The following is a 71,547-nucleotide window of genomic DNA, read 5'->3' as shown; positions in this document are numbered from 1 at the left end:
CTATATGTGTCAGTGATTTTTTTTTTCTCCCAAAATGTCAAGAATTTTAAAGTAGCATTTTTAAAAATTGTTTGAAGTGCCTCTCTGACCTTTAAAAATGTTTTATTCAAGAATTTGGTATTTTACATACATTTGTCAGATTTACTCCCTAAAAACATAATTCAATGAAACATCGAGTTTGTACAAGAAATTAAACTATTATTATAATAGGAATACGAAATAATTATAATTTTATAGGAAATGTCTCTAGTATTGTAGAGTCAGTCCCCATCTTTATAGTAGAAAAGTGAAAAGAGATAATAAATTAATTCAAGATTCACATCGTTCAACCACTTGTGAGTACCATCAGATGTTTTGGTGGAATAAATGTTTTATTTTTTTAATATTTTAACGTTTAGGCCTAATTTCATTGCTTTACTGAACAACATGATTTTGCTACTCTGAATGACATTCAGACTTTTTGGTAAATCACTCATTGTGACATGGTATTATCTAACTGGAATCACATCTAGATGCAAGCGCTTAAAAGCCCAGGAATAATCCCACATTAACTTTAAATGCCATTGTTCTCCTTTCAGCTGCATGTGAGGGTGATCAACCTGGCCAATAAGCCTCCTTCTGCATTAGCTAAAACACAATTAAAGAAACATTAATATTTTATTTTAAACATAACTTTGCTCTTAACACTACAATCCAATAAGCATGGTTCATTTTCATTCTAAATTAACAATTGTACTTATTTTGTACCTATAATGCCACACACGTTCTTGTATAGCATGTGTGTGTTCTCATGCATTAGTGTACAGGTGTGTGTGTGTGTGGGGGGGCTGCTGGGTAGCTCACTCAGTAAAAGCACTGCTTGCACTACGGTCTGTTATGTGTCCACACATTACAAACTGAGGGACCACTGTCACTGTAACATTGTGATCGTAAAATAGTTTACAGAGATGGAACTCTGAGTTTAAACACTCAAATGGCATACTGTGTGACCAGATAGATTGAAAACGTCACCGTAAAAAACGCAATGAATACAAAAACAGCGGTGCCGGTTAAGGGGATAAAATAACAATGAAACAACTGCAACATGACTTAAGACCACGTTTCTGCTGGCCTTGGCACAAATGCTTTCAGCTGCATCAAAATAATATGCCAACAAAGCGCCTGACCACACCTCATCCTAAGACCAACCTGCCCAGATGGCAGTTCATTTGCGATTTAAACAACAGAACTAGCAAACAGTTACCCCCATGCCCCCAAAAGGGGACTAAAATGCTATTCTATGCTGATATCCCCCAAATAGCCTATAATCAGAACACATACAAACTCAGGCTCTCACCAGGGATGTAGAGGTCAGGGGCGTTGATGTCAAATCGAGGTGCCACCGGGGTGTCCTGCTGATAGCTCACCTCCCAGTTCTGCAGGCAAAACACCAAGAGACTTTCATTTTTCAGGGAACCATGAAATCGTGTGGAACAGGATTTACAGGTGGCATCCTTTCCCTACTGTGTGACCCCACTTTACATGGGCTGGCTCTTGATAGGCGAGTATGATTGTCCCGCCCATGACTGCATGGGTTCTCGATCCCTGTCCTAGTAGCTGTGCAGCCGTAGATTACTCCTGGCAGGGCTACTTTGTAATCCCCAGTTAATGCCCCGTTACTGTACCCCGCGTTGTTCTACTGCACATTCCCTAATGGCCCTTTCAATTTTCTTCCCCATGCTGACGGCGGCTTTTGCCCCTAATCCCGAGAATGTTGTTTTCTGGACTTGCCCACCACTGCGGTCCGGCCCCTCTTTCGTCACCGCCTCCACCCAGCCCACTTCTGTCACTGCCTGCCACTCCCCACCACCGCCACCCGGCCCCGCCCATCATCTGAGCCATTAACTCAGGATTGTCACTTAACTGCTACTAATTTGATCAACGTGAACATTGACTGACTGACTGACAAAGACACACCCTGAGCCGACCAGAGGAGGATGGGTTCCCCCCCTTGAGTCTGGTTCCTTCCAAGGTTTCGTCTTTTTTTTTTTTTTGCCACAGAGAGTTCTTCCTTGCCACTGCTGCCTTGGGTATTCTCTTGTGAGGGTTTAGGCTAGAGTTCTCTGTAAAGCTTATAGTGTGACAATTTCTTGTGAAATGCACTATATAAATACATTTTGATTTGATTTGATTTCTGCACAAATATGCAGCATTCAGTAGGAGATTTTAAATTGATTTAGATTTTAGTTATACAAAAAAACACAACAAAGAAAATACTGAATCAGACCAGAAAACCAAACTTCCCTTTCAGTGATTTGTTTGTTTCCCTTGAACAGTGATAGGTAACACCTAGTGCTGTATGTCTGCTTACTCCAAAGTCAGAAAGTGTTGGTCAAGCTAAGAAATAATACCAGTCTTTTTTTGTTTTATGCACAGGTAACCTGAGGTGAACTGTAAGCGTTCAGGCTAAGGCCAGCTAGTGGCACAACACTAAGTGTGAAGCTAAAATCAACTAGCTAGTCTGAACACAACAAAAGCAAACTGTAAATATAGCTCTCCTGTATCACCAGCTAGTGACATTGTGATACTACCTATCACTAGTATAAGCTATATTAAATCTGCTAAATTTTTGAATAGATGTTACGTATCCAACAGCTACATTTGACTGGCTGGCTCAACAAAAACAACCAGTGAGTTAATTACAATGAAAGTCTGCAGGGTGAATAGGATGGTGCATGCTGGGCCAGTTTCCTGGAGTTGCCATTATATTTTTGCGAGCCAAGCCTTCTCACACCATAGCTTTAATATACCTGCAAATTAGGGTCAGGCAAATTCAGTGGCTTTTTAAAAATTTGCCTATCAGAGGCGCTTTCAACAGCCACTATCCTTGAAGCACACCTGAATATGGAAGATATGATTTCAGCGAAGGATACTATTTCAGTGCATCGGCCTACTTCCATTCTCAAAGAGCTCTCTAGATAAAAATCCTGGAACTCTTAGTGGCTGAAAGACAGCAGCAGTGGATTTCACCAAGAAAAAAAAAGCGAGAAGATGAGTCGCATTACCTGGTGCATATACGGGAAGACGAGGAGGCCCAGTTTTTTCCCCACGTAAACAGTATCCACCGCAAAGTAGTACTTGAGCTTGGAAATGGGGATGAACCGGTCAAGCTGTGGAGGTCAAAAAGAATCACCTTTGGTATTCTGCAGATGAAATGGCATACATCTCCCAAGATGCACCACACTGAACCACGTAGGACAGGATTCTGATAACATGGGTACCACACACAAATGCAAGTGTTACACAATCCGAAAACGCTTTTTAACTGTACTAAATGAAACTAATATAAATGTAGGTACTGAATCACTGTTTGCAATTTATAGTCTGAGCTGATTCTACAGCTGGAAGAGTTGGACCAACTCTTATTTCATGAATGTACAGATTGCAAAAACATCCTAAAAAAATTTGACTTCAACTTACATTTTTGTCTACCATTTCTTTCCCTTGGCTGGCTAGACTGCTCCCGTAGGCCATGGCGAGGTTGGACATGGGGTCGGAGAGCAGGGTCTGGGCAGGGTACCCCAAACCTGCCCCATCCTGTCCCCTGTAGCTGGCGGACCGCGCGCCCGCGCTGGTGTCCTCAAACAGCTGGGTAGGGTCTCCCGCCTCCGCCGTTGCGTTCCTCATCCTGACTTTGGGCTCTGGGGACAGGGACACAGAAACACACTGACTTTGGGCTCTGGGGACAGGGACACAGAAACACACTGACTTTGGGCTGTGGGGACAGGGACACAGAAACACACTGACTTTAGGCTTTACAGGAACACAGAAACACACTGACTTTGGGCTCTACAGGGACACAGAAACACACTGACTTTGGGCTCTACAGGGACACAGAAACACACTGACTTTGGGCTCTACAGGGACACAGAAACACACTGACTTTGGGCTCAGGGGACAGGGTCACAGAAACACACTGACTTTGGGCTCTGGGGACACAGAAACACACTGACTTTGGGCTCTACAGGGACACAGAAACACACTGACTTTGGGCTCAGGGGACAGGGACACTGAAATACAGGCTCGCTGGGCCTCTCAGTTCGACTCCAGAGGCGGGGAATAGCAGAAGGCCGGCAATATGGGCTTCAGATTGCAAGCAGTTACCCACAGTAAGCAGTGGGCACATTATTACTGAGGATTTAAAGTTCTGACTGTTGGGAGTTTAATAAATTCTTTAATTAAATAAATTATATATTTATTTAAAAATGTGTGTATCGTGTTTACTCAGGTTCCCCTTGTCTACTATTACATTTTGTCTAAAGATCTGAAGCTATTTAGTACAACAAATAGGCTATGCAACAGAGGAAATCAGGAAGGGGGCAAATACGTTTTCTCTACACTGTATATTGTAGCATGATCCCCAGAACTGCACACAGTAAGTGTAGTCTAACAAAGGCATTTTTAGAAGCAGGCTATAATTTCCTTGGCTTTGTACTCAATACTTTTGGCAAAATATCCCAGTGTCCTGTAGGCCTTTCTTACTACATTACATTACATTACATTCATTTGGCAGACGCTTTTATCCAAAGCGATGTACAGAAAAGTGCATTTCATGGTCAGCACAATGGTCTGCCACAGCACAATGCCTAGAACCTGAAAGGCTTAGGCTACATGAACTCTTTTTCCACTTGAGCACATTCCAGTTTAGTTCCTCCCACAAAGTAATCCTGCCTTATGGTTTCATTTTTAGAACTTGATGTTTACCGATACTGAATTCCATTCATTAAATTCCATTCATTTTTATTTGCATAGAGCTTTTTACAGAGAACTGTCACAAAGACACTTTACAGAGTAGCAAGGCAAGAGACAGAGCAAACAGCAAACGCCCAGCTTGAACCCCCAAATAGCAGGTACTACATAAGGTTAAAAAAACTCCCAGTGGGGAGAAAACTCTCAAACAGCGGTGAGAAAAATCTCCCCAATGGGAAGAAATCTCGAGAGGAACCCGGCTATAAAGGGAGAGCCCATCCTCCACTGGCCAGCCTGGTGTAAAATAGTAGACAGCAAATAAAATGGGTTGAACAGGTTACAGCTGAGGTGAAAGCTAACAGGAATAGTAGAAGACCAAATTCAGGATTACTTTCGAGTATTTGACAAAGCCGGTGGGATATAACATCATTTGGTTATTATTATTGCATGTCTGAGTATCAGTATGTGTGTGTACGAGCACAGAGAGGCATGTTATTGCTTACAGGGCAATTAGTACGAAAGCTATTATAAAATTATCTGTATTTCTCTGCATCATTGTGTGCCTATTAAATCATGCAGATACTGTACTCAGGGGACAACAGTATTCATTTAGATTCAGTGAGCCCACGCTTATAGAGTCAAATGGCAGATGACCCATGATGGCTGTGTTTCTGCATCTGTTTTGCGTGATGTGGGCACGGCTACAAAGGTTATTACTTTTGTGAATATCAGGCTACAGGCGATTTTTCCAGGGGTCCAGGAGCGGCAAACCTGATTGGCCAGCTGACTTGAGAGAAAAAAAAAAAATTTACTAATTAACTCAATTAACAAAAGCATAAATAATAAATCTAATTATTACTGATCCCAATTGGAGTCATGTTCTTGTCATCATTATAAATGGATATTTATTGGTACACTATTTCTCGACAGATCTCTGGAAAAATATAGTCCACCAATCGCAAATGAATCAGCGTTGATGCCAGTGCAACAACTTGTTTTCCAACTAACCTCATGTCCGTTAACTCTGTTTAACTACTGTTCAACTAGCGTCAGCTAGCTGTCAATTCACTACTGCACGTTTTACTTCCCCCTGGTTGTTGCCAGACATATCCATACCCACCCACAGCAACCCAGCTTAATACTGAAAGCACCTCCAAGGCAGCACTGTGTAGTCCTCAAAACTGAATACACAAACTGAAAGCCACTAAAAGGACTCAAGAAATGGTTCCATGAACTGACCCGAGTGTTAACAATCCACAGAATCAGCAATACCTGGACATCAAAATATATTTTGATGTCCAGGTTTTGCTGATAGTGGTGTTAAGGTAGGCTATACCTTAAGGTATTGCTGATAGTTATGTTAAGGTATACCTTAATACAACATCAAACTGCAAAAGAAAACAGTAATTTTCAGTTATTTTTCATGTTACTTTGACTTTCAGGGTGTCTTACAGAGTCACCACTATGGTTACAGAAACAGAACACTGATTCTGCACCGACATATCCATGCATGTACACGGTTTAAGAACTAGGCTACTGCATTGATGTTTGAGACGTCTGGGTGATATTGGCAGCATAAACCACCTTTCATCATTTCAACTTAATCTTTACTAACGGCTTTGTTCCTCTTGTGTTTCATGAGAGTCACACGATCGCAAGTGTCACTGAGTAGGAATTCCCCTCGGATTCTAAATCAGTGCAGGCCGAGGAGGGTGGGCTCTGCGTTACACTAAAAATAGTTATCCATTGGGAATCCTCAACCCTATTAAATTTGTCCAAAACGTGAGGCAACAGACTCCTGATGGTAGTTTCTGACTTAATAGTACTCAAGCCTACGCAATTAATAAAGTCGTAGTGAAATCTAGATTAAACCGTACCACATGATTAGCCTTTGTATAAATATAGCCAGACTGAACTGGACTTTTACGTGTAGGTTTCCAACATGGGCCAGGACTTACAAAGCTACAAGACCTAAACAGCCAGTCTGGTTAAAAAACCAAACTGCACAAAATAATTCAAATCACACCATATTAGCAACGTTGAATTAACAATTATTTTCATTCACGGAGTGTACCATATTAACTACCGTTACAGCTGTGGAATTGTCATTTATATTAGACATTATTTAATACATAGTAAAATATAGTTTGCTAGACCATTTGCTAGCCGGCAAAAGTTGCACATGTATCCCTACATTAGGACGCGATCAATTTATTTTATATCCGTGCAATGAATTGCTATTTAAATTATTACCTGCCTAGATACCCGGCTAGCTGTCGAACCTAGGTGTAATTTAGCTGTAACATTAAATCCGTGCGATGTGATGATTACGTTACATGAAATGTACAAAAGATCACCAACACAGTTACAGTTACACACAGATACAGCCTGCCAGTTAAGACTTGAACGAAACAGTAGCAAGAGATCTTGGTTAGCTATGTGGTCTCAGACAATTAACGTTGGCGAGACTGTTATACTATTTATAACAGTAGCTACACCCAGTTGGCTAGCTAGTTTCATTCTTAGCATTAACGTTAACCGGCTCATTGAGGAACTAGCCGGAGATAGCTAGCAAACGTTAGCTACCCAAACAAAACGATTTCCATTTTAAGTTCTTTCACACGTAGCTGATATAATTATCTTAATCACCGGAATAATTCATTTGAACAGTCTGACGTACGTAACTTACGATGTCTGAACTCAGTTGGAGTCTCTGAATAATCCATTGTAGCCAACTGGAAATGACTCCAATCAAATATCAGTACGTACACGTTAACTTTGCAGCTCCGTGAAGCTAGCAAGAATTAGACTTCCTGTGTATAAGTTCCGGTAAAAACTTCCGGTGAGTTTATATCAAAATACAAGCACAGAATTAACGTTAATAGCGTTAATTAGTCCCGAAGAATAACATTACAGTAAGCACGGTTTCTGAGCTTTGATAGAGACTTACTTTTATTTAAAAACATTTCAGATACAATTTGTACACAATCACTAGCTACTAGCTTCTGTCTTGCTATTTGGATGGTTTAAAGTACTAGCTTACCGTTTGGCTGGTTTAAATTAGGCCTGGAATATTACTTTGTATGTATATTTTTTAAATTATGCAATAATTTCTTTGAAATCACGTTCCCAGCAATTGTTGCTGGTGTTTCAGTGTAGCTCAGCCATGCATTGCCATACACTCTCAGTTCACTACTGGCTCATTGTTTACCAGATTACTGTCAAAACTAAAAATTGTTACCAAATGAAAGGGGGTATTATATATTTACTCTACAGACCCATACCTATAACATTATGTAGTCATTTCTGTGAAATCACGTTCCCAGAAATTGTTGCTGGTGTTTCAGTGTAGCCCGGCCATGCATTTCTATACACTCTCAGTTCAGTACTGGCTCATTGTTTACCAGATTACTGCCATACCTAAAAATTGTTACCAAATGAAATGGGGTATGCATTTACTCTACAGATCCATACCTATAACATTATGTAGTAATTTCTGTGAAATCATGTTCCCAGAAATTGTTGCTGGTGTTTTAGTGTAGCCCGGCCATGCATTGCCATACACTCTTAGTTCGGTACTGGCTCATTTGCATACCAGATTACTGCTAAAACTAAAAATTGTTACCAAATTAAAGGGGGTATACATTTACTGTACAGACCCATATCTTCAAGATGATACAATATTTTATTTTAAATCACGTTCCCAGCAACTGTTGCTGGTGTTTTAATGTAGCCCGGCCATGCATTGCCATACTAAAACTAAAAATTGTTACCGCTGCGTTGTGCCCCCGGCTCGGGGTCAGCGGGCGGGGACGCTTTTAGCCCTGGAAAGAGTCGGGGGGGGAGGGGGGGGGTTGGCGCGGCCCCCCTGGCCTGGGCCCACATGGCATTGGGGCCATTCTCCACAGGCCGGCCGCCAACCCCCCCCACCACCAGCCAGCACATTGTCTGGGAGAAAGGACAGGGCCCCAGGGGCCCCACCAGGCCCCAACGGGCATGACCTCAGATGCCACCTTCGCCCACCGTCCAAATCAAAATGCCACCATCCACCCTCTAGACCATGGATACTCAAATCTGGACCTCGAATCCAAATCCAGTTTTTGTTTTCCGCCAGGTAATTAACTGAACAGTTAGTGCTGCTGATTGGCCAGACTGTCTTCACACCTGACTCCCAGGTAAAGGTCGGATGGAAAACCTGCAGTTCTTGGACCTCAAGGGCATTGATTTGAGTCCCAGGGCTCTAGACAGTGCCACGGTCTTTACCGACCAATCTCTTTCCAGATTGTACATTGGCGATGGTGCTCTGTTGATGCTGCAAAAGTACAGTAGTGGTTCTCAAACCGTGTGTCGGAACCCACCGATAGGTTGTGTGTGGATTTGATATATGTGAAACTACTGTCTGTGTCATCCACTGTCTATAACATTCACTGTCTGTATCATCCACTGGTCTCATCATCCTTTATCAATGTCATCCACTGTAGCCAAAATCGAGGCCCTCCTTGTTGGGGGCTGGCAGTCCAGCCTCAGTGTGGAGAAATAGGAGGTGTTGGAGAAATAGGAGTTCAGGGAGGAGGCGTCATGTGAACAGGTGTGCAGGAGCGGGTCGGGGGGGGGGGGGGGCGTGCGGGGCAGGGGCGAGCGAAAGCGAGAGGCCGGGTAAATAAAGAATGAAAGCCTAGACGGGAGGCACAGACGTGCCGAGAGAGACGGAGGTGATGAAACCCGAGCAGGACGGGCCGGGACACCCCAGCGCCCCGGCCCGGGGGCGGTCTGAAATAGCGCAGCGCCGAGTTTTCGGACAGGGGCGACGCGTCACGAGTGAAGGGAGGGGGCGGGGGGGCAGTGTGGGAAAACAGAAGGGGTTGGACCTCAAGATCCAATAGAGGTTCAGATGCTAGAAATAAACAGAGAAACAAATAAATAATGGACACATTCTGAATGAATCATGAAGGGCTCTAAATTATAGGCTTGTGCACATGGTTTAATTTTTGGAAACATTAAAGTTAAGAATATTCATGCCTCATAGCTCCCATATGGGTGGTTCTTAGACTACAAGCACTTTCATGTCCTTTGGTCATATTTTCAAAAATACATATAATTTTGTACAATTCCCTCTCTCTTTGTTAAATTAACAATAAAACCATCTTAGAAACTTTTTACCATGTGTCCATTATGATTTTTTCTTACTTTTCAACAGCCTTATAGGCTTCAATATCACTGTTTTGCCCTTGTCCCACACCCAGACTTTTAAAATTAAACAATGAAAATAAAGTGTAAAAATATAATTTATATGAAAACATTTAATGCTCCTGAACAAAGTAATACTCAAATAATAAAAAAAACATTTTAGTATTTAATGTGAGACAGTTGTCAATATTATTTTTTACACAAAATATAGTTGTCACACAGTATCACCATCATTTCCACCACAGCAATGTAATTTCCCTTTAAAAAGTCTGTATGAGAGATTGTTTAGGTGGTTGTTAAGGAACTAGACAGTGGCAACAGAGCACATGTCTGATATGGAGGAGATGTGCATTTTCATGTACAGCTATTGAAGAAAAATCAAGGTAAATATTGCTTGAACAGACAATATTTTTATTGTATGTCATTTCCAAACATGCTGTACCTTCATGGAAGTTTGTAAGAGGATAGATTTTAAATAAGAAGTTAAATAAGTGTATTTTGCATGCATCATATGCTAGCTATCAAATCAAAGCTAATATGTCAAGCTACCTTAAAGTTTTTCACAAAATACTGTAGAAATGTCATTTCCACCACAGTCATTTCCACCACACTTCCCTCTGTGGTGGAAAAGACAAGAGTGTGGTGGAAATGAGAAAGGCATTGTGTTAACACATAAACCCGAGCTATCTATGTTGATAAGGCACAAATATGGATTGTAAAAATAGATATGTGTAATACTATGTTTATATATTAATTAAATCCAGAAACCGCAATTTTTCAGGATGGGAGGAAGCTTGCCCCTCAACCAGCACATCACATCCTAACACATCCCACAATTTAGGTCTGCAGCACATTCCGGACTTACACGAGGGGCTTATAGGTCAGTGGTGTGCCGTCAATTATGTCGGAGATGTTTACCTGGGCATCATTCAAGATATTGATGGTTACAGCGGTGCTCTTGTTAAAACAATGAACCGCATAGGTAACAATTGGTCTATAGGTAACAATCGATTCTATTGGCCAGAGAGAGATGACATCATCTGGTATCAATCCGTGAAAGTAATAGGACTTATACCTGAGCCTGAACCAGTGACCAAACGGCACCAGTGTCAGTCTGGAAAGAAATTTGTCAAACCCTTGATTAGATTTGGCCTTTAATCACATTCAGACATTTACACACACATGTGCCGCACGTACATACACGCACACGCACACACACATTATGTGCAGCCCCACAACTGTTTATAATGGGCCAGACTAGAGTGCTCAGAATGCTTAAGTCCAAAGATGTACTATCATTTTGAATCATCTTCTGCATAATGGAAGACTGGGATACATGCACACACACACATTTTACGCACACTATGCATTGAAAGTATGAGGTACATTTCCACTGGGTGTTGTTAAAGTTCTATACAGTACCTCATACACAACTGTTCATCTAAGAGACCAATTCAAATTTTTAAAATATACATCCAACTCTCACAATTATTTGATGTAATTTTGATGTATCATTGCTTATGTACATTTTTGCCTTGCCATTATTTTGCATTGTAAAAGCAGTTTTGTCTCACGACAGTTCAACAAAAATGTTTCAAATAAATGTTTCTACTGTTTTCAATTTAATATTTTCTACATTCGTGTTCATTAATTGTCATTTCCGCAAGACAATGTCATTTCCACAGCACCCTGTCATTTCCATCACCGCAAACATTTTTTGAAAATATTCAAAAAGTTACAACCATACATTAAACATTTCTCCACAATTTTGGAGATTATACTCTACTTCATGCAATAATACAATTTATTTATTTCAAAACAGTATCTACCCAAGCCAACATTATATTTCAGATTGTGGTGGATGTACATTAAGCCGTTTGGTCCTTGTGACATTTAATAAATTTAATTCGCAAATGTATAATAATTGTAAAAAGGTATCAACTGGCAAAACTAGTTATGAAAAAAGTCATATATTATTATGGGGTGACATATGTCATACTATTTTTAAATAATAGTTGTAAGTGAAATGTTCGTACAAAACATGAAAAAGCATCACGCCTAGTGGCTTTCATGTTTACTGTCCAGCGTTGATCAAGGTGAAGCAGTGGGATTTCCCAGAAGCACTATTCCAGTTAAATGATTCATCTTCAAATTTCGCTTGGAGTCGAGTGTGTATACAAAAGGAGGATGGACTTCCTCCAATTCGCTCGCGCATTTCAATGCGTCGCTACTAGGAGGCTCTTTTCCCGGGAGTTATCGTTGTACATATACATATATATATATATATATATAGACATATATATGGTTGGGGCGGGAAACGCGCGGCATTGTGCTATTGACAGCATGGTTGGTTTCTTCGCCGACAACTGACAACTAACTGCGGATCTGATCATTTGACGTTCACATAAAGACATTAACCTAAAATATTTAACTGTAGGCTACTCGTAGTAATCCGGATACAGCTATGAATGTGCATTTAATTATTTATTGTTAACTACATATTTCATTTTGAAAACGCAACACAAGTTTCAATTCATTGGGTTATACGTTAAATTTACTTATGAAGATAACATTTCAGGCGATCATAATATCCCATTCCGCACATACGGGCAAATTCTGTGTTTAGCCTATCGGTTCCCAGCACATTACCAAACAAGCACACTGAAAGGAATATTTCACGCTAATGGGAGGAGATTAACGGGAATTCTGGTCGAAAAAATGACGCACATGTTTATGCAGAATGGCAGTCGTATCAACGAATCATGAGCTCGTCGTGTGTCACACTGCCCTGAACGGACTATTGTCGTCATCGGCTGTGCGATGAAAAATAGCAAATTTTTAGTCCGATGGGGTGTCGAGACTGAGATATTGACGTCGAGGCACAATATTGATAGGTGTAATGTTTTATGGTTGAGAAATGCTCGTTTAAACATGGTTATTTAAAACACTCATAAGAAGATATAACCACAGCGTTCCAATGACTTAAAGCAGTTACTATATGGAACATTTTCTAGCCTTGAAGATAATCAGCCTACAGTAGTTAGCCTACTGATGAAATAAAAAGAAAAATACATCGGTAAATCGAGTTGATCAAAATGTGCTGGAATAGTTCATATAAAAAATAAACTAATTCAGGAGAACAAAATGCACTTTCAAACATACTGTGAAACTTGTAACCCACTGTCCTTATCCACTATTCCACTTTGAAACTGTTCCAGCAATTTGGAATAAAGGTTCAAACATTAGCATCCTGAATATAATTGTTTCCTTGAACTTGAATAATACTGTATTACACAACTGAATTGGCACAGACTTTGGCTGTTTTGCTGAGTATGCCAAACCCCACCACCACCACCTGTAAACGGGGGAATGAGGGGAAGTTTTAAATCATTGTTCTGACATCTTATTGTAGACACATTGTTCAGAGAATACGGATATGGTCCTGACAGTTTTGATCTCTTTACTACCTTTTACATTTTGTCCCCGGACTCCCCATTACTGCTGTGGCCAGTGGCTATGGAGAGAATAAAAACATTTTCAAGAAAATGTTGTTTCAATTATTGGCTTTTGGAGGAAAAAAAACACACTTTACCAGAATTGATGGGTTCCAGGGGTCTGCCTGGAACTCAGGAGGGTGGAGTTATAGAAACGTATTCCTGTAATTATTGTGTATTCACATGCGGCTTTGCTAGCATGATTTAATGTTAGCAAAGCCAGAGTGGATTTCCATCCACTCTGTCTATTCCGTTTTCCTTTTGGCGGCTCAGCTAGTGTTCAAGACTTGACATGCATGCATCTCCCCTCAGACAGTGACAGTGCCAGCAAGATGGACGTTTCCCATGTAGCACTGCTGCTCCTGGTCCTGGTGTGCATGGTCTCTCACTCCGGTGAGTATGTTTTAAATGTCTGAAAGGGAAATATAAAGTGCTCATGCTAGCGGTATTTACTAAAAGCGTAGAATAGCGCCTTTAGTGGGAACACAAACAAAATAGGCTGTTCTGGAAAAAATAACCAAATATTTTACATTGCATCCATCGAGAAAAAGTTAAAAGCAGCAGATTTCTGTTCTTTACTTCTGCAGCTCATATTAACTTCTGCTGTGGGAAAACGTACCCCGAGTCCCCAGTGTTGGTATTGGGCCAGTCGTTCACCGCCACCTGCGTCTTGTCTGAGGACGGGATGAGAGAGACAGGAGCCACCGCCAAGGACGTATTCTGGGAGTTTAGGAACACGCGGGTGCCCGAGGAGCTCTACACCAGAATCAATGACTCCACCGTCAGCGTGACCGTCAACGTCACCAGGGAGCTGGAGAACCCTCTGAAGTGCAACGTCTTAGCCCGCTCTCCCTCAAACATGGGCATTAGGAATGTGCACTGCTTGTTTTTCACTGTAGGGTGTAAGTATCACTGTCAAAGTTACCCTTCCCCAATGACGTGCTGATGTGTGGAGTGCTCCGTGATGCTTTGTATAAGTTGTGGAACGTGCATAGAAATTCTACATGTTCACTCGATTGGTTAGTTATGAAATTAGTAATGTAAAGAAAATAATAATTGCCAGGATTATAATCATCTTGAAAAGCATTCATAACTATATGCATGTCAGGCATATATTATGAATATTCTTATATCCATATTATTTTTGATATTATGGTTTTGTTGCTGTAAAAGCAATGGATTCTGTTGGGCAGTGACTACTGACATTATTTAGTGTGTATCAGGCAGTAGTCCTCTTGTTCTTTGATGGTAACTAAATTATTAAACTGTTCAGTATGTTTCATATTATTCTTAAAATGTGCTGCACTATGAATTTTTTTCAGATCCCCCTGAAAAGCCAGACAATTTGTCATGCATCGTGCTTCAGTCTGGCAAGGGTCTTTCCCCCATCATGACCTGCTTTTGGAATCCTGGGGAGAGAGACCCCATTCTCAACACCACATACACACTGCTTGTCGAAACGTACGTTTTCCTTTAAAAATGCAATGCTTCCAAAAACTTTACACCAATGTGAACTTTTACCTCTACTGGTATTGTACAGTACATGGGCAGGAGTGTAGCAGAATGGCTGGGGAACTGGGCTCTTTTCTTAAAAGTTTACAGGCTTGATTCACCGCTGATGTCCTGTCATTGTAGCCTTGAGGCATGTGTAGCAAACAAAAGGTATTGTCTAGACTTTCTCCTTGCACTTTACAACAAGGATACTCAAATTTGCCCGTGGATGCCAGATTCTCATGCTTCTCCTTGTAATCAGGGACTGGTGGGCCTTCAGGTGAGTGAATGGTCTGCCCGGTCTGTGACATCAATCAGTCAGTTAACCAATCAGGTAGAAAGATAGACTAACAGTACTGTTGGCCTTGAGGGTATCTGAACACCATGTATAAGGTGATCAAAAGACTGTCTCTGTCCGTATTCCTTAATGTTCACAGATGTCCAATGATTACATTTGAACAGATACAGATTAATATTCTTAACATGTTTCTTTAATATGAAAAAATAAATAATGTTTATTTGAATTGCACCTGAAGATATCTATTATCCTTTTCTGATTACGATGATGTCATTCGTTTTTTTCCCCCCCTCAGTATTGTGAATGGAGAGAAATACAGAGCTGCAGCCAGGAGAGACCGGGGGTCTGTAGTCTTCAGGGTCTACCCTATGTTCACGGTGCTGAATATAAGCGTGGAGGTGGAGAACCCGCTGGGGAAGGTCCGATCGGATGCGGTGATCCTGGATTCAGAAGACATCGGTACGCTGCGGTCAGCCCGGCTTTGGTTCTAGCATTATCTGTACCCACGCCACTAATCACTCCTGTCCCGTTCTGCAGTGAAAACCGACCCCCCGAAGAATGTGGAAGTGGTCTCTGAGGAGTGGTTTCCCACATCTCTGCTTGTGCGTTGGGAACACCCCATTGAAGAGGTCTACATCACCCTCAAGTACAACATCCGCTACTGCCCAACTGGGGCCCACATGTGGTCGCAGGTAGATATGCAGGAAATACACACTCGTGTTTCTCTTCCACAAATAATCGGATAGGTATTACTGCATACGTGCACACATACCGAAAGCAAAAGGCATATGTTAGCTTTTAACGAGAAACAAGTGGACTTTGAATACATGCACATGCCTCGCAATTACTCAGCAAGTTTTCAGTATACATTACATTCAGCCTAAACTTCGTTAAACTTGTTCCAGCACATGGTATTGTAGGCTGTCCTGGAAAATCCATATTACTATCAGCCAGCAGCAATTGACAGGTTGCTATTCATAAAATTGAGTGTGGTCTCCTTGGGTTATTGCAGATGCTATATCATGTGTACGTATGATCATTGCTCATCTCGCTGAAAATGTGTCCCATGTCATAAGTTACATTTTGTGATGGTTTTACCCAAAATATTTAGGACAAATCTGCAAAAAGCTACAGTTCTGGGATGGCCCGGAATAATATGTGATTGTTTATATATAAATATAAAGGGTATTCCTATGAAATATGAAAATATTCTTGATTGTCATTAAATGTATTGATTTTCTGTCCTAGGTCCCTCCTAGTGATTTGGTAGGCGGCATAAAGTCTTTTAGACTGCAGTACCTGGAGCCCTACACGGACTACGTGGTGCAGGTGCGGTGCATGCAGGAGGAAGGCCACGGCTACTGGAGCGAGTGGAGCCGGAATGTCAGCACGCGCACGTCGGAAGCCAGTACGTCCCCGCCAGAGCAGAGCAGGGCTCGCACGGCTCAGGCAGAGCGCCCGCCGCCTCGCTTGCCGACCGCGCGCTCCCAGCCGATCGCCGCTGCGCAACTGCGCTTGCTCTTAGCGCCGCCGTGCCTTTAGCGAAAATATGGACAAAGCTACTGTGACGTCACCCATTGCCTCTCCGTGGGTCTGTAAAACACGTTTTGAAGCTCAGTGGCGGGCACGGCCATGTTGTCGATTTGGAGCCAAAACCATAGAGTTGAGCGGTTCTGTGATTTTTTACAATGTGATTGACAGTCCGGTGCGGAAAAGCCCATCAGCCTGAACGAACGATTGCAGAACGAACTCGAGACTAGCTGACTGTCTGCCGTTACGTTTTAAAAAGGGCAAGGCCACTTCGACCGTTGAGTTTGACGTGGGTGCGTCAGGGTCAGAAAAGCACGTCGTAAACGTACTTATGCCATTCACCCAATAAAAAGTCGCGAGAGCAAGGAGCATTGAACTGCACGTTTGTCATCCCAAAACCGTTCGCGCCATAAAATGTGCACTTATCATGTCTGCTTCCTGCTTCTTAAGAGAAACGTTTGCCGTTAGACGCTATAAATAGCTGCGGCCTGTGTGCGTTACTATGACTATGCGCTTATTCTCTTATCATTCTTATGTTACTCAGAACCCTCCAGTGCACCTGACTTATGCAGAATCATCACCTCGTCAAAAGGCAGCCCTGAGAGGTGTGTGAGGCTGATCTGGAAGGTGAGTATGGACATTCCCTATTTTAAGGGCTGTCAGCTGCCGTGTGTTACATAATGTTCATTTCAGTCATATTGATCTCATTTCCAGGTGACTAAAGAATAATTGAATATTTTGTACATTTTTTCTTTGGCACACAAAGGATAGCCATTAGTTTACTTTCCTTTAAACATGCCCTGTACATTTATTTTGCCAGGAAGTGTGCTGCTTTGTGTTATATCACTGCTAGTTGTTGAACAATAGTTCTTTGGGTTTTTTTTTTCAGTTGTAGCGCATGTGCATTTTAGCATGTTTTCATGTGCAATGAAGGGTATTTTAGGTAGTTACAATAGTTTCTGATGAGCTGCCACATTTTCAATGGTTGGTAGGGTCATCCAGGGTTCATGGTTTAAGTTTAGTTCTGCAGCTCATATTAACTTTTGCTGTGGGAAGACGTACCCCGAGTCCCCAGTGTTGGAAGTGGGCCAGTCCTTCACCGCCACCTGCGTCTTGTCTGAGGACGGGATGAGAGAGACAGGAGCCACCGCCAAGGACGTATTCTGGGAGTTTAGGAACACGCGGGTGCCCGAGGAGCTCTACACCAGAATCAATGACTCCACCGTCAGCGTGACCGTCAACGTCACCAGGGAGCTGGAGAACCCTCTGAAGTGCAACGTCTTAGCCCGCTCTCCCTCAAACATGGGCATTAGGAATGTGCACTGCTTGTTTTTCACTGTAGGGTGTAAGTATCACTGTAAAAGTTACCCTTCCCCAATGAAGTGCTGATGTGTGGTGTGCTCTGTGATGCTTTGTATAAGTTGTGGAACGTGCATAGAAATTCTACATGTTCACTCGATTGGTTAGTTATGAAATTAGTAATGTAAAGAAAATAATAATTGCCAGGATTATAATCATCTTGAAAAGCATTCATAACTATATGCATGTCAGGCATATATTATGAATGTTCTTATATCCATATTATTTTTGATATTATGGTTTTGTTGCTGTAAAAGCAATGGATTCTGTCGGGCAGTGACTACTGACATTATTTAGTGTGTATCTGTCAGGCGAGGGGGCGGGAATGGACCCAAGTGCAGAGTAAAAACACAAAAGTCCAAAAATGGGGAAAACAAAAGACTTTAATAAACTAAAATGGGGAACAAAAAGCCTCACAGGGCGAATACTACAAACAACAAAAATCTTCAAGAAAAAACAAAAAGAAAATACAAAAACCCAAAAACAGGGGAAAACAGGGCAGGCACAGAAACAAACAGGTCACGGAAACAAACAGGCAAGGCAGGCAGGCAGGCAGGCAGGCAGGCAGGCAGGCAGGCAGGCAGGCAGGCAGGCAGGCAGGCAGGCAGGCAGGCAGGCAGGCAGGCAGGCAGGCAGGCAGGCAGGCAGGAACCAGGAAACAAACCACAAACAGGTAACGAAACAAAAGGATCCAGCGCCTGAGTGAGGGAGAGGGAGACTTAAATAGGGGCGACGCAGACGAGACACAGGAGGGCACAATGAGCAATCAAGCCACAGAGAGGGAGGGGAACACGAGACAAAAACGCAACTAATAATGGGATAACGAGAACCAATAAAACAATTAACAGAACACAAAACCAAGGTACCGCCATCTGGCGGCCCAACAGAGAAACAACACAGGGGGAAGACACAGAAGACAACAGAACCCTGACAGTATCAGGCAGTAGTCCTCTTGTTCTTTGATGGTAATTAAATTATTAAACTGTTCAGTATGTTTCATATTATTCTTAAAATGTGCTGCACTATGAATTTTTTTCAGATCCCCCTGAAAAGCCAGACAATTTGTCATGCATCGTGCTTCAGTCTGGCAAGGGTCTTTCCCCCATCATGACCTGCTTTTGGAATCCTGGGGAGAGAGACCCCATTCTCAACACCACATACACACTGCTTGTCGAAACGTACGTTTTCCTTTAAAAATGCAATGCTTCCAAAAACTTTACACCAATGTGAACTTTTACCTCTACTGGTATTGTACAGTACGTGGGCAGGAGTGTAGCAGAATGGCTGGGGAACTGGGCTCTTTTCTTAAAAGTTTACAGGCTTGATTCACCGCTGATGTCCTGTCATTGTAGCCTTGAGGCATGTGTAGCAAACAAAAGGTATTGTCTAGACTTTCTCCTTGCACTTTACAACAAGGATACTCAAATTTGCCCGTGGATGCCAGATTCTCATGCTTCTCCTTGTAACCTGGGACTGGTGGGCCTTCAGGTGAGTGAATGGTCTGCCCAGTCTGTGACATCAATCAGTCAGTTAACCAATCAGGTAAAAAGATAGACTTTTAACAGTACTGTTGGCCTTGAGGGTATCTGAACACCATGTATAAGGTGATCAAAAGACTGTCTCTGTCCTTATTCCTTAATGTTCACAGATGTCCAATGATTACATTTGAACAGATACAGATTAATATTCTTAACATGTTTCTTTAATATGAAAAAATAAATAATGTTTATTTGAATTGCACCTGAAGATATCTATTATCCTTTTCTGATTACGATGATGTCATTCGTTTTTTCCCCCCCTCAGTATTGTGAATGGAGAGAAATACAGAGCTGCAGCCAGGAGAGACAGGGGGTCTGTAGTCTTCAGGGTCTACCCTATGTTCACGGTGCTGAATATAAGCGTGGAGGTGGAGAACCCGCTGGGGAAGGTCCGATCGGATGTGGTGATCCTGGATTCAGAATACATCGGTACGCTGCGGTCGGCCCGGCTTTGGTTTTAGCATTATCTGTACCCACACCGCTAATCACGCCTGTCCCGTCCTGCAGTGAAAACCGACCCCCCGAACAATGTGGAAGTGGTCTCTGAGGAGGGGTTTCCCACATCTCTGCTTGTGCGTTGGGAACACCCCATTGAAGATGTCTACATCACCCTCAAGTACAACATCCGCTACTGCCCAGCTGGGGCCCACATGTGGTCGCAGGTAGATATGCAGGCACTACACACTCGTGTTTCTCTTCCACAAATAATCGGATAGGTATTACTGCATATGTGCACACATACCGAAAGCAAAAGGCATATGTTAGCTTTTAACGAGAAACAAGTGGACTTTGAATACATGCACATGCCTCGCAATTACTCAGCAAGTTTTCAGTATACATTACATTCAGCCTAAACTTCGTTAAACTTGTTCCAGCACATGGTATTGTAGACTGTCCTGGAAAATCCATATTACTATCAGCCAGCAGCAATTGACAGGTTGCTATTCATAAAATTGAGTGTGGCCTCCTTGGGTTATTGCAGATGCTATATCATGTGTACGTATGATCATTGCTCATCTCGCTGAGAATGTGTCCCATGTCATAAGTAACATTTTGTGATGGTTTTACCCGAAATATTTAGGACAAATCTGCAAAAAGCTACAGTTCTGGGATGGCCCGGAATAATATGTGATTGTTTATATATAAATATAAAGGGTATTCCTATGAAATATGAAAATATTCTTGATTGTCATTAAATGTATTGATTTTCTGTCCTAGGTCCCTCCTAGTGATTCGGTAGGCGGCATAAAGTCTTTTAGACTGCAGTACCTGGAGCCCTACACGGACTACGTGGTGCAGGTGCGGTGCATGCACGAGGAAGGCCACGGCTACTGGAGCGAGTGGAGCCGGAATGTCAGCACGCGCACGCCGGAAGCCAGTACGTCCCCGCCAGAGCAGAGCACGGCTCGCACGGCTCAGGCAGAGCGCCCGCCGCCTCGCTTCCCGACCGCGCGCTCCCAGCCGATCGCCGCTGCGCAACTGCGCTTGCTCTTAGCGTCGCCATGCCTTTAGCGAGCGTTGAGACCAGAGACTGTAAAAAATATGGACAAAGCTACTGTGACGTCACCCATTGCCTCTCCGTGGGTCTGTAAAACACGTTTTGAAGCTCAGTGGCGGGCGCGGCCATGTTGTCGATTTGGAGCCAAAACCATAGAGTTGAGCGGTTCTGTGATTTTTTACAATGTGATTGACAGTCCGGTGCGGAAAAGCCCATCAGCCTGAACGAACGATTGCAGAACGAACTCGAGGCTAGCTGACTGTCTGCCGTTACGTTTTAAAAAGGGCAAGGCCACTTCGACTGTTGAGTTTGACGTGGGTGCGTCAGAGTCAGAAAAGCACGTCGTAAACGTACTTATGCCATTCACCCAATAAAAAGTCGCGAGAGCAAGGAGCATTGAACTGCACGTTTGTCATCCCAAAACTGTTCGCGCCATAAAATGTGCACTTAGCATGTCCGCTTCCTGTTTCTTAAGAGAAACGTTTGCCGTTAGACGCTATAAATAGCTGCGGCCTGTGTGCGTTACTATGGCTATGCGCTTATTCTCTTATCATTTTTATGAAGAGGCTCTGTCCGCAGCCCGGCTCACCCACCTGCTCCCTCTCCTGCAGCTCGGTCAGCATGACGACAGAGTGGCACCTCCACTCCCACACCATCCTCCAGAAGTCCTCCACCGTCTGGGCCAGGGGGCCCTGCGTGGCCATGTAGTGATCCTTCTGCCTGTGGCCCTGCTCAAGACCAGCACAGCATCATGAGCTCAGAGTTACACAGCAGCACAGTTACACAACTCAGAGCCACACCGCCTATACCACGTTATAACCTCGTATGAGCTCTCCACACACATCTTATGTCATCTCCACGCACTTCCTGCTCACACTTTCAGTTAAACTGCAGTTTTTACAGAGAAATGTCACAGTTCTCCTCTCACTTTTAACATTTCTAGTTTACATGTCAGTAGGGGGCTTGAAAGACTAAAGTTCCTTGAAAAAGAAATGCAATGACTTTTCCAGAATAAAATGAGGGCCTAGTGTCCAGTGGGACGTTCCGAGCACAAACCAGGAAATGAACTTCACCAAGCAGACCGGTGAACGCCTGGTACTGTACATGCAGTGAAAGCCAGCATGGCTTATTAGGGCTGTGGATGGGTGCTTACGTCTATGAAGGAGGCGTTGATGTAATCTGTGAATTCCTGGCCCCTTTTCATAGACAGAGTTACTTTGTTGAAATCATCTAGGAACAAAAACAAGTTTTAGGAAACAGAATCAGCTTTGTGCTCTAATTATCACATATATATGTGTGTGTATATATATATATATATATATATATATATATACCATCCCATATTTAGCATTTACCAGAAATTGTATGCCTACACAATTATTGATATTAACTGACTGAGTTAGCCACTTGTTTCTTGGCATCACTGTTGTGTGAATGTTAAGACTACATCCATTTGAAATGGCAAGATGAAGAAGTCCAGGACAGGTCACAGAAATGTAGAAACCAAGGGGTAGTATTGCTTTGGAACCATGCTTATTGAGTTTCTTTCAAACACGGAATAGTTTTTGCTTCAGCATGCCATTGACAATATATTCCTTTAATATAATTTTAGGAAGAAATATTTTTGCATGTGCTGTATGTGTTTAGAGATGTATTTATGCTTGGCATTATTGTATATGCGTATTAGCTTTCATGTTGAAAACCATTAAACAAATTGATGTTACAAAGTACAGGCCTGAAAACAGTAGAAATTCTGACAAGAAAACCATAAAGAAATAGAATGTTCAAGTAGGTTAGAATGTTCAGTATTGTTTATCTCTATTATGTCACAGTGGAAGATGTGATAAAATGCTAACTATTATCAACTGATTGTCAGATTGGACATTTTACACACTGTTGGTAACTGCTTTTATAGTCATGAGTATTTTATTTCAAGAAAAAGGAGGATAATGGCATCAAAACTTGTACTTGTTGATTTTCTGGGACCGTGGCCTCCTTCTCTGTGAGTATAACCCTTCGGCTTCACCTTGAACAGTGTGTCCAAGCTTTTATTAATTCATCAGAACTGATTTAGCTGTAAATATAACTAATTGCTAAAAGATTAGATGAGATCTATCTCTGTGACAATGACAAATCATAACACTAACAGCCAGTCTCTCTGTGAAAGAGTACATGCCAATTAAATATAATAATACATGAAATGTTTGTATTAATAATAATAATAATAATAATAATAATAATAATAATAATATTGTATTTCTGCATGTTGCCATTACTGTGTCAATTCAATTACCCTCCAATGTAAAGGCCAGCTATTCCACATGTATAACATACTATAGCTAACAGTGCTCAATCTTCATTTGGGGTGAGGAGCAAAAACTGGGCTATTGACTATCAGCATTATTTGAACATGAACATTCAGGCTTCATATAATTCCAAAGATTCATAGCTTCTGTGATGTCACAGTGGGGAGGTGTAGAATGCAGGGAGATGTCATCAGACGAAACGTTTGTAGTTAGAACACAGGTTGTGTTCAAAAAACCACACTAGTAAACTACGGTATTTACGCCGCATCATGTCATATGGGAGTGGCCGAAATAGACCACTGAAGCGTGACGTAATTATACACCCAAATAAGGAATGCCTGTTCCATCACTTCACCAGGCTAACGGGAACATGGATATAATGTTACAGTGATTACGTCTTTTTGTAGGCCAAACGGGGACGCTTCTTTCGCCATGGGTTCCCTCGGCATATTTCCAATGCTTTTCCCCCATAAGGATTTCGTTTTTTAGACAGCTGCCAGAAAGCGACCGTTGTTGTAAAAACTTAGTTTAAAAGCACATTGCAGCTTCGAAACCCACTGTTGAGATATTAATGGAGATACAAATCCTGAAACGCTTACGGTTTACGTTAACCACATACCTTATTTTCAGCAGAAAACGAAATCCCTATGGGGAGAAAGCATTGGAATCTCGACGGCTCAAAAACGCAAACTTATTTCCGGGTATTAGGACTACAAACTTGTATTGGGATATCTCAGAACTGGCAGTAAAATACGAGAATGTGTGAATGCAGAAAGAAAAATGGCTTCGACGGCTAGGAACTTGCCAACCGCTCAAGTTTTTTTTTTTTTTTTTTCAAAGTCAAAGTGTTTTTATTTGTCAAGTGCACAGTATAACACAGGTCATTCTGAGCAAAGAAATTCTTGTGACATGGCAGGCAGCAACTACGTAGAAGCAAGAGCAAAATATCGAAAATATCTAAAATATATCAAGAAAATCACACTAATAAAAATACACATAATATTAAACATAGTGTTAAATATTAACAGCAAATAGTACCAGCCTGTACAGATGGGGGATATGGACAGTGGGAATAGGAGTATTAAATATTTAAATATTAAGTTAACAAAACCGTATTATTTTTTTCCCCTGTATTTTAATTTTATACACGACATTTTGAGTTTCACAATTGAATGTACAACGGTTGATAAACACTTCCCAAGTCGAAACAATGGAAAGTCTTTCGCCTTATATACGCGGTAATCAGATAGCCTGGCTGCTCCTGCAATCCTTCTGTCCTATTTGAGGCTATTGCATAGATAAGCAATATAGCAGGTTAAGTGCAAATAAGTGATTTGAAATAAAATTCAGTTCAGTCAAATTAATTTAAACTTGAACAGTCCTTCTTCTGGTCAATCAGCAGTAGCCTAATTTAGTCTCCACTTAGGGCTGCTCTTCAACAATATGTTTAGACACTGTTAGCTGGTATGAAGCCAACAGCTAATCTCACCCCTCAGCCCGAAAAAGAAAGGAAAAGGCGAGGATGGAGAGGTGGAAGAGGAGAGAAAGAAGGGGGGGACATGGAAAAGAAGAGAGTGGAAGAGAAGGGTGATAAAAAAAAAAGGGAGGGGGAAAAGGTGGAGGGTGAGGCTAGCCCAAAAAAAGAGGAGATTGAGATGGAGGATAAAAAAGGAGGATGCAGGGAGAGTGACAGGCGGGGCCAGGGAAGGTGAAGAGGGGGAATAAGGAAGAAGAGAGAAAGCGGCTTAGGAAAATCTGGAAGATAGAGATGAAGAGGAGGCTGGCTTTGAAAAAGCAGAGCGAGGAAGACGCCGGGCCAACAAATGAGAAGAGAAAGAGTGATGAGGATGAGGAGGAGCTCAGGAAGAAAACAAAGAATACTGCAGAGGGGAAAGACCCGGGTCTAAGGAAGCATTTGATGAAAATTAAGAACCAAAAAGAAGCAAAGCAAAAAGAGCTAAAAGAGGCGGAGCTTCAGAAGATTGCTAAGAAACAACCAAAAGTGGCGGACCTTCAGAAGATTGCTAAGAAACGACCAAAAGTGGCGGACCTTCAGAAGATTGCTAAGAAACAACCAAAACTGGCGGACCTTCAGAAGATTGCTAAGAAAGGGCCCAAAGAGGCAGAGCTGCAGAGCAAGATCGCTAAGGCCTCATCAAAAACTAAGAAGAGAAAAAGCAATGAGGATGAGGACCTGCTTGAGAAGAAAACAAAGGACACTGAAGAGGAGAAAGACCCAGGTTTAAAGAAGCATTTGGTGAAAATTAAGAAGCAAAAAGAAGCAAAGCGAAAAGAGCTAAAAGAGGCGGAGCATCAGAAGATTTCTAAGAAACAGCCAAAAGAGGCGGACCTTCAGAAGATTAGAAAGGGCCCAAAGAGGCGGAGCTTCAGAAGCTGATTGGTAAGAATGAGCCAAACAGGCAGAGCTTCTGAAGGAAGTGATTCAGCAGAAGAAAGAGGTGGGGATTCAGACGGAGATGATTACTGTGGCACAGAAAGAAGTGGAGCTTCAGGAGCTGATTGGTAAGAACGGGCCAAAACAGGCAGAGCTTCTGAAGGAAGTGATTCAGCAGAAGAAAGAGGTGGGGATTCAGACAGAGATGATTACTGTGGCACAGAAAGAGGCAGAGCTTCAGGAGGAGATTACTCAGAATGAGCAAAAAGAGCTAAAGCTTCTGATGGAGATGATAAAGAAGAAGAAAAATGACAATGATTAAGGAGAGAAAAGAGGCGGGCCTTCAGAAGGAGGTTATTAAGGAGAAAAAAGAGGCAGGGTTTCAGGGGAGGAGATTAAAAAAGCACAAAAAGAGGCGGGGCTTCAGGAGGAGGTTATTGAGAAGGCACAAAAAGAGGCGGGGCTTCACAAGATTGACAAGGAGAAAAAAGATTATTCAAAAGAGAAAAAAAAGCGGAGCTTCAGGCACAAAAAGAGGTGGGGCTTCCAGAGGGAGAGAAAGAAGCTAAAAATTCCCTGCTAGAGGCAGAGAAAAATGAGGTGGGGTCCAATGAGCTGATGAAAAAGGAGAAAGAAGTGGAGCTCCGAAAAAAGGTGAAGAAGAAAAAGCGCAAAGAGGTGGGGCTTCATGAGACTGACAAGGAGAAAAAAGAGGCGGAGCTTCAGAATGAGTTATGGTTATGAATATGAAGCCAAAAGGGACAAAAACAAAGAAGAGAAGAAAGAGCGAGGTCCTGCAAGAGGAGCTTAAGGAGGACTCCGCCAGGAGAAGGGGATCTGAAGGAGAAATGGAGACTCATGGAAGAGAGCAACAAGTTTGCTGATACTATGAAGGTGTGTATACACACACACACACACTGTACAGACACACACACACGTAGCTCAGAAAGATGAATTCAAGAATGGGGGAAACTCTATGTAACAGCTTACTCTTGCTCTTACCATAGCAGAAGCAGAAGGAGGACACCAGGCTGCCTGCTGTCTTTGAAAAAGAAGCCCGGACAGGACAGTAAACCCATGAGACCCATTAAGATTATGAAGGAAGAAGAAGGAAACCAGCAGCGGAGATGGTACAGAGGAAGGTACAAATGGAAGTTCCTTGAACACAGGGGACCGCTGTTCATCGCAGAACACCAGCCCCTTCCCGATGGTGTCAGTTTCTACTATGATGGTGAGCACGGAGACGTAGCTAGAAACCACTTGACTTTGCATGTTTGCATGTCTAGGGAAAGATGAGTGTGTGTTGTTACCTGAGGAAATGTGTGTGTGTGTGTGTGTGTGTGTGTGTGTGTGTGTGTGTGTGTGTGTGTGTGTGTGTGTGTGTGTGTGTGTGTGTGTGTGTGTGTGTGTGTGTGTGTGCTCTGGCCTCAGGGTGAGCAGTGAAACTGAATCCCCATGCAGAGGAAGTGGCCTTCTTCTACGCTCAGATGCTGGACCATGAGTACACTGCCAAAGAGGTTATCCGTAACAACTTTCTACAGACTGGAGAAAGGTGAGAAACGGGGGGAGAAGGGGGTTGGGGGGGGGGGGGGGTGATGGAGGCTTGGCTGTCCGTGTTTAATTGATTTTGGTGGGATGATTTGTTCAGCCCTTTGTTAATCGGTTCCTTGGTTATGTTTCTCTGAACAGGAGATGACTCCAGAGGAGAGCATGTTGATAATTGACCTGGATAAGTATGATTTTGGGGAGCTGTTCAACCTGCATAAGAGGAGGGTGGAGGCCCAACATGTGCAAGGAGGAGAAACAGGTAGGCGTGGCATCATCACCAGGTGGACGGGGTTAAGTCTGACAGCTCGGGTCATTCTTCAGTATTTCCTTTTCCTCTCTACCTGACCCACCCGCTCCCAGTGTTCACTTGTTACTACTTGTGTGTTTTCAGGCCATCAAAGCGGCCAGTGAGAGGCTTACTGAAGAGTATGGCTACTGCACTCTGGACCAGAGCGCATTGGAAACTTCCAGATTGAGCCCCCAGGCCTGTTCCGTGGCCGAGGGGACCACCCCAAACGGCATGCTGAAGAGGAGGATTCAGCCTGAGGATGTCATCATCAACTGCAGCAAGTAAGAGGCATGCTGGGAGCTAGAGGCATGGTGGGAGTAAAGCCTGCTGGGAGTTAGAGGCATGTTGCTAAATGTGATACATTCTGGGAGTGAGTGCATGTTGCTAAATGTGATACATTCTGGGAGTGAGGGCATGTTGTTACGTGTGATACATTCTGGAAGTGAGGGCATGTTGGTACGTGTGATACATTCTGGGAGTGAGTGCATGTTGGTACGTGTGATGCATGCTGGGAGTGAGGGCATGTTCCTAAATGTGATGCATTCTGGGAGTGAGGGTATGTTGGTATGTGTGATGCATGCCTGGAGTGAGGGCATGTTGGTAGAATAAGGAAAACGCCACCCTCACCCTCCCCACAGATAATCCATAATCCCAGAGCCCCCTGCTGGTCACAGGTGGAAGGAAGTTCGCCATGACAACATCATTACATGGCTGGCCAGCTGGACAGAGAACATGCAGAGCTCCTGCGAATATATCACACTTCATGCCAGCTCCAAGCTTAAGGTACACGTTGGACCCAACCCACACAAGGCAGTAACGGTTTGCTACAGAAACCACACTAGATATGACCAGTATAGACCAGTAAGTGATGCAACAGCAGGCAAAGTAAACCTTTTGCACTGTCCGCCCAGGGTGAGAAGGACTGGGAGAAGTACGAGGTGGCCCGGAGACTGAGCTCCTACGTGGACCAGATCCGGTCCCAGTACTACCAGGACATGGATTCCAAAGAGATGCTAATACGGCAGAGAGCCACTGCTCTCTACTTCATCGATAAGGTGAGTGGAGGGCGGGACTTCCTGTCTGAGACAGGTCTCTGCTGTCATTGGCTGAGCACATGGCCTGAAGGTGTGACGTGGAAACGACTGCCACCCTTCAGTTTGAGATGCTAAGGTCCACTGCGTTATCGTTACGACCGAATCACGAAACGAACGGAGATTCGATTTGCCGCCGCAGCTGGCCCTGAGGGCGGGGAACGAGAAGGTGGCGGGGAGACAGCGGACACGGTGGGCTGCTGCTCCCTCCGTGTGGAGCACCTCACTCTGCACAGGCACCTGGGCGAGGACGAGTACGTGGTGGAGTTTGACTTCCCGGGAAAAGACTCCATCTGCTACTGCAGCCGAGTGCCCGTCGTCAAGAGGGTGAGTTTAGACATCGGCCTGAACGCTTCCTCAATGTTTCCTCAGCGCTGCGTTTACGTTTCTTGTTTATGTTTATCTGGAATGGTTCCGATGCACTGTCCTGTTGTTCTGTGCTCCAGGTCTATAAAAATCTATAGCTGAATGGAGAATCTCTTTGTGTGTGTGTGTGTGTGTCTATAACTCCCACTCTCTCATCCCTGCTCAGACGTCCACTCTGAATAAGTATCTCAGTTCTCTGATGCGTGGTCTGACCGCCAAAGTGTTTCGCACCTACAACGCCTCCATAACCCTGCAGAAAAGACTGGCAGAACTGTCCTGCAGTGAGTATCTACACCTCTGCTCCATCTAACACACCTGTACACTTACCTGTTACCTGTCCCATCCCTACAGTATTAAGCACCATATATGAGTTATGTAATCATACCGACATCCAATTATATAAACCTGTGCATCTAATAAAGTCACTCCTAATCACAGTCAAACCCCCCCCCCCCCCCCCCCTCTCTCTCTCTCTCTCTCTTGATAGAATCAGATGGCCAAGCTGAGAAGGGCAACAGGGCAAACTGCAACAGGGCAAACTGCGTAGTTGCAGTTCTCTGTAACCACCAACGGGCGGAGCCAAAGAGCTTTGAGCAGTCTATGGCCAGCCTGCAGACCAAGGTACACAAGGGGGCGGAGCCATAAGCACTGGGAATATGATTAACGGAGGAAAAAGAGGTGTAGAGCACAGACTGAGGGGAAGTATAGAGGGAGGAGGAATGAAGACGGTGTCTTGTTCTTGCTCCTATGTTCTCTTTCCTGCTCCTGCAGATTAACAGTAAGACACAGGACCTGGCCCAGGCCAAGACAGACCTGACACTGGCCAAATGGAATGCCAAGGGCTGCCCTGGCAACAAGCTGCATGTGTGAGTGTCCCACATGTGCATTATTCCCTCACAAGTGTGTGTGTGTGAGTGTGTGTGTGTGTGTGTGTGTACCTGCGTGCCTGCGTGCGTGCATGTGTGCATTCATGTGTGTGTGTGTGTGTGTAATTTACTGTGTGTGTGTGTTTCAGTGACGTTGAGAAAAAGCGGAAAGCCACTCGTCGCCTTGAGGACCAGTTACTGAATTTGAACATTCAGGCCACAGACAGAGAGGAGGGCAAACAGATCGCCCTAGGAACATCCAAACTCAACTACCTGGACCCCCGCATCACCCTCGCCTGATGAGCGCACACACACACGCAGACTCACTCACACACGCCACACACACACCATGCTGGAAACATTTTGAATAAAAATCAGAAGTCATCACCTTTTTCTCTGAACTATCTAAATTGTACAGTGCAGAGGGGTGAATGTGTGTGGACTGTGTCTGGTGAATCCATGCCTGACTGCTTAATCTTCTACTGTCTCTCTCTCTCTCTCTCTCTCTCTCTCCAGGTGCATGAACATGAATGTGCCTGTGGACAAAATCTACAATAAAAGCCAGAGAGAGAAGTTTGCCTGGGCTATCGACATGGCCGAAGCAGACTTTAAGTTCTGAGCCCGCACTGGCTGTTTAACAGCACTGACCCCCCTCCTCCCCCTACCACACCCCCACCGCATGACAAAACACAAAAAAAATATTTTATAAGTACAGTGTTGAATATTACTCTGATGAATGTGTATGTATTTAAGATATCTTATAAGATCTAATCAAAATCTATTGCAAAACAATGATATTTCTTCTTGTTTTCTTTTGTTTTTGTTTTTGTTTTGTTTTTTTTTTGTGATGCCCACACTGGCTGTTTTAACAGTAATGACCACTTCATCCCCTACCATGCCCCCACCACAAAAAAAAAAGCTTTCTCCTTTAAAGAACCATCCCAAATGATTTTACTAGTACAGTGTTGAATATTACTCTGATGAATATGTCTGTATTTAAGAAATCTTATAAGATCTCATTAAAATCAATTTCAAAGCAAAGATCTTTTTTCTGTTTACTTTTGTTTTTGTTTTTTTGTTTTTTTGATGACTGTGCCATTTATACAACCACATGCATTTCCAGAGGCATTTTGCTCAGTAGACATGTCTGGTGATGTCACAGCCGACAAACTCAACCTTATTGGCTGGAAACATAAAATGGTGGAACAGCTATGTAGCATAGTATCACATTGCAGATTTAATGAAATGGCCAAAGCAAAGCTAGCTAGCCTGCTAGCTGTGTAAATGAAAAATAGAGTGTAATGGAAGCTTTTGTGATCATAGTGTAATGCCAGCCAGGCTGAGATAGCCCGCCAGCTGAATGAATGTAACATGGTGTAATACTGGAAAAGCTAATTTGCTATGGCTCAGTATTTTAATAAGAATTAACAACATGGGAGATGGCTAGTTAGGGAATTTTAATAATGAAATATCAAAAGAACTGCTAGCTAGCAATAACATTTTGATAATTAGCTCACTAAATACACTACATGGCCAAAAGTATGTGGACACCCGAATATATCACACCCATATGTGCTTGTTGAACATCATTCCAAAACCATGGGCATTAATAAGCTGGTCCCCCCTTTGCTGACTACCACTCTTCTGGGATGGCTTTCCACTAGATATTGGAACATGGTTGCAGGGATTTGCTTCCATTCAGCCGCAAGAGAATTAGTGAGGTCAGGCACAGATGTTGAGTGATAAAGTGATAATGGCAACAGAATGCATGTGAAAAGTAAAATTTGAGAGGAATGGGAAGAGTTGTCACATGGTATGTTCTGCAGGACACGGTTCTTCTTCATGTTTGACGGAAGCTTCCCCACCCTCATGTTCTCCTTCATTATCCTCACGTTGGTCTATTTCTGATAGAAAATGAAACATCAACATTTTCACACGGGTAAATAATAATGCACATACTAGAGATGCAATGTGACTGCAAAATTAGGATGTAATTCAGTTTAAGTGAACAACGTTGCTAGTTTGTATCCATTAAACTAAAACCAGAAGTTTGTTGGATTTGTAGAGCATTCATTCCTATGGGATAGAATGGGACAGTATTCACATTGGGTGTGTGCGTTTGTGTGCCAGTGTGTATGCCTGCGTGTGTGTGTGTGTGTGTGTGCATGTGTTTGTGTGTGTGTGTGTGTGTGTGTGACACTGTAAGTTTGACATTTTAAAGCAAATTGCACCTTTCTTTTTTTTACTCTGGACTCTAATAATTCCATTGCTTGCACATCAATGCAGACGTAAATTGCACAGGCTGGAAAGACAATATAACAAGACCACAGTCGCCTCCTGCTCACAGGACAGTCTTGCAACCTAGCAACACCCCTTGGCCTGGAGGACTGAAAACCCAGGACATGGTGTCAACAGGCATGGTCTGTTTTCATGTTGTGATCTTAACATCCTTTTACCATCTCATAACTGCTCAGTGTGCTTGTCTATGTAAAACATACAGTACCTCCTGCATTTCAGTTGCTATTTATTCACAGTCCACCACATTTATCATCATCCCCAGTATTTACATGCACATGCATTACTTAAAATGCCTTCTTTCACTCTGTAATGTAGGTACTAGTCTTATGCAGGTTCTCCCCTGATGCCGGATTGCCAGAGGGATCTTTTTACAAGTATATATGGACTGGAAATTAAAGTATATTTATATAGATAAGCATGCCTGCATAAGTGCCTGGATCACAGAGGAGAGAAATACACATAGATAGAAATAACAGGTACAATCATAAGATCACACACTGTCATAAAAAAAACATCTTATTACTATGAGAACTACTAGATCACGGGGAGTATATTATGCAGTTTCTCTATTCCTGGAGGAGTAGGATGGGTCCCTCGGGGGTGGGGCAGGGTGTTATGCGCCTGTTCCTGTCCAGACCATATTTGGGCAAACAGAGGGAACTGTGAAACGTGGAAGGCTTGCTCAGGCTTGCATTTAAGGGACGTCCTACGAAACAGTTCTGCTGGTACCATAGTCAGGTCCGTACAAAATCATTTGGTTATGTACTTTGTCAGTGAACATGTTCATGTTCATTTGCCTTAGCCAATTTGTTCAGCCATAGGGATTGAATGTGTTCATATTTGCTCTCACTGAATTAAGCAGTGATTATGTTTATTAGAGACTCTTAATCTGAGGGTTGTGGGTTAGAGCCCCATGTTGGGTCGACAGCCTTTTATAGCGGGCTGTTTCAAATGCTGTGCCTGTATGTGTTATTGGGAACGTGCCTTTCGGTTTAAACCAATGATTTCCAAGGCAGCCATGAGTGTCCATAACTTTTGTAAGCATACTGTCATGGTGAGGCTGTCAAGATCAGGAGATTAAGATCTTCTTCTCATTGGGTAATGGTCCTGCCACCGGGGACTGCTGTAGAGCCAATCTGGAATAAGCTTGCATGCCGACAGTGGTCCCATAGGTTCTTGATTGCTGAGTAGTTACCTGTTCACATTTATGTTTGACACTGTTGCTCTAAAACAATTGGGACACATTTCCAATAATCTGAGCTTTTCTTTTTACTTTTTAATTTATCAATTACAAAGACATCCTGTGCCTTAGGAATATACAGTGTGCAAACAATAAAGCAGCTTTTACAATAAAGCAAATAATGTCCAGCATTTTCTTCATTAGCAATATTCTCTTTGTAATAATACAAAAAACCACACATTTTCATGTGTTACACTAGGTTTAAACCAAATTTTGCTCCAAGTAGATACCATAGCAATAGATATACATTTTATTTCTGACCAATGTTCATTGAGTTGACACACCTTTGATTGAAAAATAACCCAGTCCCAGCCCTAGTGAATATGAATATTTTCAACATTTTATTCTAAAAAGCGAACCAGTGATATGTTATGGTATGTTCTCATCAGCAATATTTTTTGAACTACACAAGAAATGGCAAAAGCCACCAATTACCAAGGAGCTCCTGGCATTTTTAAGCATGGGGGTGCAAATTAGGCTTCTGTCATGACAACCACATTAGGGCCAGAGAAAGGTGGGCAAACTCAAATGTCTCTCTTTCCAGGAGAAGTAGCAGTAAAACTGATTATGTAAACTTACAGCAAATATTAAAGTGACACTGCTTTTCTCCATTAAAGTCATTGTTTCTTAGCTGGTGCCTGTAAGCAGGGCACTTAAATAGGAGCTTCTCATTCATCTTTATTCATGAACTGTTCAGGAGAACTTCAAGATCAGCCAGAATCGCTCTCAGGCAAATGATCTTTGAAAATATAACTGATCAAACCATGAAAAAGTACCTCAGTATTCATGGCAGAATAAAAAAATATTATATTTGTGAATTAAATATTTTTACCAAGGCAACACTAGGTGAAGCTCTTGAAAGGCTGAAAATTGATTGAAAAATACTCGATATATCCAGCAAGGCACTTGTAGATATAATTTAGTGAGAAAAATGCTTTTCATCGCATGGCTGTGTTTTCACTCTGGTGTGTTGATAAGGGGACATTACCTAGAGCTGGGCATTCAGTGTTAGCTCACTAGTCTGAAGCAGGGGAGGCAGGAAAAAACATTAACCACAGTTACTCTGCTAAGTAACTTCATTTTTCTTTGGTTGTTTTGTATAAACAAGCACCTTCTCCTATCCTGTCAAAAAATACCAACCAGCAACCAGTTATTCTTGTACTTAATTGCATCTAATGTGGTGAAATGAGCATTGTAACCTTCCCATTGCATATGTTTTAATGAAAGAAAAGGGATGTGGATGAAACTCCAATATTTCAGATTTTCACGTGAAAAGTTCTCAGGTTGAAAAGTTATTTCCACCACATTGGTTGCAAGCAAATAAAAAAACAAACTTGGCTGTGTTGGATGATGCTCAAAATCAAACTGGTGCTCGACCGTACGCCTATCAGTTTTTAGCCTTCTCTGTTTCGAGTTCATGAGCCTCCACCAGGGGGCGTCGGGGAAAGCCCGAGGGGCCCGCTGGGGGTCCCGGCCCTCAGCTGTCCTCGTACTCGTCGTAGCCGCACACCACCCCCACGTCTTCCTGGTGCGAGCAGTTGTGCTTGCCGATCTTGGCCCGCTTGCAGTCCAGCAGGGTCTTCTCCGTGCCCTCGCACTCCACGTCGTCCAGCAGGATGCTCAGCCCCTCGCCCGGGCCCAGCTCCGCCCGCTTGGCCACCCGCAGGGCCGCGGGGAAGCCCAGCTGGCGGCACACCACGGTCGCCGCCTTGCTGTTGAACATGTCGTCGCACACCGTCCCCCACTCGCCCTTGACGAAGACCTCCACCCGGCCCCGGTCGGCCAGCTTCTGGGCGCTGACCAGCCGCACTGCGCCCTCTTTGCGCCGCCGGAGCCTCCTGGACTTCGGGCCCCGGCCCCGGCCCTTCTTGTTGACCCGGTTCTCCTTCAGGCTGTCCGGGGACTTGGCCTTGTCCTCCAGGCCTTTCAAGGTCTTCTCTTGGGCCTTGGGGATGGTAAAGTTGGGCCGCTGTGTCTTGGAGGTGGTCCTTGGTGTTGAAATCCAATGGAGGGGCCTTGGAGTGGTTTGTGGGCTTTTTGGGTAAACGCCTTCGGTCTTCAGCAGCGGTGTCTGGTTTTTGACAGTAGTGGGGTGCTGCCTGGTTATGGGGCGCACCGTGGGTTGGGGAGTCCTCCTGCCGGCTGGGGTATAGGGGACTCTGGTCCTGTGGGACGCGGGGGTGGCAGTTCGACCCGTGGTGCCGACGCTGTACTGGAGCAGAGGTGTCGGGGTGTGGCGGGGCCGGGGAGCAGAGGTGGCAAAGGCCGGCCTGACAGTGGTCGCCAGGTTCCATCGCGGCGGGGCCGAGGTGGCTGCCACGGCAGGTCTTTGCGTCGGCCTCGGGAGAGTGGTCCTGGAGAGATCCGTAACCGCTCGGGTCTGTGCCCAGGTGGTCACGGCTTTCGACCTGCTGGTGGGAGCCCTGGTAGTCGTGACTTTCGACCTGGTGGTGGCAGCCCTGGTAGTCGTGGCTTTTGTCCTGGTGGTGGCAGCCCTGGTTGTCGTGGCTTTTGGCCTGGTGGTAGGCCTCCCTGCAGGCCGGGTCGTGGCGGCAGTTGTCTTTGGTGTGGTAGGGGCTGCGGTTGTGGTGGGCTTTTTGTTAATCACAAATTCTGTAGGCAGAAAATAACATTCCTGTCGTTTCACAAAAATGTCAGAAAAATTTGTTCGTCGTCAATATGGCCGACAAGAAGGCGACATGGTATGTTTATGGTATTGCTTACCTTCCTTTGGCCTGAAATGAATTAACTTGCCCTTCACTTTGACAGGATAAGGCTTGAAGCTGCACTTGCCTGGAGGTGCTCTCCTGAATAGATAAGTTGCATCACAATTCCAATTAATTCTGCATTTTTATCACCTACTCCATAGGTAGCACTTGCAGATTATATTGCAGGTATCACTTTACCATGAAGCAGTGGAGCACCACTTTGCATTATGAAACTAAAAGATGTCCTCAGGAAGATTATGAGTTATCTTATGGTTAAAATGTACAGGCATGTATAATAATAATAAAAAATACTAAAACATATTAAGCCTTCTTAAAATGGCATGCTGCTAGAGTAATTCAGAATAAGCTCCATCCCTGCTGAGTATTGCTGCTTTTAAGTCAAACCGTTAGCAATAACATTTGCTCATATGTACAGTAATACCGTACCTTTGTGTGATTTTGTATTTTGAGTGGTCTATGCACAAGCTGAAACATTGTGGGGTCATTTACTATGTGCTTAGCTGGAGCTTTAACCTCAGGTTTAAATCTATAGACCACAGACTGGCATTACAACTGGAACTACTCATCCTTATTTCACATATTTGGATACCTGGTTCAGTATTACTGCAGTTCTGTGGTCTAGGGGTTTAAACCCCAGCTATGTACACTGCAATCGACCCAGTGTATTTCTTTGCTGTTCTCAGCCTCAAATGAAATGAAATAGTGTGAAATTGCAATCTATTAAAGCATACCAGCAATTGACCTAGTGGTGGTACTATAAGGCACGTTCAAAAAATTTCAAGTTTGAGAAGTCTTTTGAACTGAATCACAGAGCCATGGAACTAAGTCTATAAGATGCCCCTGCTCATCAGGAAGAGATAATATTGTTTGGCTGATAAAATATGCCTGACAGGATTTTCCGCTATAAATTTTTTGAAAAACATGAAAAAATCTCATGAACACTATATCCTGTTAATGTCAGATTCAGTGTGAACCTTCTTTGCGTGAGTCCCTATCAAAATCGCAAAGCAGTAGTTGATACGTCAAGAAATGTCTGAATGGCAACCCAATCAAATCTACCCATTTAAGCATGTCCATTACAATTAGTGTAATTAATTGCAGACATGGTCTTCAGCCCTGAAACCCATTGTTAATGCTAGGGGAGGGCTTTCTGAACAAGACAAAACTTGAACAGTGTCGATAGCCAATGTCGATATTGGTGATGATGATAATGATGATGATTATTATTATAGTTTTCACACGATGACACTGCCTGTCCTTTCTGCAATGTGAAATCATAAAGTGAGGACTTGTTCTTGCCTATAGACTTGTACTTGTTTGGACGTATTAGGATGACTGACGTGGAGGAGTGTGCAATACAACAAAAATAAATAAATACCCAATCAGCAATTAATGACGCAAGCCTAACATAATAGACATGCAAGAAGATGAGCGTAAAAGTGCATTATCTTCCAAGCTTAAGGTCTTTGGAATAAAGTTTGATTAATTCCATGTCATGTGCTTAAGCTCCTAAGAAATCATTGCTGACAGTGCAGTGTATTTAGTTTCTTGTGGCGGCTAACTTATCCATTAAAAATTAGGTTAAAATATTAAGACAAACTTGATCCGTACTGAGGATCACATCAGTATCAGTTACGCTTCATGAGAAGAAGATTCGTAACTATTATTTTTCAATATCGAACAATGTGTGTAAAGGCTTAAATTTCAATTCCTCTTAATAGCAGATTTTTCAGGTATTGGCACAATTCTCATTTTATCTTTTTCGTGATGTTGTGCCCTGTCATTCAGAATGTTATTTTAGTCAACTGACCAAGTCTGGGTTTAATTACAGCGACATCATTTTTTTTTTTTTTTTTTTTGGCCAGAAAATGCAGAATATTAAATCTCATGTGGTAGCCACAGCACTGTGTTGAGGTTTGCCAAGTTTGAGAATGACTAGCATAACAACTGACATAGCCTCATTTACATATGTATTTATTTGAAGTACTGATTAAATAGAACTAGTATGTAGTGTGGTTGTTTTTTGACGTAGGAATTTTTTCCTTTTCAAACTTGTTAGGGATCAGTACAAACATGCTAGGTACCATTTTTCATGTCAGTTAGCCTTACTGTATTATTTTTTTACATCTAAAAATGGTGAATACAACAAAAATTCAGAATATTTAAATGCTTTTTTATCCGATCTTGTTCAAAATTGATATGAATTGATGGCATAGCGATGCCTTTTAGCCCACCAAATTTGAGAAAGGTTAGCATAACAATGACTGACATAGCCTCATTTGCATATTTTGTTATTTATGGTACTGGTTAATTTGTATGTAGCACAGTACAAGGACCAGTACAAACATGCTAAACACCAATTTTTCTTTTAATCAGACTAAGGTTCATGAGAAGTTTTTTGTATTTTTCACGAAGTTCAAAAAAATGGCACAAAATCGAATTGCTGCATCTTTTTTATTTTTACATAATTTTGCTCAACTTGATGATGCAGATCGGAATTCATGCCTTGACAACAAATAGTTCAAAAGTTATGTCCTCTCTAAGTTTTGAATTTGACTGTTTGTTATAGTGCCCCCTTCAGGATATTTTGCATCAAAGTTGCTGTGAGGGTGTGGCTTTGGATCCTTTAAAATCTCATAAGAAGTGACAAATGTTTGAAAGACTTACAGCTATTTTCCTGTATAAGGGAAATAGGGCTGAATAATAATAGTAGAAATGACAATTACAGTTTCTTACCTGGAAGGGTCTACTATCTTATAGACTAACCCTGCTCGAGAAGCAGCACTTGGGACCCCAGTAGACATGAAGTAGAGTTCTCCTAAAGGAAGGTGAAAAAACATCAGGAACAAAAGCTAACCACTTCCCTTAGATATAAACAAAACCAAAGAAGTTCTTGGATAGCAAAATAATTACAGTACTGATGTTCATTCTCTACAGCCAATCTGGTAAACTGCCACAAAATGTGACATTTCAGCTATTAATCTTTTTCACTAATTCCAGAAATCTGTCATGCAGATCTTCAAACCTACCCTTACCTAAGTCATTAGCTCTATCATGTACCATATCAACTATATCCCACCCTGCTCTGGCCAGGAGCTTGTCCAAATGCTCCAGGATCTCTCCTCCATGGTCACCAGGCAGACAACACAACACACGAGACTCCTTGCCACACAAACAGACTATACTGACTGCAGATCTAGTAGCTCTGGACTAAAGAGTGTAGCATGCACATGGCAGCAGTTACCTGCCTCATCTTCAGCGAATGAGATGATGTACTTGTAGTAGCTGTTGATGAGCTTGGGGAAGCGACAGGTCTGACCTGTGCCCATGCAGATCTCCTTGTACTGCCATTCATTAGTGTCCTTATTCTCCTGGAGGGACATGAGGCGTCTACGACACAAAGACATTTATTATTCATTTTTCTGAACCAGGAAGACCTTGCTGGACCACTTCATTGTTTCAATTTAAACTACATAAAATGCGGATATGCGTAATGTGCAGAAAGCACTAACTCTTTCCATCGTTAATGGGATGTACAGTACAGTTCTGTCTTTGTAAAACACTGCAACATCATCCCAGCAATAACCCAGCTAGCTGCATGAACAGTAATTAATGCAATCCGGTGCACAGTTTGCACAGAGGCTAAAATCTGGGACCTCAGTCTGTGTGTGTGTGTGTGTGTGTGTGTGTGTGTGTGTGTGTGTGTGACTGAGAGGAAAGGTGGCATAATAGCTATGGATCTGGACCCAAAGGTTCAGTCTACTGGGCTACTGCTATTGCACCCTTCAGTATTTAATTAAATTTAATTAAGCAATATAGAATGACAACATGTAACATGCAAGTTCTAACATGGAATCATGGAAGATGGGATTCTACTATGAAAATACACGATGGTTTACTCAGTTTAGTGGGACCAGTTCAAATTCCACACAATTGCCACTCCAAAGATGGGAATAAATCCCAGAAGCTGTTCTACTACTTGTACTCCTGACTCTTACGCATTCCTGCTGCAGTGTTCTCTATTACCAACGTGACCGTGGTGGAAATGCTTTACAGGCCTACCCGCTCATGAAGTCCCCGAAAATGTAGAGTCCGTTGAGATTCGGCATCTCACAGCCTCTGTAGATGTAGCCTCCAGTCACGGACTTCCCCATTTTGTGGGGGTACGCATAAATGGGGAGGATGTCATCTGCAGAAAAAGAACTTGAGTCATTTGATGTCACTATCCCCACTGCCCGCACAGAGGCATTAGATCCTTCCCTTCTTCACTGTGACTGTGGGGTTCTGATAAATATTGCACATAAAGAAAACCTACAATTTAACAGAGGACCACAAAGAACAACATATGGCTAGTCACAAACGACTAGGCTATACCCTTTTCCATCGTACACAACAGTTTAGGAACCTCTATGCATGCATGTATATGCATGTAACTATAGGAAACTTCCGTATTTCTTGTAATGCACTCCTGTTTCTGTTTCCGCCAATCTTTGAGAATCACGATGATGAGGATTTGTGAGACTGTGACAAAAAAAAGAAAATCCTTGCTTTACGTAGCCTAGCCTTCCCTTAATTAACAAATTTTGAGAAATTCTTTCTCGATTGTGCATGACTTAGTAAAATACAGTGTTACTACTCTGAACATGAGGGGTGAAACAGAAGTTCTGGAGTCCAGTCTCTTTCCATTCTCACCAAACACAGTACAGCTAATGCACACCGAGGTGTTGGATTCAATGTGAGCTCATACAGCCAGTGGAGGAAGATGAAAAGGGGAGTGCCATGTGACAGCTGACCCATAGGAGGTTGGTGAGTAGCAGTGTTCTAAATACAGTTTGTAATTGCCATGTTTGTGGTTTGAGTCCACTGGTAAACAATGCTACCGAATTTCTAAATTTACGAAATACCGCCTTTCATAAGTCACGTCCCCAGCCTCTGCTTGCCTGGGTAGTGCAGCTGGAGGTAATACCTAATTGCTTAATTGCTTGATTGCCTCCACCTGCCTGCGGCCCAATATAAGCCCTGCAGTATGAGGCTGGGGAGATCTCCTTTGGGGTTTCTTTTGTGTGGTTTGTGTTTGGTAGGTTTTTGTGAAGACTCTTTTATTTTGTTTGTTTTAGTTTGTGTTTTAGATTAATAAATGTCTGAGTTTGTGTTTTTAGATCAGTGTCTGTCTGGTTTTTTGTTACTTTGGACTCTGTTCTTGCGGCCCTGTGAGCCGGCCGTGACAGTCACTTTGGCTAAAAGAGTCAGCAGATGTAATTCACTGTATATCGTAATGCCAAAAGACGCTCTTACCCAGAGTGGAGTTTTTGCACAGCTGTTTGTCGTAGCAGGAGAAGCCCTCCTTTGCCCTCCAGCCATAGTTTCCTCCCTTGACGATGAGGTCCACCTCCTCAAACTTGTTCTGTCCCACGTCCCCGCAGAACAGGCGGCCACGCCCCTCGCCCGTGACGGGGTCGCCCCGGTCGATGGAGCAGCGCCACATGTTCCGCACCCCGTAGGCGTAAATCTCAGGACGGGAACTCTTCTCCCTCAGGAAGGGGTTGTCCGAGGGGATGCTGTAGGGGGCGCTGTCATCGTTGTTGTCCACGTCCACACGGAGCACTTTACCCAGTAGGGTGGACCTACACACAAAGGGGTCCGAGGTCAATTACATTTATAGTTTATATTTGCACTTCAGGATTTAATAGATGCTCTTTTCCAGAGTAACTTGCACCATGTACATATTTAAAGGTTCAGACAACGAGCACAGCTAGTGCCAAGTCAACCCATGTTGAGACCAATGGTAGTAGTCAGTGTGTTAAATTATAACATTACGATAAGCACCATAGTGAGTGCACAGGGAGCTATAGTGTTTGGGAGATCATTTGTTTGGGTTTGAAAAAAAGTTTGGGTTAGTTAATCCATAATAAATTCTCAGCATCAGTTACTACTCAGAGTTCAACATCAGTTGTGATTGCCTAGATGCTGCGTGTTTTCATACTGTGTTTTCAGTCTGTGGCAGAAGACAGACAGTGATTCGGCTGCCCTAACTTTATTAGGGAGCTTATTCAACAACGGGGGAGGAGGGGTAGCAGGGGGAAGAGTACAGAATAGATGTGACTTAGAATCTGCGAATACACAAGGGGCCTCATTCACAAAACATGCTTACAATCACATTTGATCGTAAACTGCGTTTAAGAACGTTTCCAAGAACACTTCGGTATTCATAATTTTTTTCTTATCTGTATTTGTTCATGGCTGTTTCCTAATCACATGAACAGGATTGCACATAAAATTTACAAACAACCAGCATACATCAACGCAATCACCTGAGATATGCACAAAAACAAAGCTCTGCTCATGTCAGGAATCTCATATAGTTTTTTGTAGGAACATTTTTAAGAACAAAAAAGAATTATTTAAGAAATGTTTTGAGAATGAGGCCCAATATGAATGAGACATGATATACTGTAGAGGTATAATGCATAATGTTTCTACAGATTAAATACAAGAACTGGAGGAATGTAAAATCTGTACATGCTCTTTCACAAACACTCACCCACATGATTACAAAACAATGCTTTAAATGAACAAGTAGATAAAGATGAAGAGAGTATATATACATCATATACATCATACATCATTTTTTAACACTCTTTTATCAGCTTCCAAATCACTAACTAGTTTGGACTAATCAGAAGACCACCACAGCAAAACACTGTGACTGGTTAAAGTGAGTGAGTCACTGATAGCGTGTGATATTCTCATCCAATCTCAGGCTTCACAAAGTCTTCACAACGTCCCTCATTTTGTAACAACAGATGTGGAAGTCCTTAGGGTTAAGACTGTGATAATGTCACCTTACTGGTAGAAAACAGAGGGGAAATCCACCAATCACAGAGTACAACGGTAACACGACCAACAGTCACTGGTGGATGCTTTCAAGATATACTTCTGGGATCCCTTTGCAAATTACTAGGGAGTAGCCAAAAAGGATCCACCAGTCACTGCTGATGTTGTTCTACTGATTGTTAGAAGTGGACCTCCTGATTGGTGGAGCTCCCCTCTGTTTTTTTACAAGTAAGATAAGATCACAGCTATACCATCCTTTTTCTTATGCCAGGCATCTGATTGATAACTGTAGTGTGGGGAACCTCACACGGCTCATCTCCGGACTCCGGAACTCTCTCCCAGTCTCCCTGGCTTGGCCACCTCAGCTAAAAAGCAACGGGCCCTTTGAAGCTCTCCTTCCTCCCCCCCCACCCCCCCGGGGTCCCCGGGTCACCACACGGCCGCACGCCACAGGGGTTAGGAGGACAAAGCCGCGCAGTGTCCATGGCGAGCGGCGCTCTCTCACACGCATGCCAACGCCGCTCGCTGCAGCGCGCGCTGTGTCAATATTAGCACTGGCACGGTCCCCAGCCTCCAGAGCCCCGCCGGCCTCCCGCCGCCAGCGGGATCTCTGCGCGAGTGGAGTCAGCCCTCGGCCCGCTGCTGCTCCCAGCCAGAGAGAGAGAGAGACATTCAGACCCTGTGCACTCTGAGCACCTGCCTTCACGGCTCCAGGAAAAGGCTGCCACCGCTGCGTTCAGTCCTCCTCTGCTTAACTCCATTTCCACATCTGCAGCTTTCAAGAGCTCCTTTGTGTGGCCAGAGGAACTTATACTTGAAATGCCACTAATGGTGTCAAGTCTTTCTTAAATGAAACTATTTATAAAGTGAAAAACAATCATCCAAAAACATAAAAAAGGCGTTTTTTTTTCTATCTGCATATACTAGCACACGCACCAAGAGACTGGTATGTGTACTGTTCTGTTTTTAAGGTAGCATTCCTAAAAGCCAAGGCATCTCACATACTGCACTATATACTGTATATTGAAAGGAAGTGAACACAGTTTCCTTATTTCCCTTACCTCAAGCTTTCATAGTTCAGTGCAATGGCTAACAATGTCTGTGAAAAGAATGAAAAGCTGGACTTGGTGAAATGCTTGACATGAATTGTATTATAATGCCATATTAGAACTTTTTAAGGTACATATTGAAATTTATGAAAGATTAATCAAGCCATAAAATTGTCCTTTAAGTCATAAATAGCTCTTTTACCGCTGGGGATAATGAACAGAAAATAAATCTCCACACGTGGCAACAGGTCAATATAAATGCAAGATGATTTATGCTTAAATATTTAATATAATTCTTATTTGACACATATCCAATATATGTGGTAATAAATGCATGTTGGATCCTTTTATTTGTAGACATTATACAATATTTGAGTAGTCGGACATCTATTGTTTAGATTACAGCCTTCGAAAGAGAGACAATATAATTGGATACGGCAAACATTCATAGTCCATACAATATTACATTGTTACAAAGTGGCCTTCTCTGGTTGACCTGATTGTAACCCCCCGTTCAAACTGCGAGCAATTCGGAAAGCGACAGCCAGCACCCCGAGCAACTGTGCAAAATGTGTGGGCATCGCCCGTCGTCTGTCAATCAGAGTTTCTATCTTTCTATTTCTCCAATCGATGTGATACCATTTTGTGCATAATTGTTGTGCTTAGTTTACTCGGTGCAGAAAAACGGAGGAACAGCTTATAAATATGCTACAGTCAAACCCGCAATTGAATAACATTTTTAAAAAAGAGTAGAGGGAGAAGGGTCTAAAAATGACGCTTGGACTGCAGATGCGACTGCTGTTGGTATGGACGGTGAGGTATTTCAGTTATTTTGTTGTGTGAATAAAACGTTGATACGACAATCACATGAGCTAGATAAATTCTATGTTTAGGTATGGTAGCCTGTATCTACAGAAGCTGAATTAATAAGCTATTGGAAATATACGTCTTTATATTGTGTATTGCTCTTTTTTCACTTCAAAAAATTTGCAGCTGCAGAAGCTGACTTAAAGGACGCAACAGGAAACTTGTGCTCCGCCCACAGCATAGTGTACACTTGAGCGACCCATCGACCAAGTTTATCAGTGTCAAAGCGAAGTAAGAATGCTGCCTGTTTCTGTTTTATATCCCCTCAACAAACATCAGAGGAAATGTCCTTGGGCATTTAAAAACCACACTGATGCCCTAATCTATGCATGCAATCTGGGGTGCCAACCCTCCTGGACAGTTTACCTCTGCAGAGACAACCGAATGGAAAGCTATTTATGCTGGAGCCACAGCCCCAGTGTGGCCACAGAATACCATAAGGATCATGCTTTCCTTTCTATTTTAGGTTTGAATGCCAGTCTCTGCAACATTCAACTGAAATGATCTGAGGCATGCAAGTTTGGAATTTATATTTTTGGACGCAGCTCCTGCTTCAAGCCAAGGTCAATGTGGTCCAACTGGCCTTGTCACAAGGATAATATTATGCCAAAAGATGGAAGTTACACTACCGGCTGTAAGGGTTCTGAATGCTGAAATCAGCAAGGATTCTGAATTCATTGACAATTCTCAATATCTTCCCTGGTCTGAAAGTTTATCACATCTCAAAATTATAAAGAGGGAGCAAAACAACTTGATGCTTTCACTAGAACATCATTCGCTAGGCTGTGAATTTTGTACAAACTGTTTAACGACAATTCAATCTCCTCTTTGTGGAAGTAGTTCATATGGGGAGAGCTTCTTTCTCTCTCTCCTCAGTCACCTTTCCTGAGTCATAGCGCCAACAGCACTACGGCGACTAGCTGGGGCCCAGAGGAGCTCAAAATGGGCGTCATCATGCCCAGAAGAGCTAATCACAAACAGTGTCTCATTGATAGTGATAAAATATAATCTTAGGAAGCCACCTGTCTCCCATAATCATCAGCAGCTGAAAGCAGTCAGGACAGCATCAACATCCTTTAAACAGCCTTCCTCCCAGGATTTCCCTAGGGGGGGTATAAACACACTGAGCTCTGTATTTGTGTGCATCACCAGTGCTGCCTCCCTGTGGTCACTATTATCAAGTGTGCTTCTTATCATACCTTCAAAACAGACTGTACAGCGCTGATAGGTAGGCAGCAAGTGCAATAAAGAGACAGTGCTCAGTTTGGATCAGCATTACGTGAACCTTTGGTTCTCCATTACAATGTAATCATGTTTTGCATTGTTGGAAAGCCAATGTCATGGGGAACAAGTTGGTGTCTTTGGTGGTGGGGTGCTGACTAAAGATCTTGATACCTATGGGTCAGCGCCCAGCCAGATACAAAGGTTAACCCGGTACGATTTGCTTACAGGTATAGTGCAAGCAGGTTCATTGGTGTACTGTTTTGTCATGATTGTGTCTTTATTTGATGACTAGGTGTTTTGCTTTGATCTTGTGGGTATATAAGGGGAAACGTGGAATGGTTCGGGGATGCTTGTCAACAGCGTCTGCTATGTGTATGTCATTCACGTGTATAGCCATTTCACCACTCACATTTTACACCATTGTATCTTGTCATTATCACTGAACACACTGAACAATAAACTGCATTCATTTTAACCTGGCATTCCTTGTTGACTTTTTAACACTGCACAACTAGCAGATGTAAGGTCCTAACATACACATAGAACTCAGGATATGTGCACCCAGTAGGGACTCGCCTATGCACTAGTGGCATAGCAGGATACACAATTGTGCTTATGCAGCCTACGCAAGCCAGAGACACGTCCGCATCTACCAAGATAGACAGCGATCCGTATAGAGCCACACTGCTAGTGGACAACAGTCTCCTCCATCTATGCATAACTGTTAGCACAAAGGAAAGGTTAAAACACAAATTTGGAGTCAGATATTCAAGATGACATTAAAGTAACCCCGTTCTAGTAGCAGTGGGTAAGACTACACGTGTTCCTATGCCACTCAGATACTTCCACCGTTTGGTTTGCGGAGGAGTTTCTTGCAGTTGGTGACTTAGATGCACCGTTTGGTGTAACTGAGGGGTTTCTCAAATCACCATTTAAGCTCCTGTATGGTTGTCAGTCCTGTATGCTAGTCAGGCACAGTACAGTTTGTTGTCAACAGGCACAGCTGAGTAGCTTTTTCTTTGTTTGTGTCTCACAAAATGTTGAGGTCTTTATATTGACAAAAACCTTGCCTCCTTTAATGATCCCTCTAGAAAATTTACATTGCCCAGTTCAAGCCTATTTCGCTATTTTCAAATTTTCCAATTCATCCAAAGCCATTGGCAACTTTTCCTGACATGCCCCCAAGATCAAGACTTACCATCCTTGAGACCCCAGCTGAGATGGAATTCCCCTTTAAATGCACCCATACATAGTCATTACGCAGATCTGCAACACGGAATAATCCTGATATGCTGCACTTCACCTCTTTTCCAAACAATTTGAAGGTAAAACTCTGCATTAGCATTTTGTTTGCTGTAGAAATTGTATATGACATCAATGAATTATGCTGGTTTTTCTGGAGCATTGCATTTCATGCTTAAACTAGATTTATAACAGAACAGATAACAGGGAGGTAAAATATTTCAAAATGGAGAAACCTTTTAATATAAGATGTATTATCTCAGGCAGATTGTTGTTTCGAATACTTTAAAATGGCACAACACACCACGCTGGGGAGATCCTTTCTTTATGCAGAGCTGTCAGACTCTCCTGCTATTAAATATTAGCCTTGGCCTGGTTCTGCAGGAGAACACAAGCCAAAGACCAGCATGCACTGGGGGAGGAACATTCAGTTTCCTGCGAAGCTGTCTGCAATGCATTCAGAGACAGAACACACTGCTGACCATTCATGTGTTACAAACAAAATGTTCGAAATCCCTAATGACTGAAATGGAAAGAATGACTGGTTTATGCATAAATACTACATTCTGAAGATGAAACTTATTTATGGAATATATGGAGGCTGAAGTTGGCCAGACATCATTCAAACTTTTGAGCGTTTGTGCTCTGCAGCCTGGCAAACTGTCATGTGTACTGTACATTTCAGCTGCGGCTGAAAATATTCGTCTTGGCACAGCTGGTTCAGTTTTCCCCTGGCATGGAGGAAATAGCACTGCTCTGTGAGACAACAGAGTGGCATAGAGACACACAGCGATTGGTGTCTAGCAAAAGAAATCGTTGTAACCACAACTACAGAAAGAACTCTATGCAAAGAGAGAGAGAAACCAGTTTTGACTGCAGTGATTTTCAGGTCTGAAAGTATGTGCATCTGCCTTTTCCAAATCTTTTGGTCCAGTGTTGATGGTGCTTGGTCCACTGGAGTCTTGTTAATAGTACATAGCAAGGGCTTTTTTGCAGATACACTTCATTTAAGACCAGCAGATCATAGTTGCCATTTCAGTGTAGTCAGGGGAACTAGTTAGTTTCTAGTTACATTGAGTTCTTCTTGTAGCTGTGGAGCAGTTTTATGATGGTGTCTCTCGCTAGACAACACAAAATATTTGTCTTCTGCCTCTTGATCTTCCTGGCCTGGCATCAGCTGGGCAGTAATGTTAACAATCTATTTGAAGTTAAGAGGTTGGAATTCAGAAAGTTATTTTTCTTGTAAAAACGTGCTTTTAGTGGCTTTTTTTTAGGGTTTATTGTGGAACCAGTAGGTTGTGGATTTGTGTCCCAACCAAGTTATGCTATAAAAAAAGTGCAAATTGCTGCAGGGAGACAGAATGGTGGGGGCCATCGGGTGTCTGCTTTCAAGTCCAGGTGGTTTGGTTTGGCATCTGGAAATGCTTGAAGTCTTGAACAGAACCCTATTATTTGATATGGAAATGAAAGTTCCTGCATGGGGGTGCTATCACTGCCAGCGTGTGTTTGTGAAATACTGCACACTCACTTGTTCTGAGAGTTCCCAAACTTTCCAAAGGGGTCTCCTCCTCTGCCTCCGTCCCCTATGAAGATGTAGAGGTACCCATCGTGGCCAAAGAGAAGCTGTCCGCCATTGTGATTGGAAGCCGGTTCCACCACTTCCAAGAGAGTTCTGGAAAAAGAAACAAAAATTACAGTGCTATTTGTCAACCTTGCTTCTATCTTATGCTCATGTTCACAGAGACATGCAAGAACAAAATGCTTTGACTGTGCTGACAAATCTGAAGAGGTTGAACTCCAAGTTTGAAATGTAGTAATGTACTAAGATCTATTCCGGTGACTTCCTTGATTAAAATGAACCCTTTCTCCCGAAGCATTTATAAAGGCAGTTTTCACCTGGGTGTGCTGCTCTTAAATAAAGCCATACAACTTTGTGGTAACACACAGCAGAGAGCTTATGGCATTGTTTGAAGGGCACGTGCGTGCTGTCAAGACTATTTATCAAAATTTAATAAACCGCTTTATTTGATCAATTAAGGGCTGAGAAACAGAAAATCCTATGGCGCCCTACAACAAATCCCATTGTTTGAAACATTTTTAAAAATTTAGGAAATATCCTGAGAATGTTACATGCTATACACAAAATGTACTTAAAAAAAGGCAACTGTACTGTTTAATTAAATTCACATGAGCTAGCGTCATAATTATTATAAGGAGTCTGTTGCCATCGCTGACCTCAAATTTGTAGTGTGTTTGACCCCCATTCTTTTATAAATTATAGATATTTACTTTATTACCATTCTGTGGGCCCTACATCCAGGCATCTTCAATTCAGTGTTAGTTTTCATTCCAACTACAGATACTGGAAATCTGTGTGCAGTATATACAGCCATATCGGAGTTCTCCAAGCCAGGTATTGCACTTTTTTGGATTAAATGCAGCCATTTGTGAAGTTCTTTTGAAGAAAACCTGCTGTTTTGAAGAACAAAGCTCTTCTAATTACATTTTGTATTCGCTGAATTTCCAAAGAAATGAATAAGGAAGTTTAGTTTCAACCAATAAGCTGTTGAAAGACGTATTGCGAAGTGTTTTTGAAACTTATAGGAAATATCTCAGCATGGTATTTCCCATGAGTGAAGACTGGTATTTCCTTCAGCATGAAATACAATCTGTGTGAGTCAGTTTATACGCCATGTTGATGAGGTTATAAATGGCAAAAGATGAGATTTTATGGATGGTAAAATGGGACATAAATACAGATTATACTGGGCTTGCTAAGGTTATTTAAGGTCATTTTAGCACTTTGACTCCACCATGGCTCTCTCCCCACACATATTCACCTTTCTGAGGAGTGGTCGAGCATGTTCATATCGGTGGTGGACAGCGTGAACTCGCTGATGCGGATCCTCTCCTGCTTCTTGACGGCGACCGAGTAGTACACGTAGGCCTTGCGGACGGAGGTGAAGCGGGGGTGCAGGGCCATGCAGAGAAAGCCCCTCTCGTCCCCGGCCCAGGGTGAGGTGAGCACGGCGCGGGTCAGGTTGAGGAAGGGCCGGTCCACCCGCGACCCGTTGGGCAGGTAGACCCAAACGTAGCCCAGCTGCTCGGCCACAAAGAAGCGGTGTGTTCCGTCGTCGGCGTGCACCATGGCCACAGGGTTCCGGAGGCCGTTGGCCACCTCCTGCAGGCACAGCTGCAGGCAGCCCTCGGGGTCCGCCTGCACCGACCCCAGGTTGGCGTTCAGGTCGGTGTTGGACAGCACGTTGGGGTAGCAGTACTGCGGGTCCTTGAGCTCCAGGAAGTTGCAGAAGAGGTCGCGATCGTCCTCGATCGCGGCGGTGATGTTGTTGTCCGTTAGGAGGCTGAGGACGTAGCGGCACTGGTGCCAGAACTCAGAGCAGTACTCCCCACACAGCCCCGGGAGCTCTCTCATGGGAGTGTTGGCATCTTCTGCATCATACAAGTGGGCAGAGTACGGAGAGCATTCCTGCAATTAAAAGGAAACCAAGACGATCTGAATGCGTTTTCCTGGTAGCCAGTACCATAGTACTTCTCATCTTTTGTGAGAAAGCCAAAATATGTGGCCTGTGAGGTTTGGACTCAAAGGAACTTATGTGACACTTTCCAGCTGCCATCCCACATTGTTTGTGGGTCAGGCTGTGTTTTGAACTGGCCCAGATGCACTAGCAGACTGAGGTTCTCCACAACTAATGGCCCTCAGACTCTCAGAGACAGTTTCCTGCTTAAAATCGATAGCTGTAAAAGCAATCATCCAAAAGACAAAGAGCACCTGCTTGGACTGCCCCGTCTACCAAATTCCCTTTCCAGAACTTGTGATCCAGCATCTGCTCTCTTTACTGCACTTTCCTATATGCCCCAGTTGGCAATGGCTATTTTTGCTACTTAGAGGGTATATTTAAAGTGCTCTTGGGCTGCCTAGGCCCTCATTAGTCCCTGACCACAAAATCCGCACCCCTCTTATGATGTCGGTAGACCACTGGAGCTGTGCTGCTGATAATGTAGCCGGGAGATTTCCAACCAAAACCATGATTGGACATAAATGTGGCGGCGGTTTCGCCCCATTACAAAGAAAGGGCATAATGGTGAAAGGGTTGGAGATTTAAGGCATACGTGGCACATCCTCAGAACTTCAGATGAGGAATTCAGCAAAGCAGGAGAATGCAGGCCTGGGCTAAAATACACTCAGATTTTGTGTCTCTAAATGACCTTGGCACATGAACCAGCCAAAGTTGAAATCAGGCAGGCAATCACAAACCTCAGGTCGTGCGAAAATGCACTTAGTAACTCTGCTGCCACTTAGCCAACTAAAGAGCTAATCTTGTGCTGTGGAGGAGGTGCATTCTGTCTTCATGTCTAACCTCACCCATACTGTACCTCTGATATTTTCCCATGTTTATTAACTATTATTTTCTTTATCAAGGTTACCACTGAGTCAGGACCATAAAGGCCTGGCACACAAAAGACATAAAACTGCTTTCCCAGGCTTTTGAGAAGATTAGGAACTAGGTAGGGGAAAATCAGGCGGTAATCTCACATGACAGTTAAGAATAAAAATGAGTCATCCGAAGGAAAGAGACTGATATGGGTTTCTGAGAATGGATAGAAAAGCCAACAAGATAACAATGCAGACACAACAGCTGCTCCCCAGCAGTGCTCATTCCAACAGATCATGACAAAAACGTAATTTCCATCATCCTAGGTTTTAATTAGAACCATATGGTGAGCTAAGGATGCATCAGTGCCAAGTAGAAGAATCAGGGTCGTTAATACATTTTTTTAATTTGTAGTTACGTTTCAGTACGCTTTTTTTCCATCTGTGACATGATAGCAGTTTCATACTGTAATAAACTACACACAAGGGATTTTCAACTGGCAGCGCATGGAGGAAATTCAGTCTGTCATAGACATACTTTTGGTCTTTGGATCATTTAGAAGACCAAAAAGCACTGGGTAGATGCATCGAAACAGCATAATGTAATTTCAGTAATGGCTATGCATGTTTTAAAAAGGCATCTTATTTATTTACACACATGCAATACAACCTTATTCAGGGGTTGCTTAATAATTGTCATTTGGATAGTTTTTTAAGAAGAATGTGGCCACCAAGAAAACATAGTTTATGTAGCTATGCAGTGTGCCAACAGTACTGTTGTTTATACCACGGCCAGGGTTACTGTTACATCACTCAACACAATCTAAATAATGTATTTCACTCTGAGTGAGAGCTGCTGCTGTATTTGACAGGCACATGTAAAAAGTATGCATCAATGACAATGATCGTACAGACAGCTAACGTAAGCCAGTGTGGCACTCTGTGAAGTCTATCTCCTTGGTGAACATGGAGAGAAGGCAGGGGGGAAGGATGAGTTGAATTTGCTTTTCCCTCTGCTGCTCTCTCTAAGAAACATCTTTGTCTTTCGAGTCGAAAAAGAATTCCACGGCTGTGTGCCAACAGGACAGAGCATCTCCAAACCCTAGCAGAGCCTACCAGGACCGTCCCCAGGGGGCTCAGTCACGTGACACAGCTCCCTTCTAACTGTCACTTTCACTGATGCGTTTATCATGCTGAGCCCATAGTTCATTTCCAGGGGTCAAATCTGTCAGCTGATATATTATATAGCATATTTTTAAATTTTTTTTACCTTTGCAAAATTAGTGTCCCCTTTGACTGTGTGCTTGGTCGTGAATGCAGTTAATTTAATTAAAAACAGTATTGCTCACAGTATTTCCCGTGTTCAACTTTCCTTTTTTCCTTTTCAGTTCCGCTGGAGTCAGACCCCGCCTTTCTCTGGCTGCTCCAATGGGTGAGAGGGACGGTGGTGTTTGAGGAGGAAAGAGTGGAGCGCTGGAATTTTCCCTCTCCCCAGCTGGGTTTAATGGTTTAATACACTGCTCCGAGGCCTGTGGAGGTAGCCTAACTTGTAGGCTTTTTATTACATGATTGAGACCTCTCTGAGAGCAGTAGACTGACAGCTATTGTGCAGTATTGCATTTTTATGGAAATCAGAACCAGATGCCTTCGCAGCCAGATGGATTTATAACCAAATTTGTTCTGCGGGGGTTCTGAAGGCATAGTTTAAAGCATTCATCATGCTGGTTTGTGCTCTAAGAACACAAGAGAAGAGCACTCAGCATCCTGATGTCATGCTGTGGTAGACCTACACATAAGGATACCTACAAATAAGGATTCAGTGCATCCACAACATCCCATACGTGAAATTCAGTGCATGAATTCACTGACCACTTGGGTACACCTGCTCGTTTATGCAAATAGCCTGTTCCTCCAAACAGCCAATCACATGGCTACCACTCAATATGAAAGCATGCGGCCATGGTGAAGAGGTTTAGTTGCTGTCCCATCAAACATCACAAACGGGACAGATGCCTGATCTAAGCGTCAATGGTATGATTTTTCTTGCCATGACGTGGTGGTTCCACCATCTCAGAAGCAGCTGCCCTTTTAAAATGTTCATGCACTACAGTCTCTAGAGTTTACAAAGAATGGTACGATAAACAAAAGCATCCAGTGATTGGCAGTTATGTGGCCAGAAGCGCTTTGTTAGTGAGAGGTCAGAAGAGAATGAGCAGACTCGTTCAAGGCAACAGAAATGCCACAAATGCTGAAATAACAGCTCTTTATAACCGTGGTGAGCAGAAGGGCATGTCCGAATGCAGGACAAATCAAATCTTAAAACGGACGGGCTACAGCAGCAGAAATCCACACCAGGTACCACTCCTGTCAGGCTACAGTTGGCACATGATGACCAAAACCGGACGACTGAAGATTGGAAAAACGTTGACAAAACTTAACTTGACAAATCTAGATTTCTGCTGCACTATGCAGATGGTGGGATCATGATGGCATAAAGAGCATGAATCCATGTCTTGTATCAACGGTGCAGGTCGGTGGTGTTGGTTCAATGCTGCAGAGAATGTTTGTTTTGCACACATTAGGCACCTTAGTGCCAATAGAGCATTGTTGCTGACCCCCATCACGGCCACAGTCTAACCTTTTTCAAATGGATACTTCCCATAATGCACCATGTCACAAAGCACGCTTCATCTCAAGCTAGTTCCATGGACATGACGGTGACTATAGTTTACTCCAATAGCCTGCACTGTCCCCAGTTCTCAACCCAATACAGCTCCTTTAGAGTAAGATGTGGAACGGGAGTTTCACAGCATGAATGTGTCTTCAAAAAATCTGCAGTAATTTTGTGATTCTATCGAGTTGGTATGGATTAAAATCCCTAAGAAATGTTTCCAGTACCTTGTTGAAACCATGCTGCAAAGAATTCAGGTTGTTCTGGAAGCAAAAAGGGGTCCTACCCGGTACTAGATAGCTGTACCTCAGTGGCCACTGAGTATCTTAATGAAATGTTAATACACTCTAGTAGTCCTGTCAACATGTTTCTTCAACCAACGGGCCTGTGTGGCTTTACCTGAATGAGCTGTCAGAGCAAAAGAGCTTCCCACAAATTCACAGGCCACCTGCTGCTTCTGTTCACCCAGCAGCCCGCCAGCCGAGCTGTGCAGCCGTTGGGCTGGAGTCTGTGCCAGGTACAGCCGGCACGCAGCACAACGAGAGGCCCTGGGGAATGCCGTACTGACAGGAACTCCCCCCCTTCCGAGGGGTACGCTCTGTGCTCTCGCTGGCTGTGCCCCCCTTCCCCCTCCCCCCGGGGCACCCCCGGGTACAGCTTGCCCTCGGGCAGGGGCAGGACTGCACACTGTGAGGGGCATCTCTGCAGCGAGAGCGCATGCCTCAGCTGGAAACACTCCTGGGATCCTCAGCAGCTTCTCGCGTGAGTCATGGCTCTTTACTCCCGGCTGGAAAGCCCTTTGGTAGCCCGTTATGATATGCACCCTAAGGCACTCTGAACAAAACAAAATGTCCACAACTGTAGTCGGAAAGACACATACTGGAGACAATTGTTTGTCTGCTTGATTTATTCTTTTTCTTGATTGCTATTTTTTTCTCAACAACTGTTGCTAGGGTTTGCTTTTTTCTTCGATGCAACAATGCCTTTCCCAGGGGGAAAATATCACATTATTTTTTAACCTAGTATTTATATCCAGTCACTAAATCTGGACAGAACTTTTTCCTTCAGGCATTAAGCACTTCACAGTCCCTTCAAAACACGGAGATGGATGCCCTCACTCGGACCAATCAACGCAGAGTAAAATGGGTTCATGCACAGTAGGTGTGTAGCGAAAACAGAAATAGATCAAATTGCTTAGCTCAACTGTGCACACAAACATTTAAAACGGGACAGTAAAAACTGTTAAATATACGGTGGGGAGCAAACAGCCATATATTCTGCAGGAGTTTCCTGAATGACTCACCAAAGCACATAGAAATACCCTCAAAGGAAACCCCTACGAGCCCTTTCCTCGGAACGTTCGAGACAACAAATAAAAATTGCACCCCGACCACAGCTGAGGGGGCCGGCCTTTCCCTCTGCCCAGCCCCTCGTACCCGCCCACCCACCGGGCGAGCGCAAAAGCGCGACAGGGCAGCCGAAAGCTCGACCCAGCTTCCCTCTTCACTGGCCCTATCCTGTGCTTCTTTTTGGCTTTCCTGTTGGGATTATAATGTGAAAGGTACAGTTGTGTAAAGATGGGTTAGTGATACTCCATTTTGTTTTCAATTTTCATCATTTAAATGTATTGATTATAAACGGGCCTTCTGTGCCCTCTTGGTGATGTGACACTTTTGTATTCCTAAGAGTAACACTGCTAAGTCTTACTGGATCAGTGTTTGTAACGTAATTGTGATGTTATTCCTCATCCTATTATTATTATCCTATGTAAGTGTAATGTTAAGAAATGACTTATTGAGAACCAACAATGTCAACACTGATGCTGTTTTTATCCACTTTTAATATGACTGTACTCATACTGTACCTGTATTATCTGCTATTGGATTTTGTCCCCTCAAGTTGTTTAACTGTATTTATATGCTTTTTTTATCACAGTGTAGTATGTTTTTAACTATTGTACATATTGTATTATTTTTTTATTATTCTAGGATGCCTAACAACATCAGGCAAAGGGACTGCCGATGAAAAATAGCCTTTTGGCTAACTCGGGTACATTCACATTTGTTTAAATGTTGATTAATGTACATTGTCCCTTTTCAAATAAATAAATAAATGAAATTAAAAATGTGAATGCATTGTATTGTAATGACAGGGCGTGTCTGTCTGACCTCTCTGTACGCTCCGTTAACGCATTCCAGCGCCACCTGCTGCTCCGCTCTCAGACAAAACAGGACAGGAGGATGGGAACAGAACCAATATTCGCCCTCGTTCCTCTGATCTCCCCCCAGCCCCCGCCCCCGCCCAATCACCCACTACCACCAGCATCGGCCACTTGAGCTGCTCGGCTCAACTCCTCACGTCCTGCTCAGAAATACAAGACTTCCTGTTTCCTGCGCTGGAGGGGAAGCAGATATTCTGGCTGCTCAGAGGCCGACAGAGGCCGTCAGACGGACCACAGGCAGGCCTTGTGGTCCCGATCAGCGTCTGAACAAAGCTGGCCATTGATGGAGTTCTCCCTGGGGGGGCCGAACGGCACCGGTTCTGTTGCTGTGGATACAGGGTCCACTCAGAGCTGAGAGGCTGATCCGGCTGTCTGCATAACCAATCAGAACCCTAATCAGTCCTGCCAGGATTCTGCTGCACTTTCCATGATTGTTGTGTTCCGTGATTATTATTGGCAAAACAATTTTGTGTTATTTTGCGGTAAAAGTATGAGGATGACTGATAATTACATTTTTAAAATATATATATTTTTGTTGTTAAACATGCGATTAATCAAACTAATGGTGACAAAATAAACTGATAAGACTGAATCATGCGAACAAAATGCTCTGGTTAACAATGATGTATCTCCGACCCTTCTACAACCCCTCCCTTGGAAAGGCAACAAGACAGCACACACACAGACACAAACATGTAGACACACACCCACACACACACAATTGCACACGCACAAACACATACAAAATGATTTACCCCAACTTTCATGCAGAACCTTGGGGTACTGTTTTGCATAATCCTCAGCTGTAACTTTAGGTGAAGTGACAGCAGTTTGAGTTATTCATGCACGTGCAGTGGTGAACTTCTTTTTTGATCTTTCAGCAAACAAGTGTGTTCGTTGACATATGATTTCATTGGACAACACTCAGCAATAATGGATTGATCCATTTTACGCAAGTAATTGGGTGTTTTTTTTTTGTGAACATTCTGAGCCAGGGGGGCAGTTCCCGTGATGACAAAGCACTGTGTGAGTTAACTGCCAGTAAATGTTGGTTTTAATGACGGGGGGGCTGTTTTATTTCTGTTGTAATTGTAAACATGGCCACACACGGATTTACCAAAACCTTTCCACCAAAATGCTCTGTCGACTAAACTTGAAGCGGTAAAGATTCTTCTGATTCACCTCTGACCATTCTCCATTTCCTGAATCCCAGAGAAATGTGTACACTGCCATGACACGTAAAGGGAAAGGTCTTCAATGGAAACTAAATAGAAGTTCTTAGAGCTAAACTAATTAAATTGTAGTTGCAAACAGATATTCACAAGGCATTGATGCCAAGTACTGTTATCATGAGTTCAACTGTCTGTGCATTGGCTAAACAGGTTTAGTGTTTATAGAGTTTATAGTAAAATTAAGTAATTATCATTGAAACTGGAAAAGGGTGATGCATAACACGACAAATAAATATCAATTAAGACATTAATGCGACTCAGTGGATACTTATAAGCTTGAACTAATGGAAGCTAAAACTTTTACACTGTTTAATCATTAAACAGTGCATCCGTTCAATAAAGGATCACTCATCAGAAAGTGATTCATTAATTTTCATTTCACTGTATTGAATTATATGCCAGTATTTTGGTTACCTTGGCAATTCCCAGTGATTGTGTTCAATTCTTTTTGAGCACAAAGGTAATGGTGGCTCATGCATGTAGTGAGGTAAGGACTGAATCCAGATGGGAGATCCTTATACTTTCACATTTTTGTTAGTCAGATTAGTCAAATGTTCAAATGACTAGAAGAACAGCTGAGTCAGGACTGTACTATGTTCCATCCTCCTATCTAGCAAGCACATGCCCCCCCAACACATGCGCTCAGAAGCACACACACTTTGGTGTGAGCGCATGTGCCTGCTCACACGTACACACACGCGCGCACACATGCGCACACACAGACACGCACGCACACACACACACACACACACACATACACTCACACTGAAAGCTCGGTTTGGTAGAAATCCACCTATGTTGAGTGGAAAGCAGTCCCTTCCGATTCTGAAGACTGGCCCATAATTCCATCCATAACCCCCCCACCCAGCACACTCACCCAGGCCAGGTGCCAACCATCGCAGGGGGGGAGCAGGGCTTACCTGGCACAGAATGCTGCGGATGTATTTTCCGCAGGTGAGGATCCCGGAGTCGTCGAAGTAGTCCTTGATCATGAGGTACCTCTGGGATATCAGCCTGTCCTTCTCCACGTCGCAGCAGCCGAACTTGCTGTACTCCTTGCAGAAGCCCAGGGGCTCTTGGGGCTGGAAGGGGGGCTTGTAGTCCAGGCACTGCGGGTGGGGGAGCGCCGTCCGGGGGGCGAGCAGCAGCAGGAGCCAGCAGCCCGGCAGCAGCACGCGCTGCCAGAGCGCCCTGCTCATCGCAGCGCTGGAGAGCGGCCCCGCTGATCCCAGATCAGCCGGCGAACCCGGGCGCAGCCACGGAGCGGAGTGGGAGGATGCAGTGCGTGTGCGCGCGCGCGTGTGTGTGTTTACGCACGGGTGTGTGTGTGGGGTCCCCCCTTACCTCCCCGCTCCTCCGTGCTGTTTGCTTTGGAAAGGCTTTCCTGTTGGCTCTGGTTAAAGCGTTGCTAGGAGAGATTCACCTTTCATACCCAGCCTAGCCACTCGCCCACATGCTTTAACTCTCCTCTTTTACTCCCTCCTCCTAACTCCCACCTCTCTCTCTCTCTCTCCTTCTCTCTGTCTATCTTTCTCTGACTCTATTCTCTCTCATACTGCTTCCTTTGCCCTCTCTCCCTGTCTGTCCTTCACAAACATTTTCTGTCTGACTGTCTCCCTCTCTCTCTACCACCACGCTCTCTCTTTCTCTCATTCACACAACACCAGTCTTTCTCCAGTCTATCTTTCTATGTATCTGTCTTTTTTACACTCTCTCTCTCACACATACATGAACACATGGCCTTTTCTTCTTCAGGCTCTCCTTTTTCTCCTCTCTCTCTCTCTCTCTCTCTCAGACTCATGCATTCCTTGCCATTGCGTCTCGTCTATATCACCAAGCTGTGGCCACCCTCCCCCTCCACATTCCCGCTCTCTCTCTCTCTCTTTCTCTCTCTCTCTCTCTCTCTCCCCTGCTGTCTTACTCTCCCCGTCATTCCCCACTCCCTTCAGACATAGTCAGGAAGGCGGGGGGGGGGGGGGGGTCAGGCTCACGAGCTGGAGGACTAGACCAATGCCTCACTACATAAAGCTCACACGTAGCTCACAAAAGTGTGTGTGTGTTAATGTAACAGAGCTCACAAAAGTGTGTGTGTGTGTTAATGTAACAGAGCTCACAGAAGTGTGTGTGTTTAATGTAACAGAGCTCACAAAAGTGTGTGTGTGTTGATATAACAGCTGAAAAAAGTGTGTGTGTGTTAATGTAACAGCTCACAAAAGTGTATTTGTTAATGTAACAGCTCACAAAAGTGCATCCGTGCGTGTACATGTGTGTGTTAATGTCGCACACATAGACTGTAAAAAATATGGACAAAGTGATTGTGATGTCACCCATGGACTGTCCATGGGCTTGTGAAAAGCGTTAAAAAATTTTTTTAGAAAGCACTGGCACTAGGCTATATTTGCTTGCAGCTGACTAATTAGTTGGTCAAAAAAGTAAATAAAACAGGAAAAATGACTTTAGAATAGAAAAAAGAACAGGACAGAATGATATTTAGAGGGTCGGTTAGTACAGCTGTAAGCATCTCTCACCACGACCAGGAAGTGAGCTTCAGTACTGAAGCCTGGTCTTCACCCCCTGGTCACACATAGCTCACAGAAATGTATCTGTGTGTTAATGTTGCAAATCACATGCCTCACAAAAGTATTTTGCTGTCAAAAAACACACAAAAACTTTTAAATGTGGTATGAATGCAAAACAATTATTTCAAGAATACCACAACGTGTAGAATTCAGTCAATGCAGTACATATTCCTGTAATTGCCCTTTCACTTGATTTGCTCTATAATTGTGTAAATAACACACACACACACACACACACACACACAATGCACAGACAGACACACAAAGAAACAGTTTGCAATTAGTAAGTAACTGATATATACATATACAACATATTATAAAGTTTCAAAGTATTTCCCGTAAAAGGTTATATCTATGTGATGTACATTTACTGGATCTCTTCTGGTCTGTATGACACATGTGAGCATACTTTGCTGTTTGGTCATGGGTGACTTTTTCACTGGGAATCTCAGTTACTGGTGCACTTCTCTTCTGTCCTGTGGAGTACACAAATCCAGTCTGGTGACATCTGCCTTGTCATGTAACACAGATTCTCTCGTACTAGTGCATGTTGTTCGTCTGTAGTACACAGGTGTTACTGGTGTTTCTCGGATAACAGGCGATATTATCGAGCACTGGAACAGTGTGATAACAGAATCAGAACATCTTTGTCCAACAAGAATCTCATATGCCAACGCGGGTAAAAGAATCTCTTTTGCACTTCTGTTATACGATGAGTACAAAACTGTTAGTTCTAGCAAAAGTTATCGTGAATATGGATTGTTGGTCTGTAGACACAGGACAGTACTTTGTCTGTTCTGTGAGTACACAGGATAGTCTGGTGCACTTCTCTGTGTGAGTACAAACACTCTTGACATTTCTCTTAAACCCAAGATTCTCTCTCTGCGTATGGATGTGATTACGCAGTGGAGGGTTCAAGATGCGAAATCGAGATGGAACAGGAGATAGAATAGAACATCTATGCACGAATCTTGCACACACTTTTCGCATTTCTTATGACGAACACTAACTAGAAAAGAATATGAATGGCGACGAAGTGCTGACAAACTCAACATTGGTCACCTATTCTTTAGGCAGACATGCAGGTGCGTAGTGAGACGGAACATGCAGTGGAACTAGTTTATAGCTCACATTCCACTTCATCTTCCAAATAAAGAAATGACAAGGCACATAACGCTAGTATATGTACGTGATCTACTACCTTCATGAGAGGAGCAGAGTATCAACAGCTAGATAATAATAATAATAATAATAATAATAATAATAATAATAATAATAATAATAATAATAATAATAATAAACTTTCTTTATATAGCAACTTTATTTCATACAGAGATGCAACTCAAAGTGCTTTACTTTACAATACAAAGTGCAATGGAGAGAAAAAATTAAAATTAAGTAAATTTAATAAAATTGAACAGCATATAAAATTAAAAAACTAAATAAGATATGATAGATAAAATATTATAAAATTAAAATGCCTAAAATATCATAAAAAACAAAGCTAAGTGCATGTAAAATTTGTATCCCAGGCTAGGGAAACAGCACAGAGCAGGCAATGCAATGGAATGGAGACTTTAAAAATGAACTTGAAAATAACATCATATATTGTGTAGGCTAATGCTGAAATACCATACAAAATGTTAATATATGCTAACATACGTGTTATTGTATTTTAGTACATAGGCTACACATACGTGTTATTGTATTTTAGTACATAGGCTACACATACACATACACACAAACAGACACACAGACATACTAGCCTATCACTTAAAGCACTTTAAACATTCGCAATTTTATAAAGTCACTTTTACACTAAGCATATAACATTTATAAAGGTTTTCTGAAATCATGGCAAAGAATCTTGATAACAGGGGAGACCAATCTGAGTCAAGAACAGTGGCTATCTTCTTATTTGTTAATTAGGAATTTGTAGTCTAAGTTTGGCTTGACCAGTGCCCCTGAAGAGCATACTGACCTAAAAGGTCCATACAGACCTGTAAACCTGGACCAGTATGGAAGTGTGAGCTAAACCTGATGCAGCTGAGTCACTGAGAACACGCGTGGCTGAGTGCAGGCTGTACCCAGACCCATCGGCTCAGTCACCAAGGGTTTGGAGCGGTGAGCAGCCCAGGGAAGAATGCACCAGGGCGCCCTGCCAGTGGTTTCACAGTCCTACCATTACGGAAGCAAAGCCACATCACGTCTCCGCTCGGTCAGCACCATAAACTCCCAAAAAAGAACGCAAATCGGCTCCGGACAGACTGCAGCTAAAATCGGCCCGATCCTGATTTTTTCCCCCCTTGCATATTGTAAATGATGCTTTTAGAAGCGTGAAAGAAAAAAACATCACATCTACTCAGTCTGATTTCTGCCACATCTGCATGTTGATGGAATACATAGCCATACACCTTACATGTGACTCGTGTGTGGATCAGAATTATTCGGTTCGCACGTGCACTTAGTGCGCTGGTGAGTCCAGGCTGGGTGCGGTATTGTCACCAGATGTGCGGTAGGACCCAGACACGGAGTCAGACTCGGGAGAGCAGGTTTCAAGCTAAAATTAACAAGACTTTTATTCTGAGACAGCTGAAATGACAAAGCAGCAAACTGGAGAACAAGGCTTGGACCACAAGATACAAATTCAAAGATCAAGTGACGAAAGACAGAAACCTAGAAACTTAAATATGAAAACTAACTGGTGAAAAAAAACTAAACTAACGAGACAACACGTGCAAGGACCACAAAGCCACTAATACAATAATTTAAACCAATTAACACCAAACAAGGAGCCTTTTACTTTTGCCCTTATCTAAGAGTGAAACAGTGTTGATGTATACAGCCAATAGGCTCATTTAGCCAGAGTAATTAGTGGATACAAAAACATGTATACACACCGGCCCTCCAGGACTGGAGCTGCCCACCCCTTATTTTATTGCTTTGAGCCTCATAATTAGTCCCTAATTGCACAATGTTTGCTAGTTGGCAAACAACTGCTGAACCTGTCGTGCCTGTGGTAACACCTGAAGATATCTGCTAAATTTTACGGCTGAGTTTGACAAAAGTTTCAGATCATCTCTGGGCTGGAAAAATAAGGTTCAGCAAATAGACAAGTTTGAATCTTTTCGAACAAAACCCTTTCAACTCAGAGTAGAGTAAGGCTGGAGCCTACTGTACTTGTAATTCTTCAACTTGCTCAAGGGCAAAGGAGGCTACGTTCAACAGGAACCACAGACTCTGCAACCCACCATCAGATACTTTCCACTAGCTCAGTATCTCCTGAGGTTATGTTTCAAAGGTGTTACATGATTTGCGGTTTAAGAAACCACGCAGGTAAACTGTCCGTTAGATCACGTGAAATCACTTGTGATGGTGACAAAAAGATGGGAAATGGAGAAAGATACAGTAGATCCACTTTATTTCTTTCCGCATTTCCTTTGGTAGTCAAAATGTTATGGGTATGTTACAGTACTGACAAAAATTTTGGAGACACTGCTTTTATAAACATGGGTGATTTTGATTATTAATGTAATATTTTGCAACAATTTGTCTTTCTGGTATAATAAATGTAATATGTTATAAATGTAATATCAACATAAAACAAAAATTAATAAATAATGAGCATTTATGTGAAACAAGTAATAATCATTACACCTTCCTATATGTATTGGTTCATACCTACAAAATTGAGCAGTATAATTCATGTTACTGTTGGAAATTTTATAATCGGCTTGCACATGTATATCTTTGACCAATATTTTTCTACATGAAATGACAATATTCATGCAAAGAAACCCATTGTTTGGCTCATATACTTAAATATTGTCACATATTGTCATTACCACTTGTGGTGATTGTCACACCATGAATACCCTGGTAGGGACAGAAGAGCAGGACACAGGGAGATGCAGAAATTACGGATATCTCCAGCATTTTAATGAGAGTTGCGAGAGAGAGAGAGAGAACAATCAGTTACGAACACAAACAAAAAAAACTTCACCCATCACCCTCACAGGATCTGGGCAAAAGCAATAAACTAAAACAACGAAGACAAAATAAATGAAGTCATACGAGCGCTTTTCAGCCTTTTCTCTCGTCTGTACTTGTTCTCTCTCACCGTCGTGGGGGATCCCGGTCTCAGACACCTACTGTGGAAAGAAGCACACTTTTAAATCTGGACTGATTTGTAGCATCATCCAGGTGTGCTTAACCAGTAGGCGTGGTCCTCTAACTGCCCTGAATTCCTCCCGCAAACCGAGCCCTGCCACAGTGATAAAGATTAATGCATATTCACAGATGGAAATGGCTGAGAAACAACAAGAGAAGAGCACAGAAAAAAGTCTTAAGAGTATTAAACCTCTTCAAGCACAGTGTTTCTGTATTTTGGGCCAGTACTATAGGTGTGTAAGAACAGGTTTAGCAACAGTATGCAGCAGTATTTACCTTTTCTTTACTCTACTGTACAATACTATACTTGTTTGCGATATTGCACTGTTGTATTTTTCAGCAACACTGAAGTTCTTGTTTTGGTAAGTCCCTCCGCTAAGTCAGTGCAGTGCAGCGTAATGTAATATATGGCTGAAGTGTTGCACCCCAATTCCATAAGGAATAATATGCTGCCTTAATTTAGGCTGGTTATGAAAAACTCACCCCAGGGAGCTGTCCTTCCACTGAACACTACAGTGGAGCCCATAAGTAAAAAATAAACATAACCTAGACCTAATATAATCATCCATCCATCCATCATCTATACCTGCTTATCCTGGGCAGGGTCACAGGGGGTGCTGGAGCCTATCCCAGCATGCATTGGGCAAGAGGCCTGAATTACCCCTCTGGAGACAAATAAAGTTCTACTACTACTACTACACCCTGGACAGACCGCCAATCTATCGCAGAGCACACATACCATTCACTCACACGCTAATATTTAGAGTCTCCAATTGGCCTGCATGTGTTTGGAATATGGTAGGAAACGGGAGTACCCGGAGGAAACCCACACTGACACGGGGAGTACATGCAAACTCCACAGAGAAAGGCCCAGGCCGGATTCAAACCCAAGACCTTCTTACTGTGAGGCGACAGTGCCGCCATTAATATAATCATAAACCGGCAAATTCGTTCAAAGATAAAAAAAATAAACATATCATCAAATGTCTCATTTATTAATATTCATTTAGCAAATGATCCAGAATGTTACCAGAAAATATTAAGTACTGTACCTGGAAGAAATTACTAATGTTAGGCGCATTCAATGAAACACATGAGAAATATGAATATCTCATTAAATAATATGTCCCAGTGCATGACAATCAAAAACTGCTGCTGTTATTCAACCTGTGCCTTTGTTAAACTTCAGTACTGACTAAAGGCACAAGTTTAAGAATAACCGCCATTTTGATTTCCATGTACTGTGGTGCATTAGCCTACCTGTGACTAGAGTGTAATGTTTTGCAAAGTTTAATTCAGATATGCTAAAAGTGAGATGAAGTTTTCACATAGTTTGACAACACAGTTTGTCTGGTATTTTTTATGACTTGCGAAATGTTCAGGGTCAGCTCGAACAAAATTCAGCTGTGATAAAATACATTTGGTTCCTATTAGAACTCTGTGTTCGAGATGATTTAACAATGATAGTTTTTCTCAAAGGCAAAAAGTCCTTTTTATCTTGAAAAGATAGAAGTCACTCAGATTCTAGTAAGTCACAGAAAATGTCCATGAGCATCAGAATTCCAAGACCACATGTACCGCCTATAATCTGAAGGGTAATCGTACCTTGGTGCTTAGACCTCCCAAGATCAATAAAACTTGACATAACTTATAAGCATAGCATTCAGCTCTGGGCTCAGGACATTAAGCTGTATGAGATTAAATAGCCTGAGCAAACAGTAAAGACATTAAATGCTTACAGGCAACTTTATTTTACGATGCAGGTGACAAGGAAATGATTATTCGACAAAGCAAGGATGTGTCCCTGGTTAATGCAGAGGTGTCACACTCCTGGAGGGCCACTGTGTCCACTGGGTTTTGGAGTTTTTCACCACTAGTGATTAATTGTAGTCATTGATTGGCTAAAGTCCACACACCTTGTTCTAAAGTCCTTAATTGGCAGCTGACTGAAAGGAAACCACAAATACCTGCAGACACTGCAGCCCTCCAGGACTGGAGTTTGACACCCCTGGGTGAATGCCTAGTCTAGTCTGTGTAACAGTTTGAGGCAAGGAGCCCTCTACTGGATAAGAGGGTGCACTGCAAAAGTGCCAAGCACAATCAATACAAGCATATCGCATTAAAATGCACAAAAAAATAAAAATCTAAAAACGATGTTAAATTTCTTAAATTACCAGTTTTGAAATAAAAAACTTCAAACAAGTTACATCAAAATAAATGAAAAGGCCATGCGTCCCATATCGTATTCTCACATATATCTGAAAAAATTCATATATAAAAATATGAATAAATATATTCACTGTATAAATACATTTCACATCTACTAACTGACCAGTTCATTCAGCATTTTCTGTTTTTCCCCCAATGCATTTGTTAGTAGCCATGATAAGGTATTGATTATTTAATACATTGTAGTTTCATTTTTCTGAAGTAAATTTAGCCACCGCAGGTTCATAGAGTCCGTTTTCCCATCTGGAAAGTCAATGCAAAACTGACCAACCCTCCCCCAATCGCATTAAACACCTGAAACCTTCAAGTGTTGAGGGACCCACTGCCATGGAGACAGCAATGCTGTTCATTTCATGCTCGACCAGTCCCCCTATCTTTAAGAACTAGAGCTTTGCAGGAAGGGGCCCGTCGACCACGGAAAGTCACTCCTGTGGCAGATCACGGGAGCTGGTTTTATCCAAACTGATTTTATTTATTCATCATCGTAAATTCACAAAGCCACAGCAAATGTGTAGCCACATTGTTTTTAATGCTGCATTTGTTTGGAGGGCAAGTTATGGAGGGCATAGTTACAGTATATCTTATATAACTACATCCAGCAGGGGGTCCCACAGACTCCTGGGGGTCCCTGATGGTCCTGAAGGGGTGATCTGGCCAGAATTGATGTTTAATGACTATATATAGATTTGGGAAATTATTTCAAAATTTAAAACATTTAATTTTTTATGTAATCCTTTTTGAAGTTATGATGGAGGCTTCCAGGATGCCTATGAGTAGTCATGGGGGTTCCTGGTGGAAAACAAATAAATTGTATTTGTAGAGATCATTTTGCACAGAACTGTCACAAAGACACTTTACAGAGAAACAGAAGGAAAAGTGGGCAAAAACCAGGCCTGAACCTCCAAAAAGCAAGCAAGTGAGGTTGAAAGGTTGAAAACACTGAAAGACACGAACAGAGGCAAACTGTGGGTTTAAAACACTTTTCAAATGTGATTTTTCTGCTCAGTGTGAAAGTATTCTGCCTGTGGAATTTTTCCTCATGAGTGCAAATGACATTGTTCCCTGTGATGTCACAAAAACCTGGCTGTTCCACTGCTGCCTGTTACCATGCCAACCAGTTTGAAGTTCTACCGGCTTGCCCAGGACATATCACAGCAGATGAAATTGGCGCACAAAAGCTTCTCAAAAAAAACTCCTTCATTAATTATCAGGTTATTTGTGCTCCAGTGCTTGCTGAGAGCACGGGAAACCAGACAACATTATAAATGATATAGACTGAAGGAAATACCCTCCTTTTACATTGAGTCACGGTCAGAGATATACCACAGCATTGGGTGTGAAAAGGAAAGGTCTGGTCACATGAGAGGGGGAGATAGAACAGATAGAAAAGGATAGAGAAGGAGAGGGTGAAGAAGAGAGACGAGTGTGAAAGACTATAGAGAGATAGAGAGATAGAGATAGACAAAGAGTGTCTGTCTGAGTGTTAGTGTGCGTGTGAGTGTGTGTGTGTGACAGATAGAGAGAAAGAGATATGTAGATTACATCACATTACATTTATTTGGCAGATGCTTTTATCCAAAGCTTCGCAGACGCAATGAATGATGTCGAATGTATCCATAGAACCGCACTACCTTGATCTATTTCACTGTAGTAAATAGGTAGCATAGTAACACACTCATTATGATTACTACATTGAATTGAGTATATAATCCCTTTATCATACATACTGTATATTACTCTGGGTTTTAGAAGGGCCGTTTAATAGCTCCAGGGAAATGTTCACAGAAAGAAAAGAACAGACTGTACGGCACAGAAAGCTATGTTCTCTGCAAGAATGAAAACAAAAACATCCCTTGGTGCAAATGCAAAATTCCAAACAGGGCATGCATGGTCCCCCAATTTATGACATGATGTGATCTGAGCCCCAGAGAGCGAAGCGAAGCAACGCGATTGAGCCTTTCATAATCTCGCAGTGTCTTTATATATTGCGCAATTAAACTGTTCACACAGAAATAAAAACCACAGTGCCTGGGTCCCGGAGGTGACCGGAGTCCGGTCCTCATCTGGGACGGCTTGGCAGCACAGAAAAATAAGGACGTGCAAAATAAGGGCACGGCAAAATCCAGTTACGTCAAACCCAGTGAGTCACGACTGGGTCACAAATGACAAATCAGCTTTAATGGAATGTTTAACAAGCACTTACTGTTTCTCTTATGTTCTCTGAACCGTCGCAGATTGTGTAATATGTGTACCTTTTATTCAGAAAATGAAAGTAAATAGAAAATACGGTGAATGGATTTACAGTAGGATTTAAATGTTTATACAGCTCCACTAATTTCATCATTTGATATAAATTCAATAAGAAAATTCTGTTTTTTAGTGATGAAAGTAACACATTCCTATCAGAATGTATACATTCAATATGCAATGAATGGAAAACAGAAGTACACTTGGTTCATATTCATTTCGTTGAAAAGAAAGGTTGTGAACATGTTATGAAACTTGTACAGTGTAACTCACAGTAAGGTCAAAATAGCCTCAAAGGTTGTTTGCTGTCAGAGGCAGTAAGAAAGCTACGTATTCCATTAATGCTGTCGTAGCCCAGCTACATACTCTCTGCAGCCAGCTGAGAGGCAAACCAGAGTTAATGTGAGGCTCCATAGTAAGATGTTTAGTTTTCATTTGCTCGGTTCAATAGAAGTCTCATTACCTTTGAGACTCGGCCTATATTTTGCTGAGCACTGACCCTGTCTAAATAAACGTAATCAATAAAATAAATAGCAAACCGTTCAGCCGTAATGTAAACCTCTACCATGAAATATTATATCTGATTTACACAAGAAGCAACTTGCAGACAGAAATTCACAGGGTCATGTCTGGGTCAGATGTCTGGTTGTTGAAGTTCTCCTAGTGGCCAGTAATAAATACTACAACCAATGACATTTTTTTCCTCAATTGCTTTAAATCATATTAAGAGCTGCAGTGGAGCATTGTCACCCACAGTTTTGTTTATAGTGTTTGTTTATGGTGTTTTTTTGTATTGAAGTAATGGCAAGAGCAATTGAACAATCGTATTACGGTAGACTGCATTTAAGTGAGCACGTAGTATCCTACATATCATGTCATATATAACATACTGCTTACAAATGTAAATCATACTTGTATTAATTATAGAAACTGTGAGAAATTAAATATAAATTATATGCGTTGTAGGAAATGACAACAATGTGACATTACGATATTACGTTAACCTGTCAAAGATTTCTATTACAATAACTGAGTTAGCCGGCAGTTATTACATTATAAATAAGGACAAAACTATTACCGTAGCCATTTTTATTACGTTAAGCTTGGTTGCACATCCACCTCAGTGAAAGTGTGGCTTTGGGCCCTTTACCTACCTGTCAAATTTTATTAAAAAAACAACAACAAATATCTGAAAGACTTACAGCCATTTTTCTGGAAAAGGGAAGAACAGTAGAATAATAATAACATAAATAGCAATAAAAATAGGGTTCCAGCCCTATTAAAAATAAATAAATAAATAAATAAATGTATGGAATCCGTGTGAGTATCAGTTCTCAACATATTCCCATAGTCATACAATACTTGCTGTATTGAGCACATAGGGAATTTTGTTTATTTATTTAGTTATTTATTTATTTATTTATTTATTTATTTATTGTATTAGCAGTTGCGAACGTCCTCATGATTCAATAAGTGGGTTCATCTCAGTTCCTCTTAAAAATTCATACAGTGCACAAAAAGGCTTAAATGGGAAAACGAATTATGAGATGAGGGCACAGAATAACACAAGGACAAAGGTGTCAGACATGCAATTCACCATTTGGCCGTTCTCAGCCATAGGAAGCTTCAAAGTGCTTGGCCAGCATAGCCTGGAGATAAGACAGAGCAGGAACAGGGGGGTTACTATCTGAGGTGTGAATCTGTGTGTCTGTCAGTGGGTTTACATGATGTTTGAAAAAGTTGATTGATTGTTTTAGTCCGGCTAAAACTGGACTTTTAAAAATCACGTAAACATTGTAGTCCGACTGAAATCGTACGAAGTCGATTTTTTCAGCGTCGGACTAACATACCTAGATAATGCGATTGGGGGTTGATTTACTATGGCATATATTTGCTTCAATGGGCCAAAAATTGGCCTAGGCGTTCTGGGTATGTTCCGCAATTTACATAGCAACTATACGCTCACTGTGGCCAAGCAGAATCGATAACGTTTCAGAAAATATATAACTTTAAATGGATGGAAGAAAAACGCAGAATGGTGAACTATTCAAAAAAAGTTACGACAAAATTGGAGGAAGCAGGATTTATAAGAAGCCTTCGTCAGACACACCTCAATCAATGAATCCGAGTCATGTATATTGGGACAACAACAATAATCTAATTAAATCTCATCTTTGGCCAAATCGAGCTGTTAATATCGATTTCAACTGTGCATGTAAACGCCCTGACACTGTGTGTGTGTAGGTACGTGTGTCAGAGAGGGTGTTCATGCTCCTGTCCCCTCCTCTTTTGTTTACCAGATAAATTATGGGGCTTCCTTTTGGTTAATAAGTTTTTT

The 71,547-nt window shown here is 42.6% G+C and overlaps 4 protein-coding genes and 1 pseudogene across 6 annotated transcripts in view; 2 read left to right on the top strand and 3 right to left on the bottom strand.

Annotated features, from left to right (window-relative positions):
- yif1b (Yip1 interacting factor homolog B (S. cerevisiae)) overlaps positions 1-7,566 on the bottom strand; it is a 13,193-nt gene extending 5,627 nt beyond the window's left edge. The window contains exons 1-4 of one of the 2 annotated variants that reach the window (XM_064301828.1): positions 7,418-7,566; positions 3,460-3,680; positions 3,045-3,149; positions 1,337-1,415 (exon numbers count right to left, since the gene is read on the bottom strand). In XM_064301828.1, coding sequence (XP_064157898.1) covers positions 1,337-1,415; positions 3,045-3,149; positions 3,460-3,680; positions 7,418-7,454 — 442 coding nt within the window. In that variant the 5' untranslated portion in view covers positions 7,455-7,566. Of the gene's footprint in view, positions 1-1,336; positions 1,416-3,044; positions 3,150-3,459; positions 3,681-7,408 lie in introns of both variants that reach the window. The other variant, XM_064301827.1, reaches the window with a different exon arrangement.
- A 5,186-nt stretch (positions 7,567-12,752) lies between these two features.
- Positions 12,753-22,853, top strand: LOC135236011 (uncharacterized). 2 transcript variants are annotated; one of them, XM_064302134.1, is made up of 14 exons: positions 12,753-12,903; positions 13,721-13,802; positions 13,997-14,311; positions 14,732-14,870; positions 15,494-15,657; positions 15,736-15,890; positions 16,447-16,606; positions 17,273-17,355; positions 17,785-18,073; positions 19,127-19,265; positions 19,891-20,054; positions 20,133-20,287; positions 20,844-21,003; positions 21,735-22,853. In XM_064302134.1, exons 2-14 carry the CDS (start codon positions 13,742-13,744, stop codon positions 21,746-21,748), a joined length of 1,998 nt encoding a protein of 665 aa, XP_064158204.1. In that variant the 5' UTR covers positions 12,753-12,903; positions 13,721-13,741; the 3' UTR covers positions 21,749-22,853. The 2 variants fall into 2 exon arrangements, with proteins under 2 accessions (XP_064158204.1, XP_064158203.1); XM_064302133.1 differs by lacking the exon at positions 12,753-12,903 and having other exon boundaries at positions 13,002-13,802.
- LOC135236012 (receptor-type tyrosine-protein phosphatase epsilon-like) lies at positions 21,003-22,412 on the bottom strand. Its single transcript, XM_064302135.1, has 2 exons — positions 22,277-22,412; positions 21,003-21,851 (listed from the first exon to the last, which is right to left on the bottom strand). The coding sequence occupies exons 1-2, from the start codon at positions 22,325-22,327 to the stop codon at positions 21,663-21,665; spliced, it is 240 nt and encodes a 79-aa protein (XP_064158205.1). The 5' UTR covers positions 22,328-22,412; the 3' UTR covers positions 21,003-21,662.
- Positions 22,854-25,060: 2,207 nt separating the features above from the next.
- LOC135236384 (DNA topoisomerase 1-like) lies at positions 25,061-31,015 on the top strand (annotated as a pseudogene).
- A 2,523-nt stretch (positions 31,016-33,538) lies between these two features.
- si:ch211-136a13.1 (HHIP-like protein 1) lies at positions 33,539-59,828 on the bottom strand. Its single transcript, XM_064302559.1, has 9 exons — positions 58,905-59,828; positions 50,308-50,954; positions 48,996-49,139; positions 41,547-41,875; positions 40,314-40,440; positions 39,496-39,641; positions 38,988-39,069; positions 36,247-36,329; positions 33,539-36,135 (listed from the first exon to the last, which is right to left on the bottom strand). The coding sequence occupies exons 1-9, from the start codon at positions 59,181-59,183 to the stop codon at positions 35,000-35,002; spliced, it is 2,973 nt and encodes a 990-aa protein (XP_064158629.1). The 5' UTR covers positions 59,184-59,828; the 3' UTR covers positions 33,539-34,999.
- Between the last annotated feature and the right edge of the window lie 11,719 nt (positions 59,829-71,547).

This window comes from Anguilla rostrata, chromosome 12 (genome assembly GCF_018555375.3).
Source record: "Anguilla rostrata isolate EN2019 chromosome 12, ASM1855537v3, whole genome shotgun sequence".
NCBI classification, from domain to species: domain Eukaryota; kingdom Metazoa; phylum Chordata; class Actinopteri; order Anguilliformes; family Anguillidae; genus Anguilla; species Anguilla rostrata.
The sequence above is the reverse complement of the archived record's forward strand: the minus strand, read 5'-3'. Positions and strand labels throughout refer to the sequence as shown.

What these genes read in the sequence shown, in the direction of transcription:
- LOC135236011 (XM_064302133.1), top strand. Translation starts at nt 13,706, where the DNA reads ATGCATCTCCCCTCAGACAGTGACAGTGCCAGCAAGATGGACGTTTCC. An exon ending in GTGTGAGGCTGATCTGGAAG is followed by an intron (nt 17,356 to 17,784) that starts GTGAGTATGGAC and finishes TGCTGTGGGAAG; the next exon opens with ACGTACCCCGAGTCCCCAGT. An exon ending in GGGCCCACATGTGGTCGCAG is followed by an intron (nt 20,288 to 20,843) that starts GTAGATATGCAG and finishes TTTCTGTCCTAG; the next exon opens with GTCCCTCCTAGTGATTCGGT.
- LOC135236012 (XM_064302135.1), bottom strand. Translation starts at nt 22,327, where the DNA reads ATGAAAAGGGGCCAGGAATTCACAGATTACATCAACGCCTCCTTCATA. An exon ending in TCAACGCCTCCTTCATAGAC is followed by an intron (nt 21,852 to 22,276) that starts GTAAGCACCCAT and finishes GGTCTTGAGCAG; the next exon opens with GGCCACAGGCAGAAGGATCA.
- si:ch211-136a13.1 (XM_064302559.1), bottom strand. Translation starts at nt 59,183, where the DNA reads ATGAGCAGGGCGCTCTGGCAGCGCGTGCTGCTGCCGGGCTGCTGGCTC. An exon ending in TTTGGGAACTCTCAGAACAA is followed by an intron (nt 41,876 to 48,995) that starts GTGAGTGTGCAG and finishes CTTTGTGTGTAG; the next exon opens with GTCCACCCTACTGGGTAAAG. An exon ending in TCATTTCAGGCCAAAGGAAG is followed by an intron (nt 36,136 to 36,246) that starts GTAAGCAATACC and finishes TTCTGCCTACAG; the next exon opens with AATTTGTGATTAACAAAAAG.